The 72,089-nt window shown below is 40.1% G+C and overlaps 1 protein-coding gene across 4 annotated transcripts; it reads right to left on the bottom strand.

Moving 5' to 3' along the window:
* Positions 1-35,969: 35,969 nt before the first annotated feature.
* On the bottom strand, positions 35,970-68,490 carry TESPA1 (thymocyte expressed, positive selection associated 1). Of its 4 annotated transcripts, none has more exons than XM_019724383.2 (12): positions 68,336-68,490; positions 58,560-58,767; positions 57,609-57,651; positions 51,935-51,984; positions 51,329-51,382; positions 50,634-50,670; positions 50,273-50,371; positions 48,327-48,535; positions 45,956-46,767; positions 44,762-44,855; positions 44,513-44,581; positions 35,970-37,175 (listed from the first exon to the last, which is right to left on the bottom strand). In XM_019724383.2, the coding sequence occupies exons 2-11, from the start codon at positions 58,720-58,722 to the stop codon at positions 44,550-44,552; spliced, it is 1,593 nt and encodes a 530-aa protein (XP_019579942.2). In that variant the 5' UTR covers positions 58,723-58,767; positions 68,336-68,490; the 3' UTR covers positions 35,970-37,175; positions 44,513-44,549. The 4 variants fall into 4 exon arrangements, with proteins under 4 accessions (XP_019579942.2, XP_074181699.1, XP_074181700.1 ...); XM_074325598.1 differs by having other exon boundaries at positions 35,970-37,095; XM_074325599.1 differs by lacking the exon at positions 44,513-44,581.
* Positions 68,491-72,089: the final 3,599 nt, after the last annotated feature.

The raw sequence follows: 72,089 nt of genomic DNA, 5'->3' as shown, positions 1-72,089 counted from the left end.
GGAAACAGCAAAGCCAAAGTAAATACCAAGCTGGTGCTGGCATGGGACCCTGGGAAAACACTTGCAAAGAGCAAAGTAAATGACCTCAAGCAGCAAGAGGTGGATTAATGGAGGCAGGTGAAGGATAGAGGGAGAAAGGGAACTGAAGGAGGATTCTTTTGGCAAAGTGGTCTGAGCCCTGTCTGGGTTACTGAGGATGGACTTTCTGAATTTCCAGGACGAGTTCCTGGGGTAGGACACTCAGGTTTCCTGGTGAAGATTTTGGAACTGACAGTAATGCTTACAGCAAAGAATGTTTGACTGAATCAGGAGAGAGGGAAGGGCAGGGTTTGGCATGGGTGGATGGACAGTGAGACATAAAAATCTCCACAGGCAAAGAAAAACAGAAAGAAAGAGACCAGTAGGGAGAGGGAGAGATTTGGAGAGATAGAAAGTTAAGAGAGATCCAGAGAGAGAGAGAGAGAGAGAGAGAGAGAATAAAAAGACTTTCCTGAGAAACTCTCTTCTCTTCACGTTTGGGTTCATGGAGAGAAGATTGGTTGCCCTGGTGGCTACAGCTTGGAAAGGCTTCCCAAGGTCTCTGGGCATTAGGATAGAATGGGGTATTGGTAGATGTCCTACCAAAGACAGTAGGCTTTATTTGGTTGGAGGAAAGAAGTTGGGGTTGGGACGGGTGAGTCATTCTTCTGAGGTGTGTGGCCCTGTTTCTCTATTCCCAGGAGGGAATGGTCTGAGGTTTTGGGGGAGATACCTCCCTACTCTGATGACAGGAAGAATGGACCCAGGCAAGTGAGGGAGGCCCTGAAGTCATTTTTCCCTGGCTGGGGTTAGGGGTTGAAATAAAGTTCCAGGTGGTTTCCTCTTCTCTTGGGTTGGTAAGGGATGGCTGAGCAAAGAGCAATGAATACCTGCATCTGTGAGATGGCTCGTGCCTGCACACCTGCACCTGTCCGTGTGATCTGGGGTTGAGACGATGAGTGCGGCACATTTAGCAGGCCTTCATTCTACTTGTAAACCTGAGGGTGGCTGGCTCCTCAGGTTTCTGTCCAGCTCCCGCATCCTGTTTCCTTCCCTGTGAGCCACAGCTGGAGCCCTAGTGACAAACTTGATGACAACACCCATCCTCTCTTATATTTTCACCTTCTTCTTCTTTCCTTTTCATTGTTCTATGAGTGGTTTCTCAACTGCTTTCTTACCTGTGTAAATATTCCCTACTTTAAATTCCCTCTGTTTAAAATAATCAGATTTCTTTCTGTTTTCCAAGTTGGGCCCTGACTGGGAAAGAGTAGAAATACAAATAGAAAAGGTCCTTGTAGTCATGGAGCTTATATCTTTGTTGAGAGACGGGGACACAGACTATAAACCAGTATACACAATATGCCAGAAGGTGCTAATAACTAGAAAGGAGATGGGTGACAGAGAATTCGTGCTGGGAGTGGGGTGTGTGATGACTTGTGGCACTACCTTACCAGCTCTAAACTGTCCACCTGTGGGGTACTTTTAATATGAAATAGTAAATATATCTTGGGTTTTCTGTAGCATGCAGCAAGCTTAGCTGATAAAGCTCACATAATTAGCTGGAAAATTATTTGTTGGAGAGAGAGAGAGAGAGAGAGAGAGAGAGAGAGAGAGAGAGAGAGAGAGCGAGCCAGGATGACACCAGGTTTTGGGCTTGAGCAGCTGTAAGAATTAGGGTTGCTGTGGATTGAATTGGGAAAAGCTTTTGAGGGAAGCCAATTGGTGAGGGTGGTATTGGAAACCATGAGTGCTGCCTTGGCCCTTTTAATTTTGAGAGGCCTGTTTGGCATCATGGTGGAGCTTTTAAGCAGGAAGTTTGGTATATAAGGCTAGAGTTCAGGGACTATTTCTGGGCTGGATGATATTTAAAGCCAAGAGATTGGATGAGATCACCTTGAACATGAGTGCAGAGAGAGAAGAGGATGAGCTTAGGAAGATGGGAGGAATCAACAAAGGAGACAGGGCTACAGTGTCCAATGAAGTAGCAGGAGAACCGAGAGTAGGGGTGTCCTGGAAAACTTGAGGAGACAGTGTTTCAAGGAGACCGTGATTGACTATGTCACATGTTGCCAATGGGTCAAGTAAAACAAAGTGAAGATTAATCAACCAAAAGGTGACTGATGATTTCGACATGAGCCTTCCCAGGGAACTCACGCGGAACTAGAGTAAGCTCAAGGAAGAATGGGGGAAAATATCATGTACTATATATTCTGAAATTTCTTTCCACTACAAAACAAGTAGAACCTGCATAGAACATATTTTTTAATGTATTATTGAGCTTGCAAGAAGTGAAGGAATTCTCCAAGGGACAAAAATCCTCAAACGAACCATAAGCTAAGACCAGAGTGCTGAGCAGTAAAGCTGCTCCTTCTTGGCAAGGACAATCAGGAGAATCTGAAGGTGCAGAATTCTCAGCCTTAACCTCATCTACCCAAATATTCTCATTCAAAGATCTCACTTCGTCCTCACCAGCACCCTAACTTTAGCGTAAGAGACCTGGAGGAGTTGAACTTTTAATTGGTGTTGCAACTTTGGAAACTTTCCAATCAGATTCTCATCGTGGTCCTCAGCCATATTTTCCCTGTGACTGCAGGAAATGAGAGTATCCTTCAAATCTTCCATGAAGGCCTCCGGTTCTCCATGTGCACTCCCAACTGTAGTTTCAAAGCCTGTCTATCATCTATTTATCTATCTATTATCTATCTATCTATCTATCTATCTATCTATCTATCTATCTATCCATCCATCTATCTATTTATCATCTAGCTCTCCCTCTCTCTTAAGTACACATTCTAGCACTATAGCACTGTAAGAAGAAACCATGTGACTCTGTGATATTTATAAAAATACCATTGTTGTCATGGTAACTAAGTGCCAAAGCCATTTGATCCCCTGATGCCTTCTTTGCTCTCCACCTGTACTTCTTCCCATGTTACCATTAGTGGTAATTTGAGTAATATGATGCAGTGAGCTAAAGACATGGATTACTAGTGTCCCAGTTCCCCCCAGCAAGGGAGGCTATCTTGCCTTCTGGTGAGAAAACCACCAGCCCTAAGTGACCTTGGCAGGCCCGATGCACAAAACATCAAGAGAGTAATAAATAGACAAAACTTTAATTGGATTCAGTGGGTGAAATAATCACTTAATAAATGATACAAGCATAATGGGCTGTTCAACTAGAAAAAAGTAGTTTCTTATCTTGTCTTATGTCTTAGATATATACATGATCTAAATGTCTGGGGAAAAAAAAGATAGATGAATATTGGAGAAAGTGAAAATAACTTGGGGGTGGAAAAGACCTTCTTACACAAGGGATAAAAACAAGAAAAACTAAAACAAACAAAATAACAAAAAAAGACCCACCCCAAATATTGGTGGTTACATATAAGTTTAAAAGTTGTTTATGTCGGGCCGGCCCGGTGGCTCAGGTGGTTAGAACTCCATGCTTCTAATGCCAAAGGCTGCCAGTTCGATTCCCACATGGGCCAGTGGGCTCTCAACCACAAGGTTGTCAGTTCAATTCCTCGAGTCCCACAAGGGATGGTGGGCAGCACCCCCTGCAACTAAGATTGAACACGGCATCTTAAGCTGAGCTGCCTCCCAGATGGCTCAGTTGGTTGGAGTGTGGGCTCTCAACCACAACTTTGCCTGTTCAATTCCTTGAGTCCCACAAGGGATGGTGGGCAGCGCCGCGCCCCCTGCAACTAAGATTGACCTGCAACTAAGATTGAACACAGCACCTTGAGCCGAGCTGCTGCTGAGCTCCGGGATGGCTCAGTTTGTTGGAGTGTGTCCTCTCAACCACAAGGTTGCTGGTTTGACTCCCACAAGGGATGGTGGGCTGTGCCCCCTGCAACTAGCAATGGCAACTGGACCTGGAGCTCAGCTGCGCCCTCCACAACTAAGACTGAAAGGACAACAACTTGAAGCTGAACGGCACCCTCCACAACTAAGACTGAAAGGACAACAACTTGACTTGGAAAAAAAGTCTTGAAAGTACACACTGTTCCCCAATAAAATCCTGTTCCCCTCCTCCAATAAAAAAAATCTTTAAAAAAAAAGTTGTTTAAGACAGAAGACAGATCAGAAAATATTATTTTGTTATGTATATGCTATTCAGAGGGTTACTATCTTTTTTATGCAGAGAATTTCTATAAAATGACAAGAAGGGAAAATAGCAGCAACCATAAAAATGGCCAAGATTGTGAAGAGGAAATTTGTTGAAGAGAAATACAGATTGCCAATAAAAATGTAGAAGTATCTACCTCATTAAAGAAATAAAAATTAAAGCACCAATGAGGAACTATTTTTTACCATCATATTGGTGAAAATTAAAAAATTGTGGAGAAACAGGCACTCATATACCATCAGTAGGAACATTGCTTCCCATACTTTTCTGGAAAATAATCTGACAATACTGTTAAAATTAAAAAATATATAAATCATTTGCCCTAGTATTCTGAATTATGGGAATCTATGCTACAGAAAGAGAAGCATCCACACACAGAATGTATGGACAAGGATTTTTATCAAGACTTGCAGTAGCAAAAATACATACATACATGTATCTAATGAAAAAAGGAAAACAAAATTAAAACCACATCAATAAAACACCTGTGCGTCTATCAACTGGAGGGTAGTTGTATAGATTATAGAAGAATCTCAATATGGAATATTATGCAGCTGTTAATAGAATGAGTTGGATCTATTTAGTGGATCTGGAAGGATGTTCATTCCAAATTATTAAGTGAAGAAAATAAATTGTAGACAGCACCCAGAGTAAGAGTCCATATTTGAAACAAAACAAAACAGCACATATATTTTTTATATGATCTTAGAGAAAGGTGTGGAAGAATAATACAAAACTATTCACATACGTTACTGTAGAGGCTAGGATTAGAGAATGTGGGAGACCGAGGGCTTACGATTTTTTTTTTTCTATCTCTGTAGTGTTGACTTATCGCAATAAAGTGAGCTCCACAAGGACAGGAATTTTTGTCTTGTTTATTGCTGCCTGTTTAGTATCTGAAAATAGGCAGGCATATAGGATCCATTCAATAAGCTTTATTGAATAAACATTTATTATTTCTTTAATTAACAGAAAGAAAGCACATGGGATCAGATGTTAGATAAATTAGATTAGAAGTAAGAGCAACCCAAAAGAAATGTGGAGAGGGCAATTGCAGGAATGAAAGCTCTCTTTCCAGAGGAACCTGGGGAAAATTTTAAATCAGGAATCAGAAAGTCTGGAGAAAGGGAGCTTATCACAGGGGTGGTAATAAGGGCACGTAAGCAAATAACTTTCCCTGGAACAGCTAGGTCAATTCTCCCTCTCCTCTTTTGTTTACATAGTAGCTGGTTCAAGGGTTTGCTCTCAGGCCATGTGACAGGATCAGCTGGTATGCGAGGTCAGAGAGAGACACAGCACAATCTGATATAACTCTGAGTCTCCAAAATGGTCATGTACACAAAAAGAACTGTGTTATAGAGGAATCAGATATATGAAAGCCAGTTCCTTAAAGCAAAATTGTCCCCATCTGCTAGTTCTCCATCCCTACATCCTTGGCAATTGTGTCCTCATTCCTCATATTGTGAGACTGCAGTTGGTTAGCTCTAGGGAGAAACAGTCCTGCTGTACAAATGCTGAAGATCCAATGCCTTGTGTCTATAAATTCAACTTAACACTTCATTTGAAGCAAAGCATTAGTAAACATTTGAGGAAAATCAACATCATAAAAAAGAAGGGCCAAGATGAATTAACAAGATAACTAGCTAAGGATGCAACAGAAAAATGAAACGGAAAAAAAAAAAGCACAAAAAACAAAAAAACCTTCAAAATTATAATCACTATCTTCAGGAAATATTGAGAGGATATTATATTCAGAAAGCAAGGGTCCTTCATAGACAAAAACATTTTTACAAGTTAAAGAATTGCTTATCAAAAGAAAGTTCCAACTAATTGGAAGACATGGCTGTAAAATGAACCACTGGCTAAGAAATCAAAGTATGCTCCCGTACCATAGACCAAAAAGACCAGATGGAACTTATAATGATAAAGATAAAAGACACGAAAGCTAGGTCCAGGAGATCAAATAAGTAGTTAGGAGGAAGTTAAAAGAATAGATAAGAATATGAAGAAGGAGGAGGAGAAGAAAACTTTCAGAAGTGAAGATATACTTAAAATACTTCTGATCAAGACGGGCTACTGAGGGTAGGAAGGAATAGTTCTGTGAAATTTCTGGATTCTGAATTTTAGGGCTAAACACAGTTTTCAAGTTTCCAGGAAAAAATTACATGCAAAGGAGAGCCAACTGGAATGGGGTAAGACTTATTGTCTATAAGATTAAATGCCAGTGGACAGGAAGCAGTGGCTTTTGAGGGGAAAAACCTGAGTAACTGAATTTCAGTAATTAGAAAATAAAATGTAAGAATTAGGTACAAATAATATGGCCACTCATACATCATTTCTGAAAATATTACCCTCAACAGATGAAAAATTCAAGAAAGAAGGTGATGTACATTATGATAATAGTTGGTGAGAAAGGAAACTGTTATTAGGTTGGTGCAAAAGTAATTTTGGTTTTTGCAATTATTTTTAACCTTTTAATCCGCATTTACTCTTGCACCAACCTAATATAACTTATAGTAAAATTTAATACCGACTTTAATGATGAATTAATTATATTTAATTTAATAATCAATAATTTCATTAAGATAATACAAATAAAATTAATTAATCAATATTTATTAACATTGGATTTATACAATTATTAAGAATTGATTCCCATAATAAAAAAGTATATAGTATAATAATTGATCATAATATGGAAGTAATATTTCACTATTATTTGGGAGGAATGATTTGGAAAGACAAAATTAAAGAAATGATACATATTTTATTTTGAGGGGAGATCACAGTGAATAATTATTGATATAAAGAAATACCTGTTTAAATAGCTTTGTTAAAAAATTAAATGTAATAGCTAATACAATGGCTATAGTATTTAGAGTTTGGTGGATTTCGGTTGCCTATCTACTGTACTTTATCCTCGTCTTTAGAAGAGAACGAGGTGGTACTATACTCAGGTAAAAGGTCACCCTTGCATCTTGGTATATACTAAATAGATATAGTCACATCTGCATGACTATGTTCATGATGATTATGTGTAAGTGTGTGAAACTTCAGGAAAGGCTCCTCCAATGGAGCTGATTCAGCCAAGATGCCCTTTTTTGCCCTTCCCTCTTTCTTGCTGCATGGAACTTGAGCATGATAATGGGAGCCCTAGCAGTCACTGTATGACTTTGAGAATGGAAATTACTCTCTATGAATGGTGGAGTGGAAAGAGAATGGGAACCTGGGTTTCTGAGACAGTGGAGCCTCCATCTACATTCTGGACTGCCTTCCTCCAGACTTCTTTTATGTATGAGAATATGTGTTCTTAAGCTCCTCTTATTTTAGGGTTTCTGCTTTATTCAGTGGAATCAAATACTAAGTGATATATAGATTCTTGAAACCACCAGAAGAAAAATAGAAACAGCAACCCAAAACTCAATTGATCTTGGAAAGGTCAGTAAGGAAAAACAAAATGAAAAATACAAGAAATAAGGAAGCAATGCCACACACACAAAAACAAATGACAGAGTCAAAAAGTAAAATCTAATTGTACACTTTTTATGAGAGATGCACCAAAAATGAATGGACACAACAAGGTTGAATAAATGGATGGATAAATACATGCGAGGTAAATGCTAACCAAAAGAAAACAAGGTTAGCCATGTAAGTATCAGATAAAGCAGAATCAAGGCCAAGATCTTTAAGTGGAACAAAGAATGCCTTTTATATGGGGAAAAAAAAGGTATGATTTGTCAAGAAGCTAGAACAGTCACGAACTTCTGTATATCAAAACTACTTTGCACTTAGACAAATAAAACAAAATCTGTCAAAAATATAAAGAAAAAACCAACAATCATGTAGGGGACATTTAAAATTCTTCTCTCAAAAAAACTTCCCAAAACACAGAAAAATTGAGTACTAGGACAAAGAAGCTTTATTATGGTTTTGCACACGATGAATAAAGAATAAACATTATTTTCAATTCCCATGGGGTATTAAATATGGGACACTGATCAATACTAGGCACCAAAAAAAAAATCTCAACAAATCCCTAAGATCAAAACTGTATATATATATTAAAAAACTGTATAGATCACATTTTCCAAAATAATGCAATATAAGTAGAATTAAAAACAAAATTGTAATTTAAAAAATTTTACCACTTGGAGATATTTTTAATAAGAAGTTTTCTAAATAGCCTTTGGTCAAAACAAACAGCATTCAATTACTGGCTATTTGGGAACTGACAACGTAAGTACTTCACATCTTAATGTGGGTTGCAATCAAAATGGTTCTCAGAAAATTCTTCAGTTTTTGTGATTTTATTACAAAATGAGATATGTAGAAAGTAAAGAAACAAAATATTTAATTTTAAAGGCTGAAAAATAAAAACCAAGCAAACCCAAAGAAAGTAGTATGGAATTAGTAGATACAAAAGCAGAAATCACTTAAATGGAAAACCGCAAACAGAACAACACATGGTTCTCAGGCACAAACAGAAGGTTACAAGGTTCTCAGGCGCCCCTCCTACCGGAGAGGCACCTGAAGTACCGCCGCCCCCACCCCCCCACCCCCGCTCCAGCGCTGTGCCGCCAGCATGGCTCTGGCCTTGGGAGGTGGAACCCACAGACCTGCTGGCTCCTTGGTCTGCACTGCAGTTTCCAGATCGAGTGGCTCTCTAAGAGCACCCCTGCCTCCCTGAAGCACTGTCCTCTGTTTACCCCTCCTCATTGCCTCATCCACACCCCTCCCAGTGAGGCCCCTTCCTGCATTTAAGACTTTGGCTCCTGGATCACAGTCTTGCTTTCCATCCCAGTCCTGCCAACATCCTAGAACGTTTTCATTTTCTGGACACCCCCAGTTCTTTGACTTCCTCATTTCTAAGTTTCATCTCAACTGTTTTGGCCATACATGGACCTAATGCGTTACCTAAATTAGTTCCATTTATGAAATTCTTAGTTAAAATAGCCTCCTGCCTGTGACCACAACTTCCTATTCCTAAATCTCTGACACAGATATTTCCTTTTTAGCCTTTAGTGTCTTGGCTGCTTTTGTTTTTTCATATTCCCCCTTTGCAGTTGATTTCATGATCCATGACACCTAACTCATGAAATGTAGAACTTCTGGTTTATTTGTGAAAAGTGACTAACCGATTTTCCTTACCTTACCATCTTCTCTTGGATGTGACCTCAACAAATTTACTAGCTGATTTATTGCAAACTAAAATTTTAAGCCCTAAGGAACCATAGGGAGGCCTGAGGAGTCACCAGACTTTGGAGAGTGTGGGGATAATCTGGGAAAACTTCATGGAGGAAGAGGCCCAAGGAATGGTTGGTGTGGAGCTTGTCAGTAGGGAAAAAAAGAGGCAGAGTTAGGTGGGAATGCGTTGGGATCCCTGAGAAATGAAAGAATGGTGCAAAGTTGTGAAGGGGCCAAAATATCATGGAAGTCCCATTAAAATGGTGGAAGAAGTAAGTGCTGGGGAGAAAGTATGGATGAAGTAAGTTCTCTCCTGATCCCTTTTCTGATTCCAGGAACTCTGGGTAGCAACTGAACCCAGAAATCTTATAACCCACGTATCCTGGACCTCTCCTGTCTTCTGTCATTCTCCAGGCAGCATTCCACTTCCAATACCGAAAATTTAATTAACAAAAAAAGGGACACGCTCCATAACAGATATATGTACAACTAGAGGGATAGGGACTCAGGGAAGTTATCCCATCCATAACCTGCTCAGGTAGGAAGAGACCAAAGTTGTTACTCTTGTCCTTGAGTTCTCAGGGGACCCTGGGGCAGAGGGTTTGTCTCCAAAGCACAGAGGAGGAAGCCCTTCTTAAAACTCCAGTCAGTCAACTTGTCAGTCAATCCTCTGCCTGTCTTGAGAACTCCCTGGGCGAGGCTTAAGGGCATGAGGGGGCAGTGAGGAAATATGGAGACACTAGAAGTCAGGACACCCACTCAGATTGACATTCAAAGCATTTCATAGCCCAATTCACACTTCTTTTCAGCCTCATTTCCCACCCTTACATTCACTGCATATTCAATATACATTCAACTGTTCCTGAACTTTCCAATGAGGTTCTGATCTCCTTGCTGTTCCTTCTTCTATCCCTCTGCCTGGAATGCTCTTTCCTCCTTTCTCTTTTGTCAAAATACTACCTATTCTCAAGGCCCTGCATGAAAGCAATCTCCTCTGTGGATTCTCCAAGCCTCACAGGCTCAGAGTTAATTGTTCCCTCTTGGCACTCCCGCACCTCTCTAGTGTGGCATTGAGCTCTGACATCAGACTGTGTGTGTGTGTGTGTGTGTGTGTGTGTGTGTGTGTGTGTGTGTGTTATAAGTACTATGTTTTTTGAGTGCAGGAATTTTTTGTGCACAATGCTGCACAGAGTAGGTGCTCAATAAATATTTCTGTAAATGAAAACAATTCTTGCTCATCTATGTTCTGAGGGGTTCTAGATTTATGCAGGAAGTAGAATGGGCTGGAGCTTTGGGAGAGGAATCTCAGAAGGGTTGATGGAGATTTCAGAAGACCCCTGCTAGGAGTAATGGGAAGAGAGACTGGGAGAATTCCCCAGTTCTCAAGCATCTTGTATATGTAAAATTATTGAATGATGAATAATATGATTATTGTTGAGTTATTTGTATACTTTTAGTCAAGTAATTGCAGATAAGGCTGAGAGAGAGAGAGAGAATGAGAGAGAGAGAGAGAGAGAGAGAGAGAGAGAGAGAGAGAGAGATTCAGATTTTCTTCAAGCCAGCACTGGCTGTGACTTAGTGTGGTAGGTAGAAAAATGCCTCACTCCTCCGAAAATGTCCACATCCTAATCTCCAGAAGCTGGGAATGTGTTATGTTACATGGCCAGGGGGAATTAAGGTGGCAGATGGAATTAAGTTTGCTCATCAACTGACACTGAGATGGCGAGATTATCCTGGGTTATCTGGGTCGACCCAATGCAATCACAGGGGTCCTTATAAGTGAAAGAGGGAGGCAGGGGGCTCAGAGTCAGACAAGGAGTGATGCAGAGGTTGGAGTGATGTGACAGCTGGCTTTGAAGAAGGAAGGGGGCCACGAGCCAAGGAATGTGGGCAGCCGCTAGAAGCAGGAAATGGCAAGGAAATGAATTATCCCCTAGATCTTCTAGAAGGAATACGGCCCTGTGGATACCTTGATTTTAGACCTGTGAGACCCATTTCAGACATTAAATCTCCACAACTATAAGATTTGTATTGTTTTAAGCCACTAAATTTGCAGTAATTTGTTATAGCAGTAATAGGGACCACACACTGAGGCAGGTCTCTTTGGCAGACTACTTTGTCTGCCTCACTCTGAGGGAGATTTCCTGTTTAGTGCAAAACCCTAAACAGTTCTGGCTCAAACTGATACGAGAGGACAGTTCTGTTATAGTGCCATCGTGCACACGAGGTCGGTGATGTCAGTGAAGATGGCGGAAACGGGTAGCATATTAACTGGGCTTGAGGGCAGCAGCATGGACATGAGCAGGAAGGTTGCTTCGGGCTCATACAAGGACAGAGTAGCATCATGTGCCTCGTTCCCACTTTTCCTGGGTATTCTTCTTCATGTTGCTTGAAGTCACTGGGTGACTCAGGAAGACATACTCTTCCTTTTTAAAGCTCAAACTGCTCGCTTGTAAATAAAGAGGTTAGATCAGATTTCTCTTAAGCTGCTGGCAATTCAGATCTCAGCCTTGGCTTTCATTCAGTCAGCGTCCCCTTCTGCCCTACCCCACCCCTGCATTCTCCTAGACACACTGATACACACAGCAGTCTTGAGACAGGCATGTTACCAGGTATGTGCCCTGCACAGACAACTTTCCTCAAATTCCTGGCTACTAATTTGACTGGGAGAAATCTCCTATATAAATATTTACTACAAACTGTATGTTTTTGCTATATTCTCCAGATCCCAAAACATGATACTTCTGGTGCAGAGGCTGCTTCCTGCCAGACTGGAAAGGAGGAAAGTGTGTGGGAGACCTCCCCGCTACTTCAGGGTTGATTTTTGCTGTAAATTGTTGGCCATAGCCTATACAAAACAGCAGAGGGCGCTGTTGGACAGCTAAATTTTCATGTGCGAAATGCATGGCTGTGAGAATTTCATTTTTGATAATTCTGTTATAAGTACTTAAAACTAATTGCAATTAACCTAGTTCACGAATTACCTCAAATAAATAGACAAGAATAGAATAATAGAATGAACACCCGTGATACAGAACCACTGTCCAGCTAGATCAAATTTTAACAACATATGTATCTAATTTAAAAAATTAAACAGTAAAATAACAAATGCACCGTGAATGCTCTCCCTTTCCACCCAGAACTAGCCACTATCATTAACTTAATCCCTTCCTTACATAATTTTAACCTTTTATTATATAACCACGTGTGCATTAGTATTATAAAGTATTGCTTTACAGATTTTAAATTTGATATAAATGGTCTCACACTTTCGTTTCCTTCTGAAACTTGCTTTTCCCCCCATGCCACATAATATTTTTGAGACTTATCTCTGGTGATAAATGTACCCCTAGTTCATTTATTTAAAATGCTGTCCAGGGTTCCATTGTATAACTGGAACCCATAGCCAACCTATTTCTATTCTCCTGTTGATAGATGTTTGGTTTTCCATTTCTATCTCTCACTAAAACTTATTACAAGGATATTTTTGTTCATGTCTTCTTGTGTACATGGGTTAGGGTTGTAGGCTATTGTGGTGTGAGCATCTTCAACTTGAATGTACACTACCAAGTTCTTCTCCAAAATGGTGGAACCGGATGCTGTGCAATGGTCATGCCCACAAGGTATTTGATTGTTGCCATTGCTTCAACAGTCAGTATTGCCAGGTTTAAAAATCCTGCAAATATGATGGATATGAAAGTGGTTTCTCATTGCTTTCATTTGCATTTCTCTAATTGTGAGGTTGGGTTTATTTATTTAGTTAGTTTTTGTCATATGTCTATTAGTCATTTGCATTTCTTCTGTGAATTTCTTTTTTAAAATTACACTAAACTTTTTATTATGGTAAGAACACTTAACATGATACTACCCTCTTAAAAATTTAAGTTTATGATACAGTATTGTTAACTAAAGGTATAATGTTATACAGCAGATTTCTAGAATTCATCATCTTCTTCCTGCTCATTTTATTTATACTTGTCAGGTCTCTGTTCAAAAGTCATTTTCCCAAATCCTTGCCAACACTTGTTATTCTTGTATTTTTGATATTAGCCATTCTAGCATGTGTCAGGTGATATCTGATTGTGGTTTTAATTTGCATTTTCGTGATGATTAGTCACTGGATAGGTCCCTGGGTGGGCAGGGCTGATCCTGGACTTTGACTGAGAGGGACTGGAACTGAGCCCCAGGCTGTTTCAGGTTCCACAGTCAAGATTGAGGTGTTAGATCTGGCTCTGGAGGCACGGATGGGCTTATCTCTCACCAGATTCCTGGGTGGGTTGGACAGCCTCCTGACCATGGCTGGAGGGGCTGGAGCTGAGCATAGGGCCCTGTCTGGATTTCCTGAGGTGCAGACATGCGTGTCTGTTGCTGGGACCCTGTGTTGGCAGGACAACTAGTGCACTGTGGCTGGGAGGGGCTGGAAAAGGATCTCAGGGGGCACAGACAGGAGTGTCTCCTGCTGGGTTCCTAGGTTGGCAGATCTGCGGACAGACTGGCTGTGAGGGGGCTGGAGCCAAGTATGGGGTGCTTCCAGGATCTTCAGAAGTGCAGACCGGGGTCTTCTGCAGGGTCCCTATGCCAGCAAAACTGTTTGAGGACTTTGACTGGGACGAGCTGGAGCCCAGTTACAGGGCCCTGTCTGGATCTATAGTCTGACCCAATTTGGTGGGCTCACCTCCAGGGGCTCATGGACCGTGGCTGAGAGGGTCTGGAGCTGGTCCTCAGGCCTCCTCATGATCCAGCGAGGACTGAGTTCTATATGCCTGTTACTAGACACATGCGTAAGAGGTCTGACAATTAAGTTCACGAACTTGTTGCAATGATGTTGCTAACCTTTTTTGATATCACAGGGATTATTCATTATGAATTTGTACTAACTGGACAAATAGTTAACCGAGTTTACTATTTAGAAGTGCTGAAAAGGCTGCATGAAAAAATTAGATGACCTGAGCTTTTCTCCAATTCATGGCTCTTGCATCACAACAATGCACCAGCTCACGCGGCACTGTCTGTGACGGAGTTTTTAACCCTAAACAAATAACTGTATTGGAACACCCTCCCTACTCCCCTGATCTGGCCCCCAATGACTTCTTTCTTTACCCAAAGGTGAAGGAAATATTGAAAAGAAGACATTTTGATGACATTCAGGACATCTAGGGTAATACGACCATTTTAGAAAATGGAATGGCCATTCCAGAAAAAAAGTTCTAAAATTGCTTTGAAGGGTGGACTAGGCACTGGCATCAGTTCATAGCTTCCCCAGGGGAATACTTCAAAGGTGACCATTGTGATATTCAGAAATGAGGTATGTAGCACTTTATCTGGATGAGTTCGCAAACTTAATTATCCAACCTCGTATGATATTAGGTTGGTGCAAAAATAATTGCGGTTTCAAAAGTTTAAAATAATTGCAAAAACCGCAATTACTTTTGCAACAACCTAATATGGTATTCAAATGGAATTATTCACATTGACAAGTCCAATGTTAAAAAATAATATTTGAAGTATTTAAATGTTATAAACATTTTAATATATATGGAAACAAAACCCCATAATATCCTTTGTTTCAAATTAAATCTTACTGAAAAATGTGATATATAAAGAAATTGAAAGTTGAGCCCCTTTATGTAAGCCCTGGTGGGTGAGGGACCCAGAGTCCTGCTCACGTACCCCAGTTCTGTCCTGTGCTCCTTCAGGGGGTTCAGGGGATTGCCCAGGGTCTGTAGGATGCAGTTAGACAAAAACCTCTCTAGTTTTATGCCCTCAGTTAACATAGGAAGTGACTGCAACCCAGAAAGGAAGTTGCACATTTTGGATTATGCTATTGCTTTCTTCTTCCTCCATTGGGCAATGAGAATCTCTACTGTGGTTGGTAGGTCTCAGGAGCTCTGTAGTGTTTTGGCAAAAAGTACGTTTTGTATTACTCTTCAATTTGTTTTGTAAGTTTAGTAGACAGAGCTTGCAGACGGAGGCGGAATGAAAAAGGGAGAGAGGTAATGAAGGGGAGGGAAAGTGCCAGGGCTTTATTCTTTATTGAGAGCAAGCTGATAAGAAAATTCCTTTCTTCCTCTTTCCTTCCTTATTTCCATCAAAATATACTTTTCAAAAAGTTTTTTTAAAAAAACTATGACTTTCATACAGTATAGTATGAAATTATATAAAAGATTTGTTTAACTTATCAATGAGGGAACCAGCAAGATAGGTGGGACTAGTGGTTGTGTCAAATTAAAGAAAAATGATGGACTAAGATTACAAAGTTAGATACAAAACTGGCTAATGTCCTACCGGACATTGTCTTTTCTATGGGACAGAAAATCATTCACAATTTACCAGTCTTCTCCAAATTAACATCTAACTTTACAGAGTCTGGGCCCTACTCAGTAATAAACAGTAAGTCAGACAACACTGTATTCTCTAGAGAATCATATGATCTTTTTTTTTTTGTGGTAAAGAATAAGATTTTATTTTATTTATTTGTTTGTTTGTTTCAGGTGTACAAAACAATGTAATAGGCATTCATCATTTATATCCCTCACAGAGTGATAACCCTCCACCCCACATCTACTACCCCTCTGACATCGCACACAACCATTACATTTCCAGTCTCTATTCCTAATGCTGAACTCCACTTCTTGTAACTATACATATATATAAAAATTGTAGTTGACATTCATTATTGTTCAGCTTCAGCTTCAGGTGTACAGTGCAGTGATCAGGCATCTACATCATCCCTGAGGTGGTCTCCCTAATGAGACAAATGTCCATCGGATACCCTACAAAATCTTTACAACATTATTGATTACATTCCCTAAATTGACTTTCGTATCCCCGTGGCAATCTTGTTACCAATTGTGTTTTCTAATCCCCTCACCTTCCCCCTTGAGAATCATATGCTCTTATGTGGGCTTGTTAGACAATGTCCTAGTATGATTTTAAAAGGATACACAATAATCCTTTTGCCTTATTTCCAAGTTTCAGATAATTTTTCGTAATTCTTCATTACTAATTTCCAAACATCTTTAGTTTCTTCTTCTTCTTCTTCACCACCAACCGTGGTCTTTTATGAAACTGCAATGAGCTCTGTTGTGGGGATACAATGGCAAAAAGGACATCCACCGAGCTCTAACATTTCCTGCTCCAGCTGGCTCTCTCCATAAGGATGACAGTTCCTCCTACCAACCCAGTCTGGTGTCAGAGGTGAGGACAGTGTACTGTTTTTCTGATTTTTGAGTACTACCTTCTCAGGATTTAGTCTGCTCCATTCTTCTGATGGGACGCTCTGACAGCTCTCGGTAAGCTGAGTATCTTGCTGTTTCTTGCTAGACTGCCCTGTGGAAAAAGGAACAAGCATGTTGTTTGCTGCTTAGGAGACAGGCCCACAATTATTGTGTGGAGTTCATAAGCTTCATATAAATTTATCCAGGTATTTACTATTCCCGCTCTCCCTCCCCCCACATTTGTAAGGCATTTCAAAATACACATATCCAATATTGTGTTCATCATTCACTCTTTCTCTGCCCTTTATCATTCCCACCTCCCCGGTTACTTCTTGTCCTTTTAAAAGTCAGTAATAGCTGTTATTCCATTTTGTTTGAACATAACTGCATGACAAAGAACTTCTAAAGGATCTCCTATGACAGACAGAAAAATGCTGAAAGTAGCTAATTATTTTCCTGTTTTCACTCAGTAATTTTGTTAATTACACTGTTTTGTTACTTTCTGAACAATCACCTGAAAGGCATGGAGACATGGCGGTTATAATTGCATGAGGTGTCTTATTGTTTTTACAGTTTGTAAATATTTGTTTAGCCAACTTCACTATAGCTGAGCGAGACCCAGAAATCTCTCTGAAAGTAAGCAAAGGAGAGCAGGATGAATTTATCATGGATCCACCTTGCTGTCCAGGTGTCTGATATATAAGATACTGAAGCAAAACATTGAATAGCACCAGTAAAATAGAGTTCAGTGACATATTTTCCAGAAAGAACTTTGTACCTAAGATTCAGTTTGGGGAAAATCCTTCTTCTTCAACAACTGAAAATGGTTGTCAGTCCATAGTAATAATTTCAATGAGCTCTTTGTTTAAATTTTTAACTTTGACTCAAAAGTATAAGGCAGCATCTTCTTAAATTATTCTTGTAAAGCCTGTTGGTTTGAAGTTTGATTTGAGAATACAATGTGTTTTTCCAATATTTCACAAAGTGTCCCTCTATCATTTTCCTGCTTTAGTCTTGCCCTTTGTATTCTTTACTATGGTTTGATTGGTGCTAGATAAGATTTTTTTCATGAAAGATTCATGGCCGAGATGTAATTAAATAAAAATCAAGTATGATTCTTAAAGGCTATTTTGTTTAATGTCATGTATGTTGGTATACCAAACAATTCTACAAATAGAAATATTGATTGATATATATATTATAAATATTTATTGGCTTGAAAAGATACAATGTTCTTTCTAAGTTCATTTTGCCAAAGCCAGATAGACTCTCTTCATATTTGCTCTAATTGACAATCAATTTATTTATTTAAAATTCCTTAAGAATTATTTATATACGTAAAATGAATGGATTTTATAATCATTGTTACTCCTTCCTGTGCCAGAGGTAGGTTCAATGACTTGTTGGAAGAACTTAGAAAAGATGTTACACTCATGGTTACAGCTTATTATAGAAGTACTATTCATATTATAATCAGAAAAGAGCAAAAGGCACATAGGGCAGAGTCCAGGAGAAACCAGGCACGAGCAAGTTGTCCTCTCCCAGTGGAGTTGTGCGGACAGTGCTTAATTCCCCCGCAGTGATGTGTGGTAATGTGCATGAACAGTTGCCAACCAGGGGAGCTAACCTGTGCCTTCATGTCCAGGGTTTTTATGGGAGGTCAGTCATGTGACTGGCCTTCGCTGTTCAGTCTCCAGCAACCCCACAGATTGAACTGATGCAGTTTTTACTGAGGGGTCAGTCATGTAGGCATGGACACCTACCTGTGATACTTGATCCAGGCAGAAGGAATAGGCATATAAAAGCCCTGGGGCAGTACGTGCCTCTGCTGAGTAAGCAACAGCAAGGAAGCCACCAGGGCTGGGGGAAGTTGAGAAAGGGGGTTAGTGGGCATGGAGAAGGGCAGAGGAATGGATAGAGGCCAGAACACATGGGCATGTGAGCCGTGGGAAGCCACTATATGTTTTTTATTCTTTCTTTTTTAAAATTAAAGTATAGGTGGCATACAATATTACATTAGTTTCAGGTATAGACTGGAGGTTTTTCAAATGGGTTCTCCATAAGCTCAAAGCCATGCATTAAGGACTCTGATGCTGTAAAACCACACCCGAGATAACCAGTAGAAATTGAACTAGTGGCACTAACCAAAAAAGGACTATTCTATCCTATATTTCTGTCTACTAGGTACTAGATCCAGTTATCATCCTGAAATCTGACCAATCATGACCGTGTTCCTCTTTTCTGGGCAAAAGTGAAGAAGGAGGTACAGAGTGTTCACCTTTATTTTTTCTCTTGAATTTAAGAAACCCATGGTCAGCCCCTTAGAGAAGTAATAGTTAACATTTATTGATCAGTTACTGTGTGCCAGGCACTGTTCTAAACAATTTACATTTATGAATTAGCTTGATTCTCAAACTTACCCTCTAAATTAGGTGCTATTATTAAGCTCATTCTTCAGATGTGGAAACTAGGATTAAGAGAAAGTAAATAACTTGCCCAAGGTCTTCCAAGGCCGAGTTGGGATTCACACGCTGGCAGCCTGCCTTTAAAGCCTGATGGTAAAGTAAGTTGTGCTGTGGAAAATCAGAGGTATATCACATATACACCTGAGACGAAAGCAGTTGACCACACAGCTTCTTTGATGTTCCCAGAGAAGCTTATGAATTGTGTCAAGATAGAACTTAACTCAGTTCTAATACAATGCAATAAGAATTCACCTCTACTTTTTTCCCCCTGTTTTTACCTTTGGATGCAGTCTAACTTTGATCACCAAAGAGTTTTACAGTGACCACCAGATGGCAGTATAACACAATTTAATATAGTACCAGTCATTTAAAAATGGCCTCAATTGAACAATTTTGTTTTCCTCCCATTTTCATGTCTCCATACAAAAATAATGTCTCTAAATTGAGTATTCCATCCCCTGATCCCACAGATATATTAACTATCGAGAATATGTCCTCTCTTTTGCACAGTTACAGTCTTTTGGATCTTTCCAGGGTCTAGGTGGATCCTGGATGGCTTCCTGAGCAGCTGGCGCAGGGCCGGGGCTTCTAGTGGTTTATGTTTTCACTTCTAGCGTGCACATCAGAAGCTTATTGGTAAAACACCTCCAACTATTCGGAGACTACAATATTTCATTTTCCAAAGAAGTGCATCTGAAACAATATTATCTTGCACCCCTAAGGGTTTACTGAAGCTTCCTTCTTTCTCCTTCGAGCCCACAGTTGAAACTTAAAATTCTGCCTTTTCTCCTTCCCTCTGGTTCCAGGAATTCTAGGATTTGGATGCTAAAATTAGTGTGGATGCTATCTATGGACATCACCACGGTCTCTCTCACCTCTCCTACAGCCTCTCCTGCTCATTCTGTTTCTCCACTTCCTGAAGAACTTGGAGGATATTTCGGCCTGTCCTGTTATTTATGATAGCTGCCATAGCCTTCAAGGAGAAGGTGTTTATGTCAGAGAAACCTAAGCATATTCTGCCTTGGCCAAGTCACCTTTCTTCTAAGCAGTGTTCTTTAGGGAGCTAAATCTACAAAGGAGTCAAAAAAAAAAAAAAAAGCAACAAGGGTTTTGGTACGTGGTTAAGAAATGTCTTCATGCTTAATCTTTTTTTTTTTTTTTTAAAGATTTTATTGGGGAAGGGGAACAGGATTTTATTGGGGAACAATGGTCAAATTGTTGTCCTTTCAATCTTAGTTGTGGAGGGCTCTGTTCAGCTTCAAGTTGTTGTTCTTGCAGTCTTAGTTGTGGAGGGCACAGCTCAGCTCCAAGTCCAGTTGCCATTGCTAGTTGCAGGGGGCACAGCCCACCATCCCTTGCGGGAGTCGAACCGGCAACCTTGTGGTTGAGAGGACAGGCTCCAACCAACTGAGCCATCCGGGAGCTCAGCGGCAGCTCACCTCAAGGTGCCGTGTTCAATTTTAGTTGCAGGGGGTGCTGCCCACCATCCCTTGCGGGAGTCGAGGAATTGAACTGGCAACCTTGTGGTTGAGAGCCCACTGGCCCATGTGGGAATCGAACCGGCAGCCTTCGGAGTTAGGAACACGGAGCTCTAACCGCCTGAGCCACCGGGCCGGCCCGCTTAATCTTTTTTGTAGTCATAAAGTTCCAAGTACTAAAAATTTACTTCTGAATGTAGTTATTATTACAATTTTTATTTGTTCACAACTGATTAAAATAGTACATGTAAATTATAAATCTTGACAAATATCAAACATAAAAATACATAATGGGAAATGCATTTCATTGCTGGACACTTCCATCTACTTTCTCACCTTAACAGACACCTGGCTCTCTCTTGCAGGTGCTTATATTTTTGTGACCCTCAAAGTGGAGACTGTTCATGACCCCACATTTCCTGTTCAAATGGAGGATTACCTGTACCAGCTTTCACCTTCCTCATTTTCAGACTTCCCTGTCACACTCTGAAGACTTCAGTACTTATTCACAGTCATCCTCTCTATTTTAAGTCCTGACATTATCGCCTAATAGTCCTACCTCTATTTGTCCTTTTATAGCTTTTTAACTACCTCGCTCTGGAAGCGCCCACACTGCATCCTTGTTCTTTGTTGTACATTTTTACAACCTGTTACTTAGCAGTCAGTTATTAGGCAGTTACTGAATTAGACTGATTGAACTGATTTTATCTTGTATTTGTCTTCTAAATTAGAGATATCTAGTAAACAGGGTTAGACCAGTAATCTTAAAACTAGGGTACCATACCTGAGAGGTATACAGTTACAGATAGCTTAAAGGGAATACATTTCCCGATTCTCAGTTTCCACATACTCTTTCCTAAAATTTATCTCCCTGAGAACCAGCCTGTGATCAAGGAATCGTGCTGGTTTGCCTTTCCCACCTCCCCTTTCACAATTACCTATCTCCTACTTTAAAAAGAAAAGCATATTTCTTATCCATGAAGGATAGATGCATTAACCTGATGTGTAAAAACCTCTAGGATGTGATCAAATATATGGTGATGGAAGGAGAACTGACTCTGGGTGGTGAACACATAATGGGATTTATAGGTGATGTAATACAGAATTGTACACCTGAAATCTATGTAATTTCACTAACAATTGTCACCCCAATAAATTAAAAAAACAAAACAAAAATCTCTAGGATGTCAAACAGAGGGATATTTGAAATATGGTGTCAGTGTTCGGAACGTGGATGACTTGAATAACTGAATAGCCAATCATTTTGCAAATCAAGTGGTTTCTAAATTTTTGTCATCTGATAGTTTATTAATTTTTTAATAATAGATGGTTATGTGATGTTTTTAAACATATAACTTACAAGGAATTCAAAGAATTGAGTGACATTGTTAAAACAAAAGCTTATGCTTTCCTACCAGCTCATTTATTTGAAAACATTTTATCAGTGCTCACAAATAAAAATAGAAATGGTATTGATATTTAACCTTGTAGCATTAAGTAATATTCATTCTTGGATACAAACTATTGGAAAAGTCCATCTGTGAAATGCATTTTCAATGATATATTTCTATGTTTGATATTTGTGAAGATTTGTATTTTACACGTATTATTTTGATCAGTAGTGAATAAATAAAAATTGTAAAATAATTAAACTCAGAAGTAAATTTTTAGCTCTTGGAATTTTATGACTACAGAAAAGATTAAAACAATTGCATTTTTGTTGCAGAAGAATATGATAAAGTAATCAATAAAATGCTTTCAAGCATAAAAATATACTAGGATAAAGTTCTCTGGAGGAGTGGAGTATAAATACAGGTTAAGGAGAAAAAGGAACTTTGTAAAAATTTTAACTTTAAGAACATCTTGTCTTTTAAAAATGTTTGATAGTGGGTGTCAAATTGCTATGGCATTTAGATCTCATTGGATACATTTAGGAAAGTGAAGTAACAGTTTTATTTAAAATGTCAATATTATAATGTGCTGGAAGTTATATCACTTGTAACTATTTAAACTTAAATAATTTCTTTAGAAATCTTAAATGTCAATTTAAAAATGTGTGAGAAGGTATGTATAGTTTTTCCATAGCCATTTAGGGTGCTTGCAAGTCAAATCTTTAGGAATCACTGGGCTAGACCACATGGATCTCTACTTTGACTCTGGTTCTAAATAGTCCAAGATTGAATCATGGAAGTTACTACTAAAATGGGATGAAGTTTACACTTACAAATATTAGAGGAGAAAGAGCCAAAGTGAAGGTTTTCCCATTGTCTTTACCAGTTAAAAAACACACATCTTCACACTTTTTCTGAAGTCTGTCCAATTAGAGTAGCACTCCTCCCAGAGAAAAAGTGAGGTATCAGTTGATAGCAGAAATGGAGAGAGGGTTTGTACAGCTCCCAAATCATACTGTGAAATTAAGGAATATAATAAATGAAACCAGGAATAACAAATTGGGATATTCTTATAGTACTGAGTCATGGCATGCTTGACCCATGTTCACCATTGGAACCCTTACCACTAAATTATAAAACTATTCAACACACCCTCTCCCTTTCTATTATCACCTCTTAGCCCTGGGAATCATTCATTTGCTCTCCATCTCTACAATTTATACTTTTATAACTCATTCTTTAGAACAACTTTCTGGAGTGCCGTGAACCACACCCATATAAGATGACAAAATTAATTGACAAGTCTTGTGTGTGTTCTGACTACTCCACCATTGGCTGTTCCCCAGTCTCTCTCCCTTTCCTAAGGCCTCCCTAGTGCCTGAGACACAACAATATTGAATTAGGTCAATTAATAACCCTACAATGGCCTCTAAGTGTTTAAGTGAAAGGAAGAGTCACGTGTCTCTCATTTTAAATCAAAAGCTACAAATGATTAAGCTTAGTAAGGAAGGCATGTCAAAAGTGGATACAGACCGGACCCTAGGCCTCTTGCACCAAACAGCCAAGTTGTGAATGTAAAGGAAAAGTTCTTAAAGGATATTAAAAGTGCTATTCCAGTGAACATATGAGTCATAAAAAAGTGAAATAGCCTGATTGCTGATATGGAGAAAGTTTTAGTGGTCTGGACAGAAGATCAAACCAGCCACAACATTCCCTTAAGCCAACGCCTAATCCAGAGCAAGGCCCTCACTCTCTTCAATTCTATGAAGGCTGAGAGAGTGAGGAAGTTGCAGAAGAAAAGTCTGAAGCTAGCAGAGGTTGGTTCATGATGTTTAAGGAAATAAGCTGTCTTCACAACAGAAAAGTGCACGGTGAAACAGGATGTGCTGATGTACGAGGTGCAGCAAGCGATCCAGGAGATGTAGCAAGATAATTAATGAAGGTGGCTACACTAAACAACAGATTTTCAATGTAGATGAAACAACCTTATTGGAAGAAGATGCCATCTAGGACTTTCACAGCTAGAGAAGAGAAATCAAAGCCTGGCTTCAAAGCTTCAAAGGACAGGCCGACTCTCTTGTTAGGGAGAGCTGGTGACTTTAAGTTGAAGTCAAGGCGCATTTACCATTCCAAAAATTCTAGAGCCTTTAAGAATTATGCTAAATCTACTCTGCCTGTGCTCTATAAATGGAAAAGATAAAAGCCTGGATGATAGCACATCTGTTTTCAACATGGTTTGCTGAATATTTTAAACCTAATGTTGAGACCTGCTACTCGGAAAAAAAGATTCCTTTCAAATATTACTGCTCATTGGCAATGCATCTGGTCACCCAAGAGCTCTGGTTGAGATGCACAATGAGATTAACGTTGGTTTCATGGCTACTAACATAACATCCATTTTTGCAGCCCATAGATCAAGAAGTAATTTCTACTTTCAAGTCTTATAGTTTAAGAAATCCATTTTATAAAGCTATAGCTGTCATAGATGGTGATTCCTCTGATGGATCTGGGCAAAATAAATTGAAAACCTGGAAAGGATTCACCATTTCCAGTGTCATTAGTGATTCATGGGAAGAGTCAAAATATCAACATTAACAGGAGTTGGGAAGAAGTTAACTCCAACTCTCGTGGGTGACTTTGAGGGGTTTAAGACTTTAGTGGAGGAAGTAATTGCAGATGTGAAAAAAGCAAGAGAACTATTAATAGAATTAGAAGTGGAGCTTGAAGAAAAGACTGAACTGCTGCAATCTCATGATAAAACTTAAAACAGATGAGAAGTTACTTTTTATCGATGAGCAAAGAAAGTGGTTTCTTGAGATGGAATCGACTCCTGGTGAAGATGCTGTGAAGATTGTTGAAATGACAAGCAATTTAGAATGTTACGTACACTTAGTTGATAAAGCAGTGGCAGGGTTTGAGAGGATGACTCCAATTTTGAAAGACGTTCTAGTTGGGGTAAAATGCTATCAAACATTATCTCATGCTACAGAGAAATCGTTTGTGAAAGGAAGAGTCAATTCACGTGGCACATGTCATTGTTGTCTTATCTTTAAGGAATGGGCACAGCCACCCCAGCCTTCAGCAACCACCACCCTGAGCAGTCAGCAGCCCTCAACATTGAGGCAACACCCTCCACCAGCAAAAAGATTATGACTTGCTAAAGGCTCAGATGATGAGTAGCATTTTTTAGCAATAGGTATTTTTAAATTAAGGTATGTACATTGTTTTTTAGACATAATGCTATTGCACACTCAATAGACTATAATATAGTGTAAACATAAGTTTTAGATGCCCTGGGAAACCATAAAATTCATGTGACTCACTTTATTGTGCTATTCTGCTATTCTCTTGGTTGTGGTGGTCTGGAACCAGACCCGCAGTATCTCCAAGGTCTGCCTGTAACTCTAAGAGCCCCGCTAGACAATAAAGAATTTGCCATATCTAATTTGGACTAATAATCTCCTCCTGTTTGGGTTCTTTTTATACAGCAGTATTTACCAGCGCTCCACAATCCCCAAAACTGTCTAAGAGAGCTGACACTGGAGTCTTGCCCCTCTCTTTAGATGAGGATAGATTTCTTTTGTGGATTAGAAAGTACCTTACCCCTTTCTTATTCTCCATTTCCAACTCACCTTGAAATTGAAATGTCTTTTCATTTGCTGACTTCTCTAGTACAGTTCCTCCTCACGGTTGTAGATTCTGGGTCTTAATTTTCCTTTCTCACACATCCAGATTCTTGGTGAATTATATTTGACACTTTCAATTTCACCAAAACCAATAAATAAGGCACTTGCTGTGACCATTGTCCTTATCCCCAAGTCTGTGTCCATATGCTCCACTCCTCTGCATGCTGTGATTGGAATCAACATCGTGTGTTTCATCTGCTATGCCTCAGGAGTTGTCACAAAGTGGGGCTAGGCAGGGTGGTAAGCGGGTTTTTGTGGACTTAGAAGAATGGCACTTGGTGTCCTCTCCTGTCCACTGCCTCATACCCCAAGAGATTTTATTGTCTCTTTCCCAATATTCAGTAACTTACTCTGAAGGGTAACCCTAAGATATAGACTGAACAGGTGGAAGGTCAAGTATACTGAACAAATATAAGTAATATATAGTTTCCCATGGATTCTTCCAATGATTAAAGAAAAGAATAAAATTTCATATTGAATTGAGGAAAAAGATGGTGAAAGTAACTACAATAGGAATAGAAAGAAAAAGAAAATAGCAGTAGTGTCAGTATAGCTAGGATAAGTATAGATGTTTTAACAAATGAACTCTTAAATCTCAGTAGCTTAACACAATAAAAGTTTCGTATATTGCTTATACCACAGATCAGTAAAGACCTGCAAATGGGGCATTTAGTAGGTTACATGGTCTCCTTCCATATAGTTATTTCAAGATTATCTAGGGATTTAGAGTGGTGTACTGGATATTGAATTTGGATACTGTGCCGCTGGTGAAAAGATAAGAGGGACAGTGTGGAGAAGGTGAATTTAATCACAATTGTCCAGAGGTGACACACCTTGTTTATACTCACATCATATTGATGAAAAGTAATCATATGGCACATATAGAAGTACAGCCAATTTGTGTTAAAAAAAAAAAAAAAAAGCAGACGATATTGGGGAACAACCACCCTATGGCAGGTAAGATGGTTCTGAAAGGCACCCCATTGCTAGCCTAATAAGTCTACAAAATAGGCAAAAACATTATACATGTACACCCATCTCTCCTGCAGCAAAAGTTTGTTACCTAGTTACCTGAGTACAGTCTTTGGGCTGAGGACTATGACATGCAAGAACAAGAACCTAGAGCAGGAAGAGTAAGAAGTGTTTTTTACTCTTGCTGCAAATACTTGGTTTTAGTCAGTTTCTTAACAACATGCCTGTAAAGTCTTAGCTCCTATGCCCCTCTCTTCACTCCTGTAGCCATAGATTTGATTAAACCAGCACATTGTTCGTAACTCTGTAACTTCCGTAATACACACACACCACACACACCACTTCATTATGAGGTACCACATCTGAATATCTCTGGGCAAACTAACTTACCTATGCAAACACCAACCTTTCTGTATAGCACATTTATATTAATTCTCCTATTTCTGATCTGCTATGATATTCTTTGAGGTACATGTTTGTGAATGCAAGGAATAATATTGATGATGAACGTTTAGAGACAAAAATTAATATTTGCATTGTGTTCCATTAAAAAATGTAGCATTCCCAAAGCTGTTCCTTTTCTCTTAAGAAAGTATCTGAAAAAAGTGATAATATTTCCATCCCCACCTCCACCCATTAAAATAGCCATAAACTCAGAGAAACAAAGAACAGGTTGGTTGGTTGCCAGAGGTCAGGGGTAGGGGCTGTGGAAAATGGGTGAAGGAGGTCAAAAGGTATAAACTTGTAGTTATAAGATACATAAGTCCTGGGGATGTAATGTACAGCATGGTGACCATAGTTAACAATACTGTATTATATATTTGAAAGTCAGTAAGAGAGTAGATCTTAAAAGTTCTCCTCACAAGAAAAAGATGTAATTATGTGAGGTGATGGCTGTTAACTAAACTTATTGTGGTGATCATTTTATATATCAAATCATTATGTTGTACACCTTAAACTTATACAATGTTATATGTCAATAAAACAGAAAAAATATATAGCACCCGACACTTACTAAGGAGAATTCATTTTGGATGGTCACTTCTGCAAACCACTCATAGGTATGGCAAGTTGAAGATGGGAGCCCGTGACCTCTCCTGTGAGGTCCTAGACATGTCACAAAATATTTCTAATTTCATTTTCCTTTTTGTGGGGAAAAAAAAAATGAACCTAACAAAAACCTACTTCACAGTGTTGTTGGAAAAATCTTATTACATAAATATTAGGAAAGCTCTCTGAAATGTATGAAATGTCTTTTGTAAATATTTGCTAGTTTAGCTTTATAATATGCATTCCCCTTTTTCTTGGTAAGACTATCCTGATTTACACTTGAATATCCATGCGTTTCACAAATAGCTCGTGCTTCTAGTAAAGCTGAGGCTGTGGGTGGAGCATGTGGCCAAAATCTAACCAGATCAGTGAATCTCAAATCCTTAGTCACAGTTGATTGTTCAGGAACAGAGAGACAGATGACTGGCAAGTGACCAGGTTGAACCAAATCAGACTGCAGCCCAAAGCTTTTGTATTGACATAGGGGAAGAGAGTCACTCTTCACGTTACGTGTACTTGAGGAAGCACTTAGCCCAGGATGAAGTGGTGGCTATTTTGGAATATGAAAGGGAAACCTACTGAAAATAGAACCACCATAAAAGAACAGAGGCAAGAAATGGAAAGAATACACTACTTTGGTACCACTATTTGAGCTAAAACTTCAAGCCTCATCTGAAAACCTCTATCTCGGAACTTCCCAGACACATGAGACAGTATGTTTCCATTATTATTTTAGACAGTTTGAGATTTTCTCCCTGCATATACAATTAAAAGCATTTCTACTAGTACAATGTTGTACAAACATAAGACATTAAAAAAATTAACCAGCATGTAGATTAGTAACTAGAACATAAGTGCATTTGTCTTAAAAATGTTTCTGTGTTAGTAATAATAACTAATTATTGTTATATACAGCAATAAAAATAATGATCACTTATGTCTTCATTGCCAATACTTACAAAGTTCATGTCTCAATAAAACATGAATAGGCCCCTGGCTCTTGAACTTGTCCCCTTTGACATTTAGACAACCATGCTTCTCTTACTCACCATTTAAAACCTTCTCTCATGTTTCAGTTTATTTACAGGTTCCCTAAAGGGGTACAGCCACATTGAGGGATCTGGGGTTTCAACCACTTTCTCTCTTGAATAAGACCTAGAAAATTGGTCATCTGGGATTAATCACACCTTTCCACTCCCAACACTTCTCCCTGACTACAAGCACGTGTGATCTTTAAGAACATTTCTCAATTGCCATGAATCCTTGAAGTTTTTCTGAGCTCACAGCCCTTTGAATGCTTGTTTGTTTTTGTTTTCAAAGGTTCCAAAGCAGAAATTTATTGTAGCATCTTGCTACATCATCGCCATGTTTCTTTATGGTTATTACTGACAGTTAGTCCCCACTTGGGTTTAGTTATAACTTCCTTCTGCTGAGATCTTAGCTCATTTGTCCCTCCTATTCTTCAGCAGGGACGAACAACTCTTGCCCATTCTCAAGAGGTAACATGGTTTAGACACGTAAGCATGGACTCAGTTCTCACTCAGCCTGCTCTTTCTTCAGCTGAATTCTCCTAATGCCCACCGGACAGAGTGAAACTGTCCAATCTATTTTTAAGGCACTTTCAGCAACAGAGAGCTTAGAAAAATCATCTCACTCATCTCTCTGCATCTGGGCAAGATCACTTCCTGCCACGCAGATAATATTCTTTCTCCTTTTGAAACTCTAGAATCCCGAAGGAGAGGGAATGAGGCCCAAGCTTCCCTCATATTATTCCTTCAGGTAGTCACTGAAGCCCTACTTTCAAATTGCTAACCTTCTTCCTGTGGGTGTATAGGTAAAGAGAAGGTCTCAGTGCCTGTCTTCCGGTAGTTTTAGTATTCATTGGAAGATAAATTTTATTTCAGTGGAATGAATTGGGAGCCATTTCTAGTGTAAGAGCTAATAAAATTTACTTTAAATGTGTGAGAAAGGCTTTATATCTAACCTGAATCTTTGTTGCTATTGTTGAGTTCACAAGATAATGAAAATATTTATTACAATTCATTTGGGGAGGATGATACAAGGCGGAATGAACCCAAAGGGTGAAATATCTCATGACTATATGTACAACATCTAAGCTAGGGATGAGGTAAGGTGTTTTGGGGCTTCAGAAGGGAGAGCACACGTTCAGTAAAGAGTAGTTTTTCCTTCCCTATCGGTAGGTCAAAAAACGTTGTCTATGATAATCTCTTATTATGGGCAAGGCCCCTAATTCAAGTTCTTCTGGGTGCTTAAGGGAGGGGCAGAAATTTCTCTTGAGCCTGGGGCTAATGTTGCCTTTACAATCTGCATACCACAGAGGCATCTCCTGGGGTGACTTGTTCTGAAGACTCACATTCATCAGGCACTTCCCTAGCCTTGAGGATACGGTATTAAACAAAACAGACAAAAATGTTTTCTCTTATGGAGAAAGAGGTAATAAGCAAATTAAAAGTAAACAGGAGTGTTAGTATAGTTCTGTAGAGAAGATTTTAGCAGCAAAGGTAGATAAGGATTCAGGGGGCTGCTAAGTGGTAATAGGAAGTGAGTGAGGACTCTGAGGCTGAGAGATGGAAGGAGACTTGTACAGGGTGGGGCAGCGGGTTAGAGCCAAAGTCCCTTTCTCAGTCCTGTGAGCATTCCTCTCTTCCTCCTGCATGTCTCAAGGTCAGAGTCACCTTTATGAAGGTTACTGACTCACACTGATGACAGTCGACAGGGAAAAATCCTGAACAATGGACTTTTCTTAAGAAATAGATAACATTAACCTTGATTTTGATTATAGAATAAAAAGTGAATTTATGGATAAATTTAAGGAGTGGAGGGATATGAAAAGACAGTAGTTGTGCCTTAAACTGCAACTTGTAGAAATAAATAATAAAATGACCTATGTATAGGATTTACAGTTTACAAAGCACTCTTATTTTTTATTCTGACCTTCACAACAATAACCTAAGAGGAAAGCATCTTTCTTTCATATTATTCCCATTTTTTACAAATGAGGAAAGTGAGGCCCATAGAGAGTGATCGTTTATTTGATAAAATTCACACACTAGTGAGCGGCCTCCATGGCTGTGACTAAGTCACTCTCCCCTGATCAGTCTGACCGAGGTATGATATGTGCACAAGGTAATGTGCCCACGGATGTTAACTCATGTAGCCATATTGCCTGCTTTCTCTCATGCACAGAAATCACCCGCTTGCGTGTGATTGTTGATTGGTAACCAAATACAGAAGGTGCCAAAAAAATGTACACACATTTTAAGAAAGGAAAACACTGTATTAAAATCGTAATATTCAATATATACCGATAACAAAAGATGAATACTAGTCACCTTTGACTTCTGCAATTACAAGAGGTGCTCAAAGTGGTTACCATCAGGGTTTAGACACTTCTGATCACGGCGAACTACTGCTTGAGCAACACTGACCAAAGTGCCTACTTGTATACATTTTTTTGATACCCCTGGTATAGTCATAGTAATGTATCTGGAAGGGAAGGTTGTATTAAGGAATGGTAACTTTATCATGTACCAAATACCTGAGGAGGAAATTTTCTTAGGATAGAAGATTGTTACAAAAGTTTCATTGGAATTGTTTGGAGCCCTTTGCCATCCTAGCTCAGGTCTCCCATCATAGCCCTATATGGAAACGTGTCCCCATGGAGATAGGACTGAGGAAAGGCGGATCAAGCAGAGGTATCTTCTTTGGCCATCTCCATACTATTAATTCCCATCTTCACACCAAAAAAAGAGGTATAGGGGAAATAGTCATGCCAATTAGCAGATAGCAAAACAGTCATTTGGGATTAGATCTTAACAAGCACCCAACATCAGCCTTTTCCATCCCTAGAAGATTCAGTATTCAATTTGGTTTGGTTTATAAAGACGGTGAAGTCATTTATATTTCCTGAGACCTTAGGGGTTATACATGTGTTAGAACCGTCAGCAGAAGGTATGCTGAGCAAGGGCAGGAAGGTGGCTGGTGATTGAAAGTTCACCTTGAAAAACTAAGAATTACAAACCGACGCCTAGGTAATTGAGACTTACAGTTGTTTCACGAGAAAATATTTTTCCCCTTGTATTAAAGTCAGCATGTCCTAAAGAATTAATGAACCTTAGAAATGGAAGAAATCTGAGACATCATTTTTAACATTAATAATTTTAAACCCTTCTCTAGTGATTAATAAGTGCAAGGCACTCGGCTCTTTACATAGAACTCATTTAATGCTCACAGCAAGCTCATGAAGTGAATATTATTAGTGAACAAGATGGCCTTAATATTCCCTTCAATTTAACTAAATTTTAGGTAGGCTTCTTTCTGACTCTAAGCCCTTGACCTCCATTTTCTTAGAGTATTTACTTTAGAAAACTTGCCATTGTAAATTCTTCCTCTGCCACTTTGAGATGTAAATCTCCTCCCAGTTTTACAACTCCCAGATGTAAATCTCTTGCCAGTTTTACAACTCCGGGATGTCTTTCTCAAGGACAGGAAGCCATTTCTTTGAAATGTAATCCTTGAAGATCAGCACTCTTATCTCCCAACATCTGTGGAAGGCTAGGAGCCTTACATCTGAGCATGCCTGGCTCCAAATTATAAAACTATCTCTTTTGTAAAGATATGAGGAAGATTTTTCTTTTGGATAAGGCCAATCAACCAATACAGGTATGGCCTATGACCCCCTCCTGAGGTCCTCCAGTACTTTTCCATTAGCTCACTCCAGTCCTTAAAAATTCTATTAGCCCTGCTTCAGCTGAGTTGAGTTCAGACTTAGTTCTGGTCTCTCTCCCCTATTGGCATAACGATGAATAAAAGTCTTTCTTGCCTACTTAACTCTGGTGCATTTTTTTTTCTTTGGCATTATCCGCACTTTATTGGTTAAGAATCTGAGGCAAAGAAAAATTGAATAACTTGTCACACATTACTGAGTAAGGTTCTAGTCTTACTGCCTCACTTCACTGACTACTGATGCTCTCAGAAAGGTCTTTTGGTCTCAGCTTGAATCCTGTCTAGAATAAACATTACTGTGTTAAAATCTACTTAAAGAAAAACAAAAACTTTTTATTTAAGTGTGTTTTTCCAGTACCCATCAGTTCTAAGTCAAGTAGTTGTTTCAGTCGAGCTGTGGAGGGCACAGCTCACTGGCCCATGTGGGGATTGAACTGGCAACATTGTTGTTAAAAGCACCAGTGCTCTAACCAACTGAGCTAACTGGCAGCTCAAAAGCTACTTTTATTCCATTATTTCATTTGATCTAACCCAATATACTAGAAAGGACAGGTATTTGTATCTTTATAGTTGAGAATTTAGGGAGGTTAAACACCTTGCCTAAATCACAGAGCTGGCTAGTGAATTATTTAAGTAAATGTATTTGTTTCCACGAGTTTAGGCTTAGGGTTCAATCCTCACTGCACTCCTGAGCTGTGAATCTAATTCAAGCCAGATACCTGGGAAGGCCTAACTCCCACCCAGTCCTTGGATTTTAGCAACTCTGGAAGTTTATGTCCTCTCCAAACCAGCAAAGCACCTGTGATCCCTTCCTCCCTATTCCAATAGTACCCCCACTCCTCTCTTCCTCCCAGCAGCCTCCAGAGGTCTTTCTGAAGTTCAGAAAAGTCATCTCCTAAAACCTTCTCCACGCACATTACTTTCCTTTGAACCAGCTCCCTGTAAGTGATGTAGGTGAAGTTGGATCTGCCGGCAGTTTCTGAGTGCCGGCCGGGATCGTGTCTCCTGAAGCCGAAGAATGGGAACACGGACCAGGGAGAGGCAAAAAGTTTTAAAAAGAAGGTAGTTTATTAGAGGCAGAAGAGGAGGTTGCAGCTCCAGAGCGGGAGGGGTCCCGAATGGGGGTGCCCCATGACTGAGGTAAAAGCTCTTACTTTTATACCTTCCCTTGCCTGCTTGGGGAAGGGGAGCTGTTTGAAGAAGGGAACTTGTGTGAAGAAGGGAACTGGCGCCTTCTAATGAAATTGTCTACCAGGTTTGTTCTGCTTGCCCATCCTAAAGGAATTAGCAAAGTAACCCACCCTTATCTATCAGATCAGCTCCGTTTGTCAGGCCAAAAGGAATTTTATGATTAACCTCAAGGCCTTGTTACATTATGTCCTGGAGTGAAGGAGTGATTCAAAACCTGGAGTTTTAGGATATGGCTGTCTTTGTTTATTCCACCAGGGACCTCCCTGTCTACCTAGGGACATGCTAACTATCCTGTATTATAAGGACTCTGTCTTCCCCCAGCCTCTTAAAATTCACTTAGGAACTCTGATTTGGAAATGGATACTTGGCGTTTTGCCCTGTGGGGTCACAAGTGCCGGTGTCCTGTCTTCCAGACTGGCTTCTTTTCCTTACTCAGGGTTTTCCAGATAATCCAGGACGGCAATGGGGGCAATGGGGTAGAGTAGGTAGGAGCTGTCCTGACAGAGATAAATCAATACTGGAAGGGCATTAGTGAAAGAGGATTGTGTGGAAATGCTTGGACAACAAGATTAACAGATCCAGTAGAAAAAAATCCCCTACTCACTGTGGGAGGACCCCAGCTCTCGCCGTGGTTGTGGGCGTGTGATCTTGGTCATGTTCATTTCCTTACTCTGGGCCTTCTCCCCCGCCCCTCCCCCAAACCAGACCACTGGGCTAGTCCTTTCAAGCTGTGATATTCTGGGATTCTCAGGCCTCAGTTTTCCCCATGGGGATGGCGGTATTGACCCCTTCCCTGCTGGGCTCACAGGGAACTCCGTTGTCCTTATGGGCGGGTGGGGAAGGCTTGTACAGAAGAGTAGAGCCGCGATCTGCGAGCTGAACGAGGACTACAGTGGCTGCGCTTCCCTTAACAGCACTCTGCTCTGCCACGTGTCGAATCCATTTTTCCTGAACACTGCGCGCTCTGCCATCCACCCCGCCGCTCTCACCCACGTCCCAGAGAGGCGGGCCCTGCGGACTGACTGGCCTGGGGACTGTTAGCTGTGGTGTGACTGCAACCATCTTGGGAGCTCTGTGTGAGTCTGCCCGTCCCTACCCGACCCCCACCTCGCTGGGAGGCTGGCAGAGAAGCCTGGCTCTCTTTGGGAGGAGATGGAGCTGAGGCAGATGCTGGAGAAAGAGGAGCAGGGAAACTTTTGTTCCCGGGGATAATAATAGAACCTTCTGCAAATGATTCTGAGTCACCGTCTGAGTTCTTCAGCATCTGGCTGGGAGGGGACAGACAGGCAGAATGCATTGCTTCTTTTCCTCCCTTCCTGGTATTGCCTGTGCGGCCTGAGGAAGGGAACAGAGCGGGGTATGCTCCATACCCTGCCTCCAGAATGCTACCCCCACCCTCCTCAACACACACTCCCTAGAAGATTTCTGTTCCTAACAGTGGCTTCTGGACAAGTTGAATGTAGGGATTGCTTCCTTCTGCAGCCCTAACTCACTTCCTCCAGGAGGAGATGGGGTCAAACGTGCTGTTAGGCTCTGTAAGTGAAATAATCTCTGGTCCTCCTGTTCTCTCTTGTGATTAAGATGGCCTTAACATTTCCTCAGTTTAACTAAAGTGTGGACAGGTTTCTTCCTGACTCTCGGCCCTGACCTCCCTTTACATAGAGCATTTACTTTAGAAAATTTTATTGTAAATCCTTTCTTCTTCCCTTTGAGATGTAAATCTTCTCCCAGCCTCATTCCAGTTTTACAACCCAGGAAAGAACCTGAGAAGTCTGTCTCTAAAATGTAAACATCAGGGAAGATAGCGCCCTATCTCCCAGTTTCTGGGGAAGGGTAGGAGCCCAGCGGTGGGGGTGGGGAGGCCCTAGCTCCAGGGTGTAAAACTACCTCCTGCCATGAAGATACCAGAAAGTTTACTTTTCTACTGGGTAAGGCCAATTACCAACAGAGTCTAAGATTCCCCCCATCCCAGCCCTTAAAAACTCGTAGCCCTTTGTCTCCACCTTGCTAGGTGTCCAGATTCCATCTCTGCTCTATGTTCTCTCCCCTATTGCTGGCAATAGTTTTGTAAAATCAACCTCTGTCAACTTATTGTGTCTGGTGTGATTTTTTTTCCTTTATCACTCATGGTGACGATTTCCCTCAAATCCCTCTCTTCTGGTCTTTGCTGTCTTGCAACTTATTAGGCAACCAAGCAATACATTACTGGAAATATGTGTGTGTGTGTGTGTGTGTGTGTGTACTCTCCCACTCTACTAAAATTTTCTTGGGGGAGGAATGTGTCTATGATGTCTGAACCACAAACTGCCCAATAGAGCACTGTAGGTGTCCAAGCCCTGTTTGTTGACAAAACGTTTTCCATCTAACCCAAACTATGACTGTTAGTCTAAAAACATGGCAACGTTTTTAAATATTTTTATTTAATTGTTTTCTGCTAGCAGAAAATACTGTGATTTTTTTTTTTTTTTTGCAATGGTCATGAGGAAGGACTCTGAATCCCTCTCATCTCTTTTCCTGTGAAGATACAAAATTTGAGATAGAGGAAGAAGCTGTTTTTCTCCCCCCTTCTTTTTCCATCTCTCCCCCCCCACACACACACTTCAGTTCAAGCCATTGTTTCTCAGTCTAGTTGTGTAGGGCACAACTCCCTGGCCCATGCTGGTAGTATGAGCCTTGTGCCCCCCCCCCCGGCCCCCCAGGCAGTCAGTCCCCGGTTGTTGGTTGGTGGGCTGCTCACAGCAGCTCACCACAGCTCTCAACGGCTCCCAGCTGCTCACGCTGGCCGCTGGCCGCTCATGGCAGCACATGGTAGCCTACAGCAGCACACAGCAGCCTGCCGTGGCCATGGCAGCTCACTCAGGCAATCCGGCTGCTCACTGCAGCCCAGCTCCAGGGAGAGCCGTTGTTCACGATCTTAGCTGTAGGGGGTGCAGCTCACTGGCTTATGTGGGAATCAAACCAGCGACCTCGGTGTTAGCACGGTGCTCAAGCCATCGGGCCGGCCCTAAGAAGCTGGTTTTAAAGGGGAAGCTGCAAGTGGATCTCCTAGGATGAGGCCTCCAGAAGAAAACTAGGACTCTGGTGTTGTGGAAGACATTTTGGAATTTAATTGGGAGCACATAGGGCCGTCTAGAGGCTCAGAGGGAATCCCACTGTGGGTTGCACCAGGTTTCAGAGCCTGAAAGTGGGATTTTTTTCTTCCTCATTTAGCTTGAACCCTTTGAGGTGATTCCAGTGGCAACCCGTGTTCCTCAAACTTCATCGTCCTTAAATCCTCTAAAGGCCCTAGGCAGTGTCAAAGGTTGGGAGAAAATTAAGTTTACCAGGTTACTACTATCCATGTCACGATTCCAGTACCCACATGGGAGAGAAACCAACACACAGAGAAATGAAGTGAGGTGCCGAAGGTCTTTCTCTGTGCATGCAGTTTATGACTGTATCAGGATGTAGATTCCAAGTCTCTCAGTCTGGTCTTCTTTCCCACTTAACATGCTGCGTTTCTCCTACTGAGTTCAGGAGTTTGTAAGGCCTCAGAGCAGGACCTGGGTGTTGGAGGCAGTACCACCTCCTGCAAGAAGAAGTGGGAATTAGGCTCTTCTATGAAGCCACTGCTGTCAGATCATGTGCTGCTGTGGTGGTGGAGAAAGTCTGCAATGGGAATTAAAAGGAAACATATCATGCATTTTTGAGATAAGTTTGGGTACTGGGGTTGGTAGACACTTGCACACCCCACCTGTAGAAATGTTTCTCACTGTTATAAGTAATATTTAAAGTTATTATAAATAATATTTAAAGTTATTAGCAGCAGAAGCATCAAAGAGTCATGTGACAGGCTTTCCGTTCTCATCATGATGTGAGATTTCTAGAAGTTTTCACCTCCTATTTTTTATACTTATAAAAGTATACCTATACTTCCATACTTATTCTTTTCTATAGAATGCTGAGCACTGCTGATGAAAATTATAAAACCATTGCCAACCCATGTTCTGCACCTTGAGCTCAGCCCTAACATTATTCACTGATTCTGCTGTTAATACATGTTTCTATTAAAATATTTCTCTTATCCTTTTGCCATAGTGCAATTTCATATCTTTACTAGGAACCCTTTTCAAATTCCCTGCTTCACACATTTAGTGCTTCACATATAGGAAAAAGAAAGAAACCAATAGGTAGAAAACTTTTACTTGGTTCCAAATGACCTATGTAACTGTATTCATACCTATCGTCCTTTTTCCTTTCCTCTAATCTCAAAGTTCTGCACCTCAAATTCTTGGCCAAACCCTCCAAAAATACTTTGGATCTCAACTCGTTCTAATTCTTCAGTGACCTTAGATCATCATTCTCCCTTCCCTCCTGAACCGTGGCCTCTCCCACCCTATTGATTCTTTCCCTTCAGCAAATATACCTGCTTAGACTTTGCCCATATATACATGCTTAGACCTGCTAGGAAAAAACAAAACAAAACACTCCTCAGAGTCTCTTGACTCCTTTGCCTACTTTATTTGCATAATTTCTTATCACTTTCATATTAATATTTTAAAGCCCTGTCACACAAATAAAAGTACTCTTATCAAGACTCCAAATCATTATCTAGTTGCAAATCCAGTGCGACCTTTGCATTCTCCTTCCTACTGGATATTTTATGACGTACATTACTGAAGTCTACACCCTCCTTCCTGAAACAAACTTCACTTGGCTTCTATTTGAAACTTTCTTTTTCCTTCCTTCCTTCCTTCCTTCCTTCCTTCCTTCCTTCCTTCCTTCCTTCCTTCCTTTCTATATTTTATTGGGGAAGGGGAACAGGACTTTAATGGGGAACAGTGTGTACTTCCAGGACTTTTTCCAAGTCAAGCTGTTGTCCTTTCAATCTTAGTTGTGGAGGGCGCAGCTCAGCTCCAGGTCCAGTTGTCATTGTTAATTGCAGGGGGTGCAGCCCACCATTCCTTGCGGGAGTCAAACCAGCAACCTTGTGGTTGAGAGCCCACTGCCCCATGTGGGAATCAAACCAGCAGCCTTCGGTGTTAGGAGCACGGAGCTCCAACCGCCTGAGCCACCGGGCTGGCCCGAAACTTTCTTTTTCCAACCAATATGGTCTCTCTCTGTCTCTCTGTCTGTCTGTCTCTCTCTCTTTCTCTCTCTCTCTCCTATTCTTCATGGAATCTTTTGATCAACCTGTAAATATTAATGTTTTTAAGGGTTCCTTTTTCAGTTCAACTCCTGACTATGCGTATTTTCAGGGTTAATGATTATTTCTCATGCCTTCACCCATTATAAGTAAGGCTTGAATTCCAAAAACCTCTCCTCAAATTCATATATTCATCTGCCTCATGGATTTCTCTATTTCAGTATTTCAGAAGTACCTCAACTCATCATAGCCACATCCGAACTCATCAAATTGTTCCAAACTTGAAAATAGGCAAACAAGATTACCAGATGTCCTTTCAGTACAGAGTTAGTCTTGAGTTTCTATTCACAGGGCTATTTTACTACTTTGTGGTGGCAGAAAGATTACCTTGAAAATTTGTGCTGAGTAGAGATGCGAATAATTTCTTTTCAGTGTGACCAATATTCCTAGAGATTGGAGTTTATGGCATGGTTTGATATTAACCAATTTGATAGCCAGCTGGGCAATCTCTTAGGGTGTCTGTATATAATTAGCTTCTCAAATACTCTCTAGACCGGTTTAAACATATTACTAGTATCCTTATTAATCAATGAATTGAATAAAATCTTTGAACATGTTTATCTTATATTTGGATGAGAGTCATTATTTTGTCCTTTTGAAAATTATACTTTAAAATATTTGTATTCCTTGAGGCAGCCAGATGGCTCAGTTGGTTAGAGCACGAGCTCTGAAGAACACAGTTGCCAGTTTGATTCCCACATGGGCCAGTGAGCTCCGCCCCCTGCAACTAACATTGAAGACAATGAGCTGCCACTGAGCTTCCAGAGGGGTGACAGGATGGCTCAGTGGGTTAGAGTGCGAGCTCTCAACAAGGTTGCTGGTTCAATTCCCACATGGGATGGTGGGCTGCGCCTCCTGCAACTAAAAGATTGAAAATGGCGACTGGACTTGGAGCTGAGCTGCGCCCTCCACAACTAAATTGAAGGACAATGACTTGGAGCTGATGGCCCTGGAGAAACGCACTGTTCCCCAGTATTCCTCAATTAAAAAAAACAACAAATATTTGCATTCCAACTTGTTACTTCTACTGTGTTCTGTTTTTAATAAAAGGACGTTAATATTCACTTAGTCATCCAAGAAAAAAACCTGGAAATTTCTCTATAATTCTTTCTTTGCCTTACCCCCCACCTACTAAACACAAGTCTGATTAGTTCTAGGTTTAGCCACTGTGTATATTAAATATCTCAAAATCTCACTCTTCTTCCCCTCCATTCTCTGTACTCTTGTCTTATTTCTGATTATCACATTTCTCCTCAATCTTCTGTGGTAGACTCTTGAATGATTTCTCTTCCTCCATTGGCTCCCTATTCTGTCCATTTCTTATACTTCTGCCAGAATGATCTTTCTCAAAGATAAATCTAATCATACCATTCCTTTGTAAAATCTTTAGTGGCTCCCTATCTTCCTAGATCCGATCAAAATACTTAAAACAACATAGAAAACTTTGTTTCAAAATCTGTTTTCTATTAATCTTTCCTAGTCTTAATTTTGGTCTTCTCCCACATATCCCCTTTCTCCCACTAGGCACAAGTGTAATTTCTGAAGATATTGTGATTTTCTGCTCCTCTCTGCCTTTGAACACAGTTTCTTTCTAACTAGGATGTCTATGTCATCCTCGTCGTCGTCGTCCTCTTCCTCCTCCTCCTCCTTCCGCCCGTTACCCTTTCCCTGTTTAACCTTTACTCACCTGTCCAGATTCACCTAAAAATGCCATCTTCTGGGAAATTTATTTTTTTATGTCCCTGTGGCATTTAATGAAATTAAATCAAAATAATTGTTGATCTTCCTGTCACGTCTTTCACTGAACTATGAGACCTAAACAGCCTGTGAGTGATCCAGCTTAATCTGTATAATATTCCTCTTGCCAGTGAGTTTATAAGAAAGCAAGCAATACCAGTGACGAAGGTAGTGAGGGTATTTGGTCCTTAGCTCAAAGGGTTAGGACAGATCCAAGTACAGGTCGTAAGGCTTGCTCTCACCCACAGCTATAGTCTCAACTCCTGCATACTCAGGGCAGTGTGCTTTTATGAAAAGAGCACTGGTTTGGGAGTCAGGAGGACTGAACTCTAGTTCCGATACTGATATTAACGAATTAGTTGCATGATCTTGCCAAGTCATTTCCTTCTCAAATAACCTATATAAGACTTGTAGGAGGTCATACATATCTCGGAAAGAGCTATGTACTTACTTGAGATACTTTCTACCTGAAGGCCTGGGTAAGGTAGTGGATGGAGCCGGGGCTTCTGCTCTGCTCACCTGCAGGTGCAGTGCTTACACTGCAGTCTACGTGAATGCTGACCTAACGTTGTGCGGCTTGACAGCCTTGGATGGAGCCTTAGAAATCCTGGGACACATTTGAAATGAATAACTCAGGAAATGAGCATTATGCAATGCTGACAGCTGCCTGCCACAGCTCTAAAGAATAGGGCAGTACAGATAAAGGGAAAGCCAAGGAAAAGAAAATACACAGAGGTGAACTGGTAAATACAAATTAAAAAGCCTCCGTTGTGAAAAAGAGGCTTCTCCCCAACCTACCTTTTCTTAAAGCACATTTCTTTAGAAAACCTGTAAGTTCTTTATTTGTCTCTTTAAAATGTATGTAAATCTTTTGTAAAGACTAAATGCGCCTCTTGCCACCTTTACAACCCAGAAATGTCTTTCTCAAAGGAAGCTATTGCTTTGAAATGTAATCATCAAGGACCATAGCGTCCATATCTCCTGTCTCCACTTAGGTGCTTGGCAACAATTTGCAAAACTACCTTCTGCCATAAAGATGGGAGAAGTTTTATTATTCCTTTGGATAAAGGCAATTTATCCACAGTTATCAGGTGAATCTAAGATGAACTATGTGTGACAAATGGTGTTGTCAAATCCTCTTACTTGAGAACTAGTTATTGTTTCTTTTGACTACATGTATGTAATGGGTCATATAAGAGGTGAGGTTTCCTTCTGTCTTTGCAGTTTTGTTAGCGGATTGCCTGTGAGGTACATCATCTTCTGGTTTAATGCTTATTCAAAAATAAAACTGTTTTCTTTCTCTTATTCCTTTCTGGAGAGGTTTTCTGGGGTGAAAGAAGATTTTGTTTTTAATCATATCTCCCCAGCAGGTGCAAAACAACCTTAGTAAGAATTATAAATGAGGCAAAAAAATAATTGTCACATTCTCACAATGTCCTGTCTCCCTCCCCTCTCCCTTTCCCATCTCTCTCTATACTTCCTATGTAATAGTCCCGCTTCAGAATTTATTTTGATATAAAAATAACTGCCCAGTGTCATCATCTATAAGATGGGAAATACTCTCACTGCCAAGAGCAGAGTTGACCATAAAATGAAACCTATCTCCACATATGATCACTTCACAGATAGAATATATATTGGCCCATGCTACCTCAGATCTGGTAAAAGAAACAAACAACAATAGAAAATAAAAATAAAAACCTTCTCTTTGGCCTTGACTTTTATAAATGTGGTAAAAGTCAAACAGTTTAAATTTCAGCAACAGGGCACCAATAAAAGGGCTGTGAATATGAAATTCTTGAACGTGGTGCAAATGATAAGGAATGACGAGGATCATCCTTTCCCAGGAACTTAGAGAAAGAGTAAGACTTCTCTGGCAGTGACTAAATGATGGAGTGGGAAGGAAGAAAGCTGGTAGATGAGGATCAGAGCCTCTTTTAATAGAAAAGGTGTCCTTGTACTAATTACAGAAAGGCACTCGCTTTATGTAGATAAATTAGAAAAAAAAGGGGGACTCCCTCTTAGGAGATAGCGACCCTTGAGATTTTGGGTGGTAAGCTCAGTAGAGCTGAATTTGAACCCCTACTTGCCTCTTTAGGTGGGTATCTCTGAGCAATGTGAGGACTATACAAACTGGACACAGCGGCTGGCTGGTTGAGTGCCGCTACCACTTCCTACCCTTGCTCACATCCCTCCTATGCCTGATAACCAGCCCCAACCAGGTGGAACTTGATACAGATTTTCTGGGAGATGATGATTCTCTAAGGAGATAATTACAGACCCTGGAAAAGGCCGAGAGAGGGGTTGTTTTTCAGAAGATCTGAAGGACTGCCCCACCTATCTCTGCCTTTGATGGTGGTGAGTGAATTTCCCTCTTCCATATTTCTCACAGTCTTTAACATTTGCAGTACAGAGCTATTTTCATAGCTATTCCCCCCTTCTTGTGATCTCTTAGAGGATGATAGAAGAGTGGATTGAGAGAGATAGTTCATAGATTTGTGAAAAGTTGATTAAACAAACTTACAGAAAATTGGAAAGATTTGCCAAACACTGTGATACTCATCTCAGGCACAGATTGTCAGTGAAGAAGAGATCTCTCATTCTTCTAGAGGCATAAAAGCAAAATTTACAAAATCACTGCCTTATTTACCTGAGAGATTAAGTGCATTTAATTTCCAAAGTTACTGCGTTTCATTGAATCTGATAAGCCATCGTTTATAAGATTTATAATTATTTTATATTCCACTAAGGATGCAAAAAAAAAAAAATTAGACAATTAAATTGGCTGACGCTGGCTTGTAAGGCCCATTCGTTTGAGAGATAGTAAAATCTGGGGAAATGTACACCTTAGACTAAGTGAAATAATAGCATCTCTAACCACAAGTGCTGTGATGAAATCCCAGCAGTGGGGTAGAAAATAGGATCTGGTAGCTTATTTGAATTGTGTAATTCCTAGAAATACTTCTTCCCTGGCATAACCGTATAGATTCTGCATGAAGCCTGCTATGCTGAACATCTTGGTATTTTCTTGTGCGAGCCTGACATCTGCTGGACAAATAACACTTGAGCAAAGCTTTGTACAGTAGTCCCCCCACAACATCTGCAGTTTGGCTTTCCATGGTTTCAGTTACCTGCCATTAATTGCAGTCCGAAAATATTAAATGGAAAATTTAGAAAATAAACAATTCATAAGTTTTAAATTGTACACTGTTCTGAGTAGCATGATGAAATCTCTCCCCATCCCGCTCCATCCCTTCAGGACACAAATCATCCCTTTGTCCAGAGCATCCACACTGTAAACACTCCCCTCCTGAAGTCACATAATAGTAGCCTTCTCAGTGCTCAGCTTGACTGTCCGGGTGTTGCAGAGCTTGTCTTCAAGTAACTTTTATTTTACTTGAATAATGCCATATTCCCTTAACTTTGATTACAGTATATTGTTATAATTGTCCTATTTTGTTACTAGTTATTGTTGTTAATCTCTTACTATGCCTAATTTATAAATTAAACTTTTTCATACGTATGTATTATAAAAAACAAAACAAAATATGGTATATATAGATTTCAGTACTCTCAGTGGTTTCAGGCATCCACTGGGAGTCTTGGAATGGATCCCCCACAGATAAGGGGGACTATGTGTGTGTGTGTGTGTGTGTTATAATCATTATTATTCCCTTATTTGGTAGGATAAAACTAAAGTTAAATGATTTCTGCAAGATCATTGAACTAGTATGACGTATATTATTTGGCTCCATATTTTAAACTTTTTAACTACATATTGCTGCCTTCTGATATTTACCTCTTTTGTGAATGACACACTGTATACAGTCTATACACCTGGAGATGAAGGTAATGGGTAAGAGAGAAATAAAAGTGATAAGGGCCTGAAACCACAGAGAATTAGAATTAAGAGAGTTAGAATCATAAAGATCTCTGTGATTCTGGACTAGTAACACTGAAATTTTGGAGTATTAACCAAAAATGTTATTGGGCAAAGAAGTGCAGTAAACAGTACTAAACCATGCAAAATGGATGGAACTCTAAGCAAGATTTATTTACTTACTTCAAGAAAGGTTTCAGTTCCTACTATCTTGGAAAACTCATTGTCCCTGATGCCATCTTCTCTGTGGTCCTAGGGCATAGGTGGTACAAAGTACAGGAGACCAATTTTCACTTTAGTTTAAATAATACATCTTAAGCCAAAATGCTCAAAAGTATAAGAGATGCCTTGAAAAGAGTTAATACTCAAAATTCACATCAAGAGGAAAGACATTTGAAAGAGAGAGAGAGAGAGAAACTGAGAGACTCTTACTTCTTGAGTCTTTGCCTGCAAAAGTCTGGCAGAGGTTGGAGGGTCTGGGCCTGCTGGGCCAGCAGCTCTCCTCCTTTTCACTGTCACACTTCACCTGAAACCAAGAACCCAGTAGAACTCAGTCAGAGCCAGTGGTGGAGAAAGGCGCATGATGGCAGGCATCTGTAGGGGAAGGAGGCTGAGTGTACATGAGGGACGTGGCCTCTTCCTGTGGCAAAAACCTGATAGTGAGGAAGGCGGCAACTGGGGTGTAGCTCTACTTTTAATGAGAGGTAACATACATGCAAATGATATTGCAAGTTATCACTGTTTTCCTTTGTGGCAAAGACTGGAGAACTTTTCCAAGAGACCCTAGCACTTGATGGCAGTACTGTACACTCAGGCAAGAGGAGTCCTGAGTTTTTGAGAGTCCATGGGGTAGTTGATGGACCCAGGGGATGTGCCCACTAGGACCCTACACTACCCCTTCTAGACCATGCTCTAGTTACCCAGAATCCCAAATATGCTGCTCAAATGGCTCCAAAGCGGCTTCAGTGAACTGCACTGGTTTTGCCTCTTGTCTGTTCTCTCAAGGACTGTCCTCTCTCTTAGTGTACGCACTCCTGGGCCTGAGTGATGACCAATGGATGGCAATTTGGTTGGGTAGGGTGGACACATTTGGATATACAGGCAGGGGTGTTCACTCACATGTGTGAAGTCCCTGATGGTACAGGGAAGAGCAAGGGACAGGCCAGGGGCTGGGGAGTGGCTCTGCCTACACTGCCACGTTCTAGCACAGAAGTCTGAAGAGCCTGAGAAGTCTATATTTGAACCTAGGCTTCCAGGTCTTTGTGGTTACACATTTGTCAAGATACAAGAGAAGAGATTTTATTTAATAGTGTTTAGCTTAATGTATAACTGACCTTTACTCTTGTGTGGTTCCCACAAATGAGGGGGCAAGAGTGCTTAATAAGAAACTTCAAGAAGATCAGATCAGATGAGGAATTAGAAAAGCAGTTCTGGAAACCAGGATGTTCTTAAGAAACCAGGCCTATTTCTTTTTCTCCTTCTACGTTAACTCACTCCCATAAGTTTCTGAATGTAATTCGAGAATTGGTATGGCTGATGAGACAGGGAGCCTGGATTCCCTTTACCCAAGGACAAGAATCTAGAGCCTTTCTTTGCCAACCTCTCTCTCACGTCTAATCCACTCACCTCCAAGTCAAAATTGTTCCACAGCTGCTGGGTTAGAGATCGATGCAGTTCTGGTCTCTCTTGGCTGTCCTTCCATTTCTGCTGGAAGATGGACATGTCCAATGATTTAACTTTTCTGTCCATGGGATTCTTCTGAAACAGACTCTTTCTTGCTCTGCTCTTCCTTTTCCAAAAAGTCTCATCCTTGGCTGAATGTGCTTCCTTATTGGTGACCTGTAGACTCCACAGCTCTCTCTTTACCTGTGCAGGATCTGTGCTCCACTGTAGATCTGCTCTGGATGAAGAATGTGTGCAACAGGGTGTCTTGGGGTTAGAATGCAGGGTTTGTGATGGTGCTTGCATTGTGGACATTCCCTGCTGTGTTTCGTCTTCAGGGCAGAGGACACACGGGCACATGGAAGAAGAAGTAGGCAGCTTTGGACGGGTGGTGGGAGGCACAGGATCTTCCTGTGAGCCTGGCCCAAACTCAGGGTCTTGCTGGAGAACCAGCTTCTCTCCTCTCACTCTGTCCATCACTTCCCACACCACTTGGTCCAAACTGTTCCTTTGGGGGGTATTATGGGGTGATGATAGCCGATCTCGGGGGCAGGTATAGAGGCACATTTTGGAGATGGCTTTCCGGAGGCGTTCTCTGGGTGAGTGAGGTTCTGGCTCTGGGCCAAGAATCTTGATGGATGGCACCTCAGTTGGGTTGTAATTCCAGAACATGTGGGATGGTGTGAACTTTTGAACAGGTGTCTTAGACACATAGGAGTAGAGACAGAAGAAGGCATCAGCAGTGACAGCCAGTGTTTGCACCTGCTTAAACCTGCCTGGGTACAAGGGTTGAAGATGGTGAGTCTGGGGGGGTCATCGGCAAATTATTTATTTAATCTCTCCCTTCAATAGCCTTCCTAAAGCTTAAAATTCAGAAAGGAAGTGCCAATTTCCCCACTAGTATTTCTCCCATTTCGATTTCTGACACCCAGAAGCCCCTTTCTTGACTTCCCATCACAAGTAGTCCAAAAATCAATTTTATACAGGCTGAGAAATTTCTATATCTTGATTTAGCATATCCTTTCTGATGTCAGTATACAATGGCCTCTATCACTGTGTTTGCTTTAGATGACAAACATGATAAAAAAATAGCGAAATCAACATTATTTTCTTAGATGGTAACAAAACTTTAGTGTTACAGAAGACTTCATGATGGCAACACATTTGAGGAATAGCAATGACTCACTAGGCAATAGATGGGAGTAGAGAAATTTAGATTGACTCTATCATTTCTACTAGACCTTTGCTTCTCAAAATGTAGTTAGTAAGTAGTCCAATAGCATCAGCATTGCTTGGGAACTTGTTATAAATGCAGAATCTCAGACTGTATCCCAAAGATTTTAACAATATCCTTTGGTAATTCATGTACACATCCATGTTTTAAAAGCACAGTGATAAACTATATGTCCATTAAACTGTAAGCTTCCCGAAGGCAAGAATCCTGTTCCTCTGGTCTAATTGCTGTTCTTACAGAATTTAACACTTAATTAGGTGTTAAATTATGTGTTAAATTATGTGGCACATACAACAAATTCAATAAATAATCTTAAAACTTTAGTGTGATTAAGAATTATCTAAAGTGTTTGTGAAAAATATTCCAACTCAGAATCCTTGTTTTAGCAAAATCCTTGTTGGTGCTTGGGAGTCTAATTTTACCAAACTTTTAAGTTGACTGATACAAAGACTCTGAAACCACACTGTCAGAAAGACCATCATGTTTTGGGTGTAGCAGAACATAATTTGAAATATATTCTAACATATAGAATCAAATAGAGTCTTTTATGCCTCATCAAGATAGAGAAACCCTCTCATATCTTTTCTTAGTATGAAATCCAGACAACTTAAATCTTTGTTTCCCAAATGTAGTCTCAGGATTACACATAAGAATCATCTGTGTGGTTATTTAAAATAAATATTCCTGAATCCCTCTTTCTCTGAATATGAATGCTTTATAAACTCCCTGTGCAATTTAACATATTGAACTTTGAGAAGTGCTGCCCTAACTGGAATTGATCTTAATGCCATGGCTATAAATGGGAACATTAGAAATTACAACTGAGAAACAGAAAACGAGAATGAGATTTAGAGACACTTCCAATTTGATTCAGTTAAAGGAGAGAAGAGCTATAGAAAGCAGTGGTGATATGAGGTCGCTTGAGGATTATTTCAAAAGAAGCCAATGTCAAATCATCTTCACTGAAGATAACATAAAAACAAGAGACAAAGGATCGAGTGAAGCTAATCAAGAGAAAGCAGGATTTGGAGTTATCGATCCCTATTGTGAATGTCCGGAGGCTGCGGGGGAAGAAGAGCATGGATCTGTGGTAACACTCACTGGCCAGCATGAGGCAAGGGTCCTCCATCTCGATCCTCCGCACCTGGGCCTTCAGGAAGAGCTGGAAATCAATGCCCCTGGCCTGGGAGGGGGTCGTGAAAAATCGGGCAGGAATCCGAGAAGTGTCTTTGTGGTCCTCTTGGCCAAAGCCCAGACTGAAGAGGACATCTTCTGCATCTTCTTGCACCTTGTCCAGAATCTCAGAGATGCTAAAAAGAGGGAGTTGGGATAAATAGGGGCAACTTTGAGGCACAGGGTAATCCAGAGCTTCTTTGACTTTGAGAAAGGCTTTCCTTTCTCTGAACCTAAATTGTCTGTCTGAAACATGGGAATTATAATCTAACCCTGGTTTAAAAATGGAATGAGGTGCTATCATAGTACTTGGAATAAATGATTACAGGTGAATGAAAATTTACTATGAGAGGATTTGGACAATCACAGGCAGTATAGACGCAAAGAAATCTTGTGGTTGTTATTAACCAGGCAGTTCCCACTTGCACATACAAACTACGATGCAGCTGGCTCTGCCAAGTGCTTTGCAACTTGCCACCTGGTTGCCCTTAGTGGTTGTGTGGAACAATGAAAGAATGTGTGTATGTAGGGAACATAAAATTCATTTTATTCTCACTCTGGGGGTGAAAATTTTTCAATACGGTATGTTCTCACTTAACGTATTCAATAAGTTCTGTGACTTTAAGCAAAGTGATATGTAATGAAACCAAATTTACCATAGGCTAATTGTTATAAATAACAGTTAAGTTCCTATGGCATCTCATCAATGTTATAACAAAACGGCGTTGAACAAAACGTTATTTGAGGACCTGCTGTATAGGTTATGTTCAAAACCTGATTTTGAGAGACAGAGCCCTTTGTATCATCGTTTTCTGTACAGAAACCCTGCATTATAGAAGATCAAGTTCTCTCTCTCTCTCTCTCTCTCTCTCTCTCTCTCTCGCTCTTTCTCTGACACCAACCGTATCTACATGGGAATTTGTATACCACCAGTCTGGGTGACACAAGAACTCAATAACTATGCATCCCAAACAGTAGTGGGGGTGAGAGGGGCTGTGAATTATTTGAGACTTTGAATAATCACTGTCACTCTTCAGAAAGGATGCTGGGCTTTTTGATCCAAATAGTGACCATCTTGTTTAATTAATAGCTTGATAATCAGAATCCCTGGCTCTACTTTTGTGCTTGTCACCTAAGTGTGGATTTTATCTCCATAGTCTCAAATTTCCTTACCTGAACTGTGGGCATGTCAGGATCATTGGTTCTCAATCATGGCTGCATATTAGAATCACCTTGGGGGGGCTTTAAAAAATGCAGATATTTGAGTTTTATCTCCAGAGATTTAATAGATTTAATTGAACTGGGGTGTGGCCAGGGTTAGGGCTCAGTGAAGACAAGTTACTGAAGATAGTTACATGGCTAATAAGTCTCAGAACCAGGTCTCAAATTCAAACTTTCACTCCAAATTCCAGACACTTTTTTTATACCACACTAGTTTTCACCACTTTCTATCTTGTTTTAAACTTATTTGTGTGTACATTTTGTTCACCCTATTGGATTGTTGAACTTCTGGGGAAAATTTTATTGCTTCATTGAATCAACAAATAAATCAATTAATCAGTACACTTATTGATTGTTTATTGAGCACTTACTATAAGTCCAGGAACTGTGATGGTACCAATACTACACCTCTTGGGGTATAAAGTTCAGTGGAGAGACACCTGTTATTTTACACACAGCATCCTGCTCTAAGCAGTAGATTCCTCTAAATCCCCCATCATTATTGAAGCAAATATGGCCATACTTCTCAATTATGTGACGGCATAAAAGCTCCAGTAAGATATCTTAGAAAAAATGGGCAATGGTTCTCAGTTCCATTCTCTTCTTCCTCTTATCTTCCCTACCCTTCCACACCTGCCAGACTTGGAACCTACCTTGAACTAGTCTTGTTGGTTCCACCAGTCATGCTACTGGAAGCCAAACTGCAGCCAAGATTGAGTAGCTGGCAGGGTCGGGCAGTCTCCAGGAAACTCCTGCAGGGATCAGAGATGAATCTTGTAAGCAGTCTGCACCCTGGCTCTGAGATGTCCCCTGTTGGGCATAGTCACTCCTTGCTGGGTACCTTTGAACTATCTACTGTGAAAACTCAGTGTATGGCCTCATTCCTGATGGGAAAATCTCACTCTATTGTGAATCTTTAGCTCTTTGTTTTTAGTCTCTTTGACTCTGACACGTACCCCGGTGCAGCAGCTCTTGAAGGAGATACCGTTCAGCCGCGCTGCACCTTACACTTACCTGGAGAAGAGTTTGCCGCTGGTGGCCAACAGTGTGGCTGGACAAGGAATAGAAAGGCAGAGAGAAAGTTAGAAGGGAAAATGAAAATCACCTCAGCTGCTCTTATAAAGATTATCAAACACAGACCTGGAAGCGACACAGATATGGCAGAGTACAACTGGACCCAAGCCTCTGAACTTTTGAACCATGAGTGGTGTCAGAGTTCCTCTGTCCTGAGGAGTCATTCAGCCCTTTAGGCTAGTGTTCCTGTCCCACCATTGAGTTTCTACAGGTGCCAGGAGACATTAGGAGTTTGCTATACCTCCATGTTTTATTTAAGCCCTTATCTTCCTGAGTGCAGTCTCTCTCTTATATGCAGTACTCAGGCTGTTCTGGGCTTCTTACATAAAAAAGTGTTTCAAAGGTGTCTAGGCAGCCACTGTTACGGTGACTTTATATGTTACCTTCCCAGGGGCCAAAGGAAAACTCCAATGATGGACCAGTAGACATCCTGATAGGCTGGTGAGGAAGCATGTCTGGGCATGTGACGTCTTCTAAGTTTCAAATTAGATCATATTGTGATTGTTCTTTCTGTACGCATAAGACCCCAGGATGGGCTGCTTCTTTCTGCAGTTCTCCCCCTTCCATGCTATCCTTGATTCATCCAATATATGACCTCTTTCCTGATCTTAACTGCAGAGAACTGTGCCACTCACCCTCTGCTCCAAGGGTCAAGTCATCTTCAAAGCTGGTTCCATGGCTGGGGCACCCTGTTAAGTAATAAGGCAAAGGTCACAAAACAATCAGCCTCGAACACACACGCGCGCACACACACACACACACACACACACACACCTGTAAATATGAACATCTACAACCTCTCAGTCACATCAGACATCCACATGTTTCTAAAACTACCCCAGCTATACATATACAACTTTAGAAATCACATTGATATTTCAATTCAGAAAGCATCACATGAATGCTCACCTGTAATTAACCTGTCCCCTCTATCGCTTAGTCATGTACACAATCCTCTGCCAAATAGTAAGCACATTGGGGTGTGCACTCACACAGATAAACCCACATTTTATAAAGCCACTAACAGAAGATAATCTTTGAGTGCTGGTGAGCCTGTGTGCTCTGAGCCAACGCTTCCTCAACCTTCTGGACTGCCTTGTGACCAGTAATCGGCGTTTTGCAGACAGTTACAAGATAGTCAGCATTCTTATGCATGCATGTGATGTACAGATACACACACGTACGGCCATATCACTATCCAGGTAGAAGAACATAGAAGAAAGAACAGAGCCCTTACTCACCATTGCACATCGGCTGCCCCGCTTCCTCAAAAAACCCTTCTTCAGAGTATCTAAAAACCAAAAATAATCTTATAGATTAAAATCACTACATTTTCCAAGGGGCTTTTCCTCAAATATGTCCCACAAGTTCACATAATTTTCCAAGGAGAGTCAGTAGTATTTAAACTGCTCTTATGTTGAAGAAAACTAAGCCCGTGGTTGTCTGGCCGACACACTCATGGAGGCAGTTGGGGGAGCTGGGATGGGAACGCACTGTATTGTGCTGTCCTTGCCCTGACCACATCATTCAAGTGAGTTTAGCAACAATTCTCCGGCTTACTCCTAGGGAGAATAGGAGAGAAGTAAAGACAGAGAAATACATTTATAGAAGCAAGGGTTTGGGTGCATAATTCTACATCACAAAAGCGAATATCGAGATTTAAAAAAAACTTCTAGGGGATTATCTTATCTACTACACCTCCTTCCTTCTCTTTGAGCCACGCTCTTGCTGAATATCATGTCTTTCAGGAAGCAGCAAAAACTGTATCTTAGTTAGAGATTATATTTTTACATTTTGAGATATGGGCTTATCAGACATTTACCATCTCACAAGAAGAACAGAGGGAAATCAGCGTAAATGGTCGTCAGAAACAACTCAGTTTTCTAACACGGAAGAAATTATTTGTCTAAAACAGGTGACTGAAGTAGTCTGTGAAAAAGCTTTGAACTAGGACCAGAGCACCTGGATTCTAGTCCTGGCTCCTTGCTGTTGCTATGTTCTCAAAGGTACATGTGGGGATTTGGATGCCTAGGTATTACTGTTATTGAAGTCCACTTTGAGCACTGACGTGGTGTGAGTTTTATAGTTTGCTTTTCTAAAAGTTTCAAAATGGAAGTTGCACATGATGCTTTGAATGTAATCTCAAGTGGAGGCTGGAGCGGAGATTTGTTGAAGTGAGTTATTGGGAAACTGACTGGAGCACATCCATTGGAGGGTCTGAAACGAGCCTTCTCCTTTAGCGGTCTCCAGTGGTCCAGATAACTCTCAGGCTGTTGGAGAATCGCTTCATGAAATGTGTTACAATGGCAAGGGTTTACTAATTGAGCATCTGTAGATCAGTTGTGTTTATATTTTACAAAATAAATCCATACACACACACACACACACACACACACACACGTTCGCTGGTACTTTGCTTTCAATAATTTAAAAAAATCAGCCAAGTTTTCCAAAATCTAAATTTTTATATATTTCAATGAAAAAGACTGTACATCAAGGTACATTATAAAAAGTGAAATGATACCCAAGCTAATTAAGAATGGGTAACTCTAATTAACACAACTCAAGCTACAAATATATACTTCTCTTCCTAATATATAATATTATACATAAAATATTATTTTATTATACATATAATATTATTACATAAAAGTATATTTTAATATAACACTACAAACAAATGTTAGTATATACAACATTACAAATATTAGTATAAATTAATATTTATTACCACTACTAAAAAACACTATGATAACCAATATAGTCAACTACTGGAATACTGAGATTTACTACCGCATTAGTGCTTGTGCTATAGCTACACAATAATGCAGCTAAGCTCCTAAAGCCAATGATTATTATCACTACAATAAAAACACACTATTATTGCACTTCTGGGTATGTACTCAATGGAAATGCCAAAATATGTTCACCAAAAGAAATAATAATATTCACAACATTCATAATAACCCACAATTGGAAGACCCAAATCTCTAATTATTATACAATGGATAAATTTTATGATAAATATACAATTTAATGCTACACAACCATAAAAAAGTATGACCTATTGCTACTTGCAAAACATGGATGAGCACCATAAACATGATGCTGCACCAAAGAAAGACACATAAAACAGTACATATTGTATGACTATTTACATAAAGTTAAAAAACTGCAAAAGTTGTCTATGATGTTATAGGTTAGGGTACTGGTTACCTTGGTAGCTGGGTAATGAATGGAAGGGGACAGAAAGGGACTTCTGGAATGCTGGTAATGTTCTGCTGCAGGTTTTAGGTGTGTATTCTCTTTTGAGAAATTCCTTGAGCTATGTATTAATACTCGTTTAATTTTCAGTAAATATTTTATACTACAATGTAGTTTATATTAGTGTTCTTTTAACAGCTTTGAGGTAGAATTGATATACAAAGAACTTCACGTAGTTAATGTATACAGTGTATTGAGTTTAGACACATGCAAACACCTGTGACGCTCTGGCCAATCACGGTAACAGACATATCTATCTAACAGCTCCCAGAGTTTCCTTTTCTTGAAGAAAGAACACTTAACACGAGCTCTACCCTCTTAACCAACTTTGAAGCACACAGTACAATACTGTTAGCTATAGGCACCATGCTGTACAGCCTGTCTCTAGAACTTGCTTCTCTAGCATGACTGCAACTTACACCCATTGACTCGCACTACAATTCATATTTAAAAAAAAATACTAGTGATATGCATGCTATACTTCAATCAAATTTATATTAAAAGATACCACTGATAAAATTCCTTGTTTATCCAAAGCAAAACTTGCTACTATTCTTTCAATACAAGTTTTTGTTGGGTATTCACCTTATATTTATCTTCTCTAGATGTGTACTGACAGGCATGTCCATAGTCTCTATTTGAGGACCAGCCCAGGATGACCTTTGGGACAGTAGGCTTTTCTAGGTGTATGTGGAATCATCACAGCAGTGTAGACATGGGCCTGGATCTATTGATGCCTTCTTACTAAGCATGTTGATTTGAAACTTCACGGTCATCACCTAAGCCCCAGGCCTTTCATGGATTGTTGCTCACGACATAAAATCAATGACTAGGGATGGGATCCATAGCTGCTCCTCTCTCTCCATGTTTGCATTGAAAGGTCCCTCAAGTCTGAAGTACAAGAGCCAAGGTACTGCTCTCCTGTATACCCAATTGACAAAGAGCAGGGAGGAGGACTGGATTGTGAGAAGAAGCATGTGGCTAATTTGAGCTTCTTCAAACAATTTCCATAGATTTTGCTTGCAGAGATTTAAGTTGAAGTCCATGCAGATGATTGTTGGGCTCCCAACGCAAACTCTGATGATTCATAAGCAACACACTCATGACCTAAAAAATCCCCCAAGAGCTTAAGAGGAGAAAGAAAAAGGAGAGGTATAGTCTGTAAAGATGTACATGTTCTAAACTTGAAGCAGAACAGTCTGCCATTAGATTCAATTACACCGAGAGACACTGACACTAAATTACCCAGGAAGTTGGTAAATTTTCTTGGAAAGCTTGTCAGAAACCAAAACCTTCTTGCTATCAGAGGGTGTTTGGCATTGGAAAGAAAATGGAAATTATATGACCTTGAAACAAAATTTGAGAAGGGCCTCCTAGGGCACCTGTAAACAGAGTAGACAGAAAATCAGTGAAAATGGGTTCCTGATCCATTTTCTTTCCTCTGAGGTCTTGGCAGCCTAAGAATCAAAGAATATGGTAATTCAGAAGGTCATATTTAGAACGCATTTCCCCCTGTCTTCTTCATTGCCTATTATCAAGATCAAGTATTCTCTTCTACCATCAATCATCATCATCCTTCAATTTTTCTGACTCTTCCCATATAATTAAAAATATCACATACTTATTGGGGAGGATTAGAAAATACAGAAAATTTGAAATATTTTATGAACTAGTCCCCTTCCAGAGACAAATATAAGCATCCTAATGGACTTTCTTATGGCCTTTTTGAAGTTCAAATATTGAAAAACTTTTTAACACACAGAAAAGCAAAGAAAATATTACAGATATTGTAGCATCTGCCACTCTATTTTCACACATGTAAACATTTTGTCATATTTGCTTCAGCTCTCTGTTAATAAGAAAAATATTAAAGATATAACTAAAGTCTCCTTTTACTCCCATTTCTTCCTACTTTCTTCCTTCCTAGAGGGAACTACTGTCCTGGAGTTGATGTGTTTCACTTCTGGACATACTTTTTGGATAAAGAGGTAGACAGAAAGATAGGTAGAGAGATAAATGACAGATAGGTATATAGATAGATAGATAGATAGATAGATAGATAGATAGATAGATAGATGGATAGATAGATGCTAGATAAATAGATGGATAAACAGACTTATTCTGGGAAATTTTAAGGTAACATAAAGCCCCTCCTTTATAAACTTTACCACTCATATACTACTATAGAGCGTAAAACTTGTACATACTTGTACATATATCATTTAAATCTCAAAATAAACTTTATTATTTTAGTTCTCCACTGTATAGGTGAGGAGTCAGAGATAGAAAGCATTTCAGTTGTTTGCTCACACTTGTTTACACAGACAGTGAAAGAATTAGGTTCGGATCCTGGAGTCTTTTCACTTACCAGGCTACCTTTTCAACATGTTTTGTTTCAGGGTTTATTTTTGCAGAATATAGCTGGGGAAAGGTGATTTCTGGAGTTTACAATCTTGTATTTCTATGAATTCATTCTTTTCAACTAGCGTGTTTGAAGTCGAGGAGCATATTTTAAACTACCCTCTAGACCATTCAGACAGTCAGTAGCTATTGATGTCAATTGATAAGACTCAGGAGAAGTTAATGAGATAAAGACATTAACTGAGACAACTAGTTCTGTTGTACAAATCCAGTGAAGGATTTTAAATCCTAGGACAGTTCTCACACACCAAAACCTGCGGACATACCTATTCCCATATTCCTTTACTTCCCTATACTTTGATGAACCTTAATTGACTTTGAAGTCATTGAATTGTGAACCATTAGGATAATAAGGATAACATGTTTTATAAACAACAAAAACACAAAGTAAATCCTTCCTGGCATTACCTTCTGGGACATAGTTGAAATAAACAACCTTGGATTATTCAATGCTACTCATTTCCTACCAAATAAGCAAGGATGGGTTTATGTTATGTTAATGGATGAGTTTAGATTAAAGCCTATGTTAAGCTTAAAACATTCCTTTAGGGGAAATAAAGAGCAGACAGGAGTTATAAATTCTGAGAATTCATTATCACACAAATGATCAGACTTAAATGGGTCACAGAAGCTTTCCCCTCTGTGTCTGGGTAGACTGAGCCTAAAATGATACAGGCTGATGGGTTGTGGGGTCTCATATTTTAAAGTGTTTCTGAGGAAAGAAATACTACATTTTGCTTTGAAGTACCTGCTCTAATTCTTCACTGCTTTGAATGACTGAAAAACCCTTAGCCCCTCTTCCTGCGTTCTGCAGTAGAAATAAATAACAATAGTGACGTCTTACTCTGATCATAAGAACTAGGTTTCTAACTCCTCTTTTGCTACACAGCGTTAGACTTCAGTCTGAAGGAGAAAGCAATGGCATAGGAATCTGAAACTAAGCCTAGCCATTTCCCATAGCTACAGATTTCCATCATTCTTGGCTTTAGACTAGATAAAACATGTATTTCCAGACCTCCGTTCTAATGTAGTCTCTACTTGAGTCACAGCCCCAATGCTCACACTCACCCAAACCCTCACAGTCCACACCCCCACCACCAATTGCAGCCTCACTTCTAATCATTAGGTCCAATTCAAACCCATTCCCTGTTTCTCAGTTCCCACGAGTCAGTGCCTGTTAGCATGTCCAACCATCAACGACATTCAACCCATTGCATCTCTAGCACTTACCCACAATCCTGCAGCCAGTCTTCAATCTTAGTGATTGGATTCCCTAGAAGAGTCAAGCATCAGATCAGTGTGAGAAGTGAAGGCAATCAGACTTCTTCCTTGTAACTCACCCCATTCTCAAGTTTATTCTTATATAAGCCACATCATGAATTCTTTTTTCTTTCATTAAACTTTTCTTTAAGATATGAGAGGACTATACCCATGTATAAAAATACTGGGTATTTCTTCTCTCTCTGCCTCCCTGCCCCCTTCCTCCCAGGAACCTGGAACATGCCCAGGATATCAGGCCCACTGCTCTCTCTTCCCCTAGGTTTAGGAATAGGGGTGGACCTTCTCAAAACAAACAAACAAACAAACAAACAACAACAAAACAAACAACAACACACACACAAAACAAAAGAAAAAGCACAATCTTGTATTTATACAAGATCTAAAATTTTTTTTTACTCTCATGGCTAGAGTCTCATTTGAACCTCAAAGAGGGAGGCTCTGAGAGGCGTGTAGAAAAGGTACTACCTACTACTATTTCAATGAGACAAATATGTCCTCGAGAAGTGAGTGACTTGCAAAGGTCACACATCTTGTTAGTGACAGAGTTTTAGCCAGAGTCCTGGCATTCGAGTTGAGTGTTACTTTATTTTAGACAAAATAAAACACCCTATAACAGTCACATAGAATCCTGACCTTGAATCCTACAGACAGCTTCTCAGGATGATACAAAAATGTGCCTCTTTCTTTTTCCTAATCTCATGCCTGTCTCTTTCTCACATAATTCATGTCTTGTATTACTTTACCCTCCTCCCCTTAAATTCATTGAAGCCACTCAAAATGAGCCTCCCTGAGGGCCTAGCCTAAACAAGGGACCCACTGCCCACACTCTGCAGACCTGAGCCTGATGCCGTGTTTTCCCTGCAAGACAATGTGGAAGTCTGATGTCGAACTGCCTCTTACCTTCCTGAAAAACGTCATCCAGGCTGGACGGCTCAGGATCCGGGACATCCTGCAGGGCAGCTGCAGCCTCCTCTTCCAAGACCTGGGTCTGCCAGTGGCGGCTCTGGCGGAGCCAGGCCCGTCGCTTCTCCCAGGACGTGGGGCTCAGCACGGAGCCCTCCATGGCCTTGGTTCAGAATTCAGGGCTTCCTGCCACGGTGATGATGTCCTGAGAGTTGAAACACAGTGATACTCCCTCATCCTCCGTTTGGAAACCACCACTTCCTGGGTTGCCCCCCACCTCCTTCCTGGCTGTACAGAAGGGAGCATGAACCCTCTCTGCCCATTGGGGAGGTGGGAGGAGGTTCTAGCCCTTCCTCCACCTTCCAAAAAAAGAAATGCCTGAAAACTCTAAATGCCCGGGCATGTCTTTCAAATCAGTAAGTCTAGAAACGTCAAACATCACATGATTTAAGGAACATCGAGAAAGCTCTTCTGACTTAAAGAATAGCTATTTCTCATGATAGCTGAAACATTGTATTGGAAAACCTTTTCTTTAATCTAAGGATTTTGTCTATCAGAATCTTCCACTAAAATCAAAATATCTTTACATTAGCAATTTATAAAATTTACTTTATTTGATCCTTATAGAGATATATGAAGAACGTTCAGATCTCAAATGCTGAACAGTTTCTCTAAGTTCCCACCACCAGGATGTCATTCTAACTATAGTCATTCGGGATATGATTTGTTTTGTTTCCTGTTTTATATATTAGGGTTCTCATAGGATTTTTCTCAGAGGAAAAAAATCCCACAATAAAAGCAACAAGGAAAGCTTGCCTTGAACAATTAGCAGTCCCCACCTTCAGGATCACCACTTTCTACTTTGTCAGCTTGGGTTTACCCATAGCCACGAGTTAATTCTCTAGTTCATCAATGAATTTGTATTTCATTTAGCACTGCCTAATCAATAGCTCTGTGTTCTTCCGAAAGGTGAATTCTGATGGCACTCGTCACTTATTCAAAGAGGAAGAAAAAGGGGAGGAAGCATTCAATTGTCCAAGTACAGCTTGAAAAAACTGGAGGCTAGTGAACATTCATTAGTTTATATCTGTCCTCTTGACTCTTTCCCACCTGCCACACTCACGACCCATGACAGTGAGTCAGTGGCAGTAGGACGCTTGCTCTCAGCTGCCTTGTCCCTCTATTCCCTGGAGGTGCCATAAGCGACTTCGTTGTCAAAGCCACACTTTAAACTCGTGGAGTAAGGGAAAATAAAAAGAAAAAAATAAGAAGAGTACCAGTTTCTAGAGACTTCTGTTCCTCAAACTTTAGAAGCAAAATCATTAGTGAGGCATTCAACAATTTAGGCACTGAAGTCGCTGTTTTTGAAAAGCACAAGCTGAACACAAAACACATTCCTCGGTAATAAAATTGTTTTGGATGCCTTGCTATAGATGAAACATAGTCAGAGAAAAACAATACACAATTACTGTTGCTTGTTCTCAATGACTTTACTTCAGGTCCAGCCTAAGACACATTTTTCTCCAAGGAGAAGGAGCAGTTGGCACTATAAAACCTTGTTAACCTTGGGCACCTGGCCCTTTGTGCACTGCCTATGCTTTTCAGGAGAAATTAAATGATTGAATTAAGTGTCTGACATAGGGAAGCCACAAAGAAGGGTAGCAGAGATAACTTGTCATTTGGTCAGAGCTGTTTGAGATGATAAAAAGGGGATGAGACTGCCACTAGAAAGATTTTAGGAGAAGAGTTTAAAAGCCTTGACCAGAGTTTATTTACCTAGTTCTGCATCTCAAAAATATTTAATTGGTTGGTGTCAGTGAGACCAGAGAAGAAAATGTCAAAGGCTGACGTGCCTATTATCTTCAATTTCCAGAGCAAAAGGACTTCACCGAAATCACAAAAACATGTCAGCTCACAAGAAGAACATTTTTGGTGATTAGGGGTATTTAAAAGTAAGGCAGGAAAGCAGGAAAGCAGGAGGGCAGGAAGAAAGGAAGAGAGGAAAAGAGGGAGGGAAGGAGGAAGGGAGAGAGGGAGGAATATTTGACTCCCATACTTTATTCTGCCACTTGCTAATGGTATAACATTGGACAATTCAATCTCTCTCTCTGGTCCTAGTTTCTTAATGAGGACGCTCTAGCCTAGTACAGTGCCAGATTCTCAGTAATTGAGATGGCCTTTTTACTCGGGTTTCAGCATCCTGTGTGATATGAATCTATTCTACATTCTTCCCACATCTTTGAAAATATATTACATTCATATAGGCTAATTTCCCCTGTGCCCACCCCCCAAATGTTTATCTTTCTCTCAACCCTAGGTTTTTCTCATGTTCTTTACCAGCCCCCACCCTTCACCCCCTCAGCCTTCTGCGCACTTAACCTGCAAAGGTCAGCTCTTAACCGACTTTCTCCATGAAGCCAGGCCTGGCTTCTACAGCCTACAATGGTCACTTTTCACTGAGTTCCTTCCCTGCTTGATTTTCTTATTCGTTGTTCTTATCACTAATATACTCTATATTTTATTTGTTAATCTAATTTATTATTTACTTTTTTGATTAGAATATGAGCTCCATGAGGACAGAGATTTTTGTCTGGGTTGTTCTCTGCTGTGTCCCTAACGTCTAAAACGAAACCTAACTCATCATAGTTGCTTAACAAATACTTATTCTCTAAATGAATGAATATTTAGCAGGTGACTATTTCCCCTAGGAGCCTAGTGCCTTACATAGTCATCATAGATATATTTTGGGAGATTAGCTTCAACACTGTAACAATAAACTTATAATTACATGTTTACTAAGCATGTAAAAATGTTTTGGTTTGGAAGTTGGAAAAAAGAGATGAATATGAGAGTTATTCTATAACTTGTTTCTTCTCTAGGTGTTTCTATAACTATGAATAGAAGTTGTAGTTTCTTAATTATTTCTATTTGTTATTCTGTCCTGTGCACAGAAGTTTTACTTAATGTAAATACCTAAAAAAAAAATGCAATCGCCCTGTGCGATGTCAGAGGGATAGTGGATGGGGGGAGGGGGGATCACACAGTGTGAGGGATATAAATGATAAACGTCTAAGTATTGCTTTGTCTTGTGCACCTGAAACTAATAAAATAAAATAAAAATGCCCATGAAAACAGAATCCTCAGTGCTTAAGAGTTCCAAAGAAAGGCTTACAGATAAATGGTTATTATAGTAATGACAACAAGAAGGCTAGACAAGTTAAGGACTCTGCCTACTGACAGTGACAGCCATTTTCTAAGCAGTGTGGGTGAGAATGGAATAATTTCTTCACTTGAAAAAAGCAACAATGGTCTTAAGTCTGAAATAAAAGAAGCAAGGTATATCTAAGCTAATCTTCTCAATTGTGGCAAAGTGGACATGGGAACTAAGGACTGAATAAGTTAATTTCCCTCAATCTCTGCCACACTTGGGTTGTAGAGACCTGTTCATGGGATGCTATATGGGAACACTATACGTATAGCAATATTATGAGACAGGGAGAAATAGAATCATCTGGTTAGTGGTAATAGGAGGAAGCTATGCTGCTGGGAGATAAGACACGGGGTATGCTTTGTGGAAATCTGGAGGAAACAGCAAATGATTATCAGGCAAGCACATCAGCAGTGAGAGTGTTAGAAATAATTGAAGGAGGGGTGCATACAGCTGTCAGGATGACACCCTTGAAGGCCTTGGGTCCCCTTGTAATAGAGAGAAGGGCATGGAGATATTTCCTCCAAACAAGTCATACAAAAACATACACCTATATATACAATGAGGTTTGGTGCAGTGAAGAGCACTGACTAGGAATCAGGAGACTGGGGCATCCTTCCAACCTTTGCATCCAATTAATTAATTCCTGGCAAGTCAGTTAGGTTTTCTGTCTGGGCATTGGTTTATCTTCTAAAACATGAATCGGTGGGACTTGATATTGTACAAATTTGCCACCAACACCAATGTTTATGAATTTCTTCTATTTGAGTATGAAATATTTGTAGGAATAATACCTATAAAAATGCATTTGTATCGTTTTCCCCATAAGGATTAAGAAATGGTCCAGTGGCCTCTGGAGTTACTTTCCATTTAGCAAACTCCCTTTCAAATTGATACTGACTTATGGGGTTCCTGGACTTCCAACTTTGACTGACCCCAGAAAATGGTGAGCCTGAGTGAAGGAGGCTAAGAAGGAGCCCAAATGAGTATGATTCAGTCAGGGGTTGCTCACTGACCTCCAGCACTTCTTGAACTTTTCTGCTTCTTTGCTTTAGCTTGTACAGTTTCATCCACCTTCCTCACTACCCAAACAAATTCTATTGACCCTTTGAAGGCCTACTCAAGTCATTTCCTTTCTGTTCCCCACCTCTAGCAACCAGCGCACGTGCTTATAACATATTTAACAAAAGATAAGTGGCTCTCTTTGCTATCCACCACTCCTTGTAACCTGTACCCTAAATCCTGTCCCAGGGCATAGCACAGTATCTTGCAACAGAAGGGGCTCAGTAAATGTTGTATCTGCAGAGAAACAAGAATCACACTGGTGCTGAAAAATTACCCTTATCTACTATATATCATAGGACAGGTGCTCCTGACTTTCTACATGCTCTCAAATCCTAATATATAGGTATGTTTTGTATACCTTGTAGTGAAGAGGAAAAAGCATTGGGGCATAGTCATGCCAATCCTTTGTTGATATAGTATAAGGGTTATGTAAGTCTAATTGAATTTATAAGTTTAACTATCAAATTTTCCTATCTCCAGAAAATATTTCCTAGAGTTTTCCATTCTAAGTTTTCATTCCTTGGTCAAAAGTTCCTTCTGGAATCTGAGTACCACCTTTTTCAATGTGGTTTATATTATAATCTTATATTTAATCTATCTTCTATGAGGATGGAAATCTAAAGCCTGTGGATATCGTTTCTCTGACATTCCCACTACTTCCCCAACCCTCCCCTCAAAAAACAACAAAAAACTATTGCTACTTGTCTAAATCACCCCAAAGCCTTACTTTTTCCTTTTGCTATCATTTCCAGCCCTTTGTCCTTTCTGCTTCCTAACATTTCACTAGAGTTCCACTTCCCAAATATTTCTCCACAATCTGTTAAGTGTTCTGGAATGTGACTACAACCAAATAAAATAGGAGAGAATTCTCTCTGTTCTGAGGATATTATAGTTAAAAATAGAAATTGCAACAGATAGGTTTGAAGCTAGACAAGAGAAATCACCTCTAGGGTTTTAATATTAGGGAGCTGTCAAGAGCTTTAAAATGAATATCTTTGAACAAAAATCATCAGCAGAAGCAGTAACTTTAGTAGCCGAACTTTATGGGTATGTTATTATCACTACACTGAGAACATCACATACTTCTAGTCTCTGTTTTCTAAGGAATGTAGTCAGAGCTTCACTATATGTTACCATAAGCAAGTCAAAGCAATAGGTACTCACAATAACTCATAATACACCATGAGATGTATTGAGTACCTTATATATATCCATAAAACCTTCCCGTGAACGACTTCACTTAATCTTGCCAATCACCTTTGAGCTAATTATTGTTATCTGAAGCTCAAAGATATGTGACTTGTCCAAGGTCATATATTTACGATCTTGCTGACATTTAAACTCAGGTTGGTTGGGCTTCAGTTGTACTGTCTTTCCACTAATAATAGAATAAGAAAACCCAAGATCACCATCCAGGTGTCAGCAGTAAATGTAATCTGGGATAAAGGAAAGGAGAAACTATTTTAGTAAATTCTCCTTTTCATATGCTACATAAACTCTCCATTTTACAGTCTAGTATAGAAGAGGCAGCATAAACCAAAAGTAATTTATATTTGGCTTTGTGACTAGCTTAGTGAAGGAAAGGTTGCTTTGTTTGGTTGTTAGCGTGGTTCTCCTTGACTCCAACTAGTGATTATGAAGCAGTGTTGCCTTCCTTAAGCTTACAGAGTGGGTTAGTGGCAAGGGCCCAGCTAGGTTCCAGCTGAGAGGAGAAAGTCTACCCGGAACTTCACATTACCTTTAGATTATTGTGGCATTCAGAATATTTACCAGCAGTGATGGGATGGCACAGACCAATCAGAGTTGATGCCAGTCACAGCCATGTAGCTGCGTCCTACAATGGCATGATTAGCGTGGCACTGAGTCTTTGGTGCCAGTCTGGGGAATCTTATGGGAGGGCTGTGATCACAGGGCTGGTCATAGACACTCAGAAGGCTTGAAGCAATAGGTATTTATCATAATTTGGTGTGGACATATTTTAACAACCAGTATGGGCCAACAAATTTGTACCTGCTAAATGTCAGCTCTGCTTACAGATATCTCACCATGGGAATATTTTTAAGGGGCTCGGTAAGGTGAGTAACTCTTGAAAAGGAAAACTGTAGAAAGTGCATGAAATAAGAGTAAGCCTTGTTTGGAATCACAGTTCTGTCTACTTACTGCATATGTGTCCTTGGTAAAATTACTTATCCCCTCTTAACCTAAGTGTCTTCATACATAAAACAGATAACGTACCAAACTTGTTGGGTGATGTATAACCAGTTGATGTATATTAAGTCCCTGATGTATAAAGGAGGTGCTTAGTAAATGACAGCTATTATTATTAATCTTCCCCAAGTCTAAACCATTCACTAAAGTTGGATCATTTTCAGGAATAAGGAAAGAAGGAAGGAGTGAACAACAGGGTACAGTAGTGTGTGTAAAATCCAGATGGTGAGAGAGGGAGGTTGCTGTAAAGCACAGATGAAAAATAAGCAATAACTGGGTCCTTCACTGTTACTTAACGTCCAAAGGGATCAAATAGATAATCTAATCCTGATCACTCATTCTGCAGTTGAGGAAACTGAAAGAGAAAGAAAAAGAGATGAAGATGGTCAGAGAGAGAGAGAGAGAGAGAGAGAGAGAGAGAGAGAGAGAGGTTTACCCGAAATCACAAAGAACACTAATGGTTATAAACGAGACTCACACTCATAAGTTCTGAGTCCCAGGTGTGTGCTTTCTTCCTCTATATCAGACAGCCTTTCTCCTGCCACTCTTGGTTTCTAAGACCCAGCCCCAGGTTTTTCTTTAGCGTTCTTGGCCTCCTCCCAGGAAAATCTATCAGACAGAGACCTCTCTTCTCTTCTATCTGTATTGTTCCTACACCCCAAGCAGTACCTGTGAATTGGGACTGAGAGTAAAAACAAGCGTGGGAGGAGAGAAAAAGGAAATGGACTTTCCATGATGGGGCCCATAAGACCTTCCACATCTTGTCCAAACTCACAACCAAGACACACATCACTGCCATTGCAGAAGGCCATGGGAAACCCCAGGACAGCCAATATTTCTGTTTGTAGATGGGACAAACCCCACCTCAAGCCAGATGGCCTGCCCCCTGCCCCCATTCTACACACCCCAACTGCGACATCCTTTTACATGGCTTCAGAGATAAGAAATATCTTCCTAATTTTGAATTTTCTTTTATGTCACTGCAGTTTGTAAGATCATCAGAACAAAAATTACCCTGAGTATAGCGTTTGAGCATTCTGAGACGTCTATGGTCTAAGGGAGAATTTCAATCTATTTCAGGGAAAAGGGGGGATATTATTTGATCAATAATACCAAGAAAAATGCCAATTCATCAACATAACTCTTTCCCCTTCCTTTTTAATCCCTCTCTCCCAAAATAAGTTCAGCTGAATAAATACTGAAAGAAGACCATCTAAGACCTCTTTTTCTCTCTTTTCATTTCTTCCTTACTTCCACCCCCCTGATGTGGATGAATTTTATGCAAGGCTTGTAAACTACTACAGGAAACGTTAAAGTTGTATATTTGGGAAAAAAAGTCATTCTGTGTTCTCATTGTCAGGAGACACTACATTTTTTTCATCTGGATGGGCTCTAAAGACATCAAAAATAAGAAACATCAGTTCATCTGACTGGATTACAGATAGCTCAGTCGAAAAATGAGAGAGAATGTGCAGATTTCTTGATTATCAGGTTAGTTCTGTGACGTCATATTGTTAATGCTTTATTTCTATTTGCTTGGTAATGAAGATATTTCTCTCCTATACTCATTTTTCTTCTTCTCTCTTTTTCTTTCACAATATCTGAACCTTCTCGTCTTCTCCTCAACATCTGTGTTCAAGCCTCTCTGCATTAGGCCTGGATGTAGGCAGGGCACAGAGTACAGTGGGTATCAGAAGACTTACTTTGGTATTGTCCTTTAGGTGGAAAACAGCACAGTTGTCAGTCATCAAATGGAAGTAAATATCTGATCTCCTTCCCTTACTGTAAACCAGCGTGGACCTTGTGAATCGTGATCTGAGCTGGGCCCATACTTCCTCTCAATTCTCTATTAGAATATGAATCATAAACCTTGAATAGAGATGACTGTGTTGGGTCTCTATGGCCACAACATAGCACGTAGTCACAGGACTCCATCTAACTTTCAGAAGACCAAAGGAGTTATAAGAAACTGTTCTTAGTAAGGGTGGAAGGAGTTTCTAAATTTCCCGGGGTGCTCGTGGATAAGAAATCATTTGATAGATTTCTTTCTGCCCCCTTTGTTCTATATTCAGCTTATCTTTGATAATATGCAGAGACAGATAATAAATGTGGCTTACCCTCTTCTTAATAATAATTCATGTTAGAGGAAAATTGCACCAGATCTTTAGCTCTAATCACTCAAGCCTAACAACTGTTAAATCTGAAGCTTGGACACATGAGTTGAAAGCTTCCTACTTCCAACCCCCTATCCTTGGCACTGCCATGTATTGTCTAGAAAGTCCCCTGGCCTCTCTACTGGGCCATTTGTGGTAGATAGAGTCACTAGTACTTCTCTGGGTATCTTTTCCAAATCCTTGTGGTTTTATAAAGCCACTTCTTTGGAGCTCTTTTACCTTGTTCTTGTTCTGCATTGGGGACCTACCTCTTTTCCACCACCCACTGGTGAGCTCAGTAGCACAGCAGGGGCCTGGGAAAAACCCAGTGTAGTAGATCTTTCCAGTCCTCTACCCTCCCCAAAACTCGTGTAGTTGGTGACATGCTCAGCCTGGCTACCCCTGCGGCAAGGATGTTAGAGGAGCAAAGAATCCATCCCCCCACCCCCCAGGGTTATGTAGGTCATTGAGTGGTCAACGTATCCATCTCTGAGATGTACAGCCTGAAAACCAGCACTGACAGGTAGTAGTCTGTCTTGAGCCTTCCAGTTAATTTGGCCTGAGGTTGTCCAATTGTGTAAATTCTTCATATTAATCCCAATATATCTTGCTGTAGTTTATCTCCTCAATGGTTTGTTCTATGGCTTCTGAAAAAAGAGTTCATACCCACAAAAAGAAAAATTGATTTATGCGAGGTAGTGAGAGGTAGTGAGAGTTATGGACACTAGAACGAGACCTGCAACGATGCTAAGAAACTTTTTTCCTGGAGAACCTTTCAAAGTTAGAATCAGATTGAATTTACAGCAAAAGTCAGTACAGCAAAGCAGAGAGGAGGTTCTCAAGTGAGAAAGGTAAAAAATTTTAAATATTGATTCAGGTCATCACAGGAACCCATGTTTTGTGACCCTAGAAAGATGATTTCTCTGGTAATATGAAGGAAATAAGAAAGTAAAGGAACCTCCTTGTTCGGAGAGGCACAATGATGAATTTTTTAAAGTTGAAGTCAGGGGTGTGGGAGATTTTCTCCTGACTTTTCCCTTTTCTTCACAGCCTGATTTTTCTCTGATCTATTTCCTCCTCTCTCTCAATACTACCCTAAATCAGTGTAGCCTTAAAATTGAGGTGGAAGTTGTACTCACCAGTTTGCTGGTAGAGAGCTGAGTTTGAGGTGAAGCGGTTATCAAAGCTGGGCCAGGCCCTTCCCGGGTATCGGGACTGAAGTGAGGACAGTGAGAAAATGTCATATTGCATATTGTACCTTTCTCTCTATCCTCATTAAACTGCTGTTGCAAGCTTGAAAGGGGAAGCGGAAATGAGAAAACACATACACAAATGCAGAGTCCCCGCCTCTTACCCCAGCCACATCCTTCACTTTAGCTCAGGAGGCTGAAGAACAAAGTGTCTGAAGTCACGGAGCTCACCACGAGTGAGCCCTTCCCGGCAGAGAGCTGCACTGGTCTTTCCAAAACAACAGGAGAGCTTTCCGATTAAAGGAAAGGTGCAGCCCACTTAACGATGTGCGATGTACGTATAGGAAAGTCTTCCTTCCATATAACTAGGATTCCACTGCCTCAAATAAAGCTTTCTGTCCCCAGGAAGAGAGGTGTCTAAAACTGATGGTAAAGCTCTCTCTGGAAAATTAACTTACATTTGTCTCAGAGAAGATGCTTACAGCCCTGTCACACATTTCAGAGGGCTCTAAGCCAAAATGGATCTGTTTTCATAATTATTTCACACTCCGGTAAATTCCCCAGCAGCTTGTTTTCAAATACTGCATACCATCTAAGCCACTTTTATTCTGAGTTGACTTTTTAGCACTTCATTTTTATGTTCTAGCCACTTCAAAGGTTTCCTCTTTTTAAAAGCAAATGATTGTTTTCCCAAGGAATTTTTAAACATGGATTTTTAAAAATCCATCACACTCTAGAGATGTCTCCAATTTATTGGCTTTCAGTTCCAAGAAGCCTTATTAAACCCCAAAAGGTTTTCCTAATACTCACTTTCAGCCTGACTAGCATTCAGAATGGCTGATCATCCCTCTCCCAACTTCTCCAATATCTGCTAATACTATTTCTTCTTTTTTGGATGTTGCACCATTCCAGCTATCTCCTATCTCTCTTTCCTTGATCTATTCTGTGCCCTTTCCTGTACCATTTATTTACAAATATTTATCACTCTAATATGCTAAATGTGACTGATTTTTGTATGTTCATTCTTTTATGTATAGTTTTTTTACTATAACTACATTTGGATCTCTTTTTACCATGTCCCCAAATTCCATTTCCAGTTGCTAATAGGACAGCTTCATTAGATAGCCATAGTATAGCTACAGTATGGTGGAAAGAAACCTAAATAAAATTCTTGCTCAGCAAATTAAGTTCTCCAAACATTGTTTTTTCAAGGATAAGATGAGTAAAGTCATAATTCTCTCTTTAATACACACACAAACACAAATATAGCACATTCATTTACATGTAGAGATGAAAATGTCCAACATATTTCCAAGTATATAGTATATATATGTGTGTGTATATGTGTATATATACACACACATATATATATATTTTTTTTAATATTTTTATTTATTTATTTTTTTGGAGAATTACCTCAAAGTCAATGGTGAAAAACCAAACCTAGCTCTCCATGGGTCTCTTTATTGCTATTCTTTTCTGTACAAATTAACTGCAAAAACTAAACTAATGGAACACTTAAAATTCTTTTTAACCCTAAGTTTCTGAAATTCAGTACTTTCCTTAACAGCTCTTTTCAATGCGTTGGGGATAGGGAGAGCACCATCTCTAGAGGATGTTTATACACATGTGAGGACATTTTCATTTTTAGAGCAAGAGAAAGCTGCTGCTGCTACTTAGTGCCTGAGGACCAGAGAAGCTGAATGTCTTTGAAGGCACAGGCTTGTTCAGCATAAGGAATGATTGTCTCAGCCAAAATATCAGCATATCAATGAACACTGGTAGGTTCATTGGTAGGAGAGTAGATAGGCTTCAGAGTCAGGCTCTGGCACTAGGTGGCTTTGTAGTCCTGGACACATTAATGAACATATCCAGGCCTCAACTTCCTTATCTGCAAAATGGGAATAATCTACCTAAAGGAGGGGTTTAAAGCTATAGAATAAAGGAACGTAGAGTTTTTAGTCCAGGGTATAACTCATGGAAAATGCTCAACACATTATAGCCATTTTTTTAAGGCTCTTTAATACAATGCTTTCAATTTTTTTCCAGCACGCTATATGTATCTGTATCTATCAAAATGACCTTATTCATTAAAGATGCCATTTCACAAGAAAATTTCTAGAGATTTTTTGGTTAATTTTAAAAAGTACTATTTTGATTTATTTAAAAAAAAAAAAGTTTTCTTCTTTATAAGCAGTTGCTGAAAGTCAAAGGTGAAAGCTACATAATTCTTAGGAGAAGGAAGTCCAGGGTATTCATCTATTTTTGCCTTTTTCCTCAACTTTAGAGTTTCTCTCATTCATTCTCTCTCTCTCTCTCTCTCTCTCTCTCTCTCCCCCACCCCCATACTTCTTCCATCCTTTGAAAACATTAAGTGTCTCTATATCATTGACATTGTACAGTTCTCTGATCATATATTTCACATGCATCCTGTAAACAACCAACTGCCCTTTTTGTGCAAATGCAGTTCAGGATTTCAGAAGGTTTTTATGAGATTTTGTTCATTTTTACCCCCTGGTTAAAAATTAAGACACTTATACTAAATGAGATGATGAGTTAGATCTCTACTGCCTATATGATTCAACAATTTAGTGCGTCATCACATGGCCAGTTTGTCATTCTAGGGGGCCCTCCCTCAGGCTTTATGGAATTTAGTAAAACACTGACTTGAGAGTGAAAGAACTTTAACACTTACTATATGATAGCTACTTAATTTTACTCAGTATCAGTTTCCTCATCTGACAAATAGAGAAATATTTTCTGAGATTCTCTTGCCTCTAGAAATCTATAACATGTACACACACTATTTTTCTCTTCTCTCATGTGACTGGTTTATTATGGAAAATGAAAATATTAAGTGACAGACCTTTGGTAAGCAATCATTATAAAGGTAATAGTGAATGCATTAGAAAAAACTGTCCACTGCAAAACCAAGCAAAACTTGCTTTTGAATGATATTGTCCTTCAGACGTGGAACATGGTAACACTGATAAGAACATTTTCTGAATATGGGTGTGTCCATCAAACAGATGAGCTGGAGTTAGGCATAAGTTCTGAAGCTGCAGGCGTGAGAGCTCAGCTGGCAGGTTGCCCAGCCAGACATGGGGCAGAGCCAGGACAGCTACCCAGAGCGGCTGTTCCGCGACACAGAAGCTGCTGCTCACAGCCTCTGCTCTGGCCCAGCAGCTGGGCCCCTCTGCTCAGGCCCAGGTACACGTGATCTGCTTCCATTTCAGTTCTCAGCTTTCTCCTCTCACAGACCCTGGGGTTTGCAAACACCCAGTTTTCACTGAGCCTGTTCCATCAAATTCTTGATGGGAAAGTTTGAGTGAGTTTCCTTTGTGTACCAAAGGCTCAAAAGTGGGGAGAGAGATTGGATAGAATCCTAGCGGAGAATTCAGTAGTGGTTTAAATAATCAAAGGTTTTCTGAACTTTCTTCAGACAGAAAAGAGGCCTGCAGTGGCGTGTCTTGTTCTTCTCTCCACATCTATGTTCTGAAAATAGAGGATGCCAAGAAGTGGGATTTGCTAACTTTTCTAACCCATTCTCCTGATTCACTCAACTTAATTGTAGGAAAGTTCTTTCTTCTGTTTTGCTATATCTTCCCTATTTGTAAGTCCAGCAGAACTGAAGAGCAGTCTGTCACAGGCCTCTGTAGAGGGTACTCCTTTAGAGATCTGAAATTATAATGCTATTCAGGTT

The sequence above is a fragment of the Rhinolophus sinicus genome, linkage group LG02, assembly GCF_036562045.2.
Source record: "Rhinolophus sinicus isolate RSC01 linkage group LG02, ASM3656204v1, whole genome shotgun sequence".
NCBI classification, from domain to species: domain Eukaryota; kingdom Metazoa; phylum Chordata; class Mammalia; order Chiroptera; family Rhinolophidae; genus Rhinolophus; species Rhinolophus sinicus.
Note: the sequence above shows the minus strand (reverse complement) of the source record. Positions and strands in the feature narration are given on the sequence as shown.

Coding starts and splice junctions, on each gene's coding strand:
- TESPA1 (XM_074325597.1), bottom strand. CDS start 58,722: ATGGAGGGCTCCGTGCTGAGCCCCACGTCCTGGGAGAAGCGACGGGCC. Junction 51,383..51,934: donor GGGGCAGCCGATGTGCAATG/GTGAGTAAGGGC, acceptor ATTACTTAACAG/GGTGCCCCAGCCATGGAACC. Junction 50,372..50,633: donor AGCGGCAAACTCTTCTCCAG/GTAAGTGTAAGG, acceptor TGATCCCTGCAG/GAGTTTCCTGGAGACTGCCC.